Source organism: Leiobunum rupestre, chromosome 1, assembly GCF_980474605.1.
Source record: "Leiobunum rupestre chromosome 1, qqLeiRupe1.1.hap1, whole genome shotgun sequence".
Classification (NCBI taxonomy): domain Eukaryota; kingdom Metazoa; phylum Arthropoda; class Arachnida; order Opiliones; family Sclerosomatidae; genus Leiobunum; species Leiobunum rupestre.
The window spans coordinates 14,136,207-14,208,295 of NC_143384.1; the positions used below are offsets into that span (position 1 = coordinate 14,136,207).

Here is a 72,089-nt window from a genome sequence, read left to right on the forward strand (position 1 = left end):
TAATTGGCTTCCAATATCGTGATAATGACAACACGGTAATACTCTCTTTAACAATATACATATATTCGGCGTAAACGTTTATGGGCCCCAATACTGGGGTCGGCCCCAATGCACCGCATTGGCTGCATTTTCGTATTTACCCCACTGTCTCAGGGAGGTCATAGAAATCTCATAGGTAACTAGAATGCTGCCGCCTATGGCCGAGCTTGTCGCCAGTTCGTTTTGAACCTTCAGCCAATGAGAGTCCGTAGAGTGGTTCCGCCAAGGAGGATAATAATCCTCCTTGGTTCCGCTACTATCGCGGGAGCTAGGTGACGTCATTCTCTCTGGTGACATTAAATTCTTGGCCGAACCACTCTTTGAGCTCTGATTAGCTGAGATCTGGCTATCGTTTGCCACGGCGTTTGGTCCATTTGCCAGTTACACGGCAGCATTCTAGTTACCTATGAGATTTCTATGAGGGAGGCTTACTTATGAGATAATATTATATATGCAAATACCTAAATGAATACCAAAATAATACTACCTGTGTGAAAAATTAATGTTATGCTGTGAAAAAATAACAAATTATCTCATGAATAGCTTTAATAAGTTTGTCGACTGAAGGAGAACATTTAATTCAGTACGGTTTCGGTTTTTTTTTGACAATTTGGTTTTTTTTCATCTTTCACACAAAAAATGGGACATAGAAATTGTAGTAGCATTAAAAAAATATTTTTCAGCGTTCAGTGTACACACACAGGCACGACTCTTCCAATTTTTTTTTTTTGGTTTTCCTCTAACCGTTGGTTTTAGTTTTCTGTTTGCCGTAGTTCTTTCCGCGCACCAACATGTGAAAACTGCACTATTTAATTTTTGTTTTCATTGTACAGTTTTTTTTAGAACGAAATATACCGCAGGATGACGTCATGGTCTTTTTGTTTGAAAATTATTCTTTGCTGATTATTTTTTTTCACAAGTTTTTATTTTTAATTTTTTTCTATATGCACATAATTAACAGTAGGCAGAATATTTCTTCGATTTCTTTTTTTTTTTGCTCATCTCTCAAAATACAATTCGGTTTTTTTTGCAATGGCTTTGTCGGTATATTTTGGCGCATAATTTCAAAACTTCTTTGTAAGGCGGAAATTTAAAAAACAAATTCACGTTTTTTTTATTTCAAAACCAAAAAAACACCAAAGAATTACTTAGCTATAATTATGTCGGTTAAAAATACACCCTCAAAGCGTTAAATTCGGTAGGATTTAGTTAATTCGACTTAAATCGAAGCGTAGGCCTATAATTCTTTTTACCTATAATTTCTAAATAATCTCCCTTATAATTTTGCTCATACCAAACCTTTTTTCCTTCTTTAAATTACTAATTTACGAATTCGGATTGTTTTGACGTATGCCTATGAAATCTCTCATATTTTTTAACTAATATTTCTGGTGGAAACTTGTATTAAGCCTTGGCATAAAACTTATTACTGTATAAATTTGCGGCTTCTTTTTCCTTTGGGCTAGCTTCTACTAACAAATTGCACATTATCTTTTCAATAATACCTGAATAAGAGGTTTGTTTCTTTTACTAAATTTGATAGAAATCTTATTTTCACTTATATTACAACCATTTTGCAAGATTTTGATAGAAAAATTTCCACACTCTCATTACCATACTATTTAAATATTAACTTTTATATCTTCGCGAACTTTTCTAATAAATTTAATCTGTATTATAATATTTAATTAAAATGTACGTATAAATTAAAATCTTCAAAGGGTGGGGTTAAGAAAATAAATGATATTTTAGTGATTTAGGAATTTTGGAATGTGCATAGCGAAAATGGTTTAAAAATATTTTGAAATGGAAATTTACTTAAATTTAATTAAAAATAAAAATAGCTATATGAATTAAGGAATAGCCATAACTTCAAGGTAATGTTGCTGTATTTTGTGGAGGAAAACGTGGTACATTTTCCACGAACTTTTAAAGTTAACTAAACTAACAAAATCCCAACTGAACGTTTCCGAGATTAAATTTTCTATAATATAAGTGCCGAATTGGAAAACCCTAATTAATTTTTACTAAACGTTTTTTTTTGGTAAATCCAAACTGTACCCTGTAACAATTATGGCACGTAAGCCTTGGTCATAATACAAACCAAGGCTTACCATATTTGAATAATTTTTGTTAAATACATAGTTTTTTTTGGAAGGGAGGGAAAAAAACCTTCTTATAATATATATTTAAATCAATATTATTTTTGCGTTAGAGAAAAAAATGATACGAAACGGAACTATAAATATCCAGCACTACAACGGTCCTCGTCAGTTTTTCGTAAAATGCTATCACAGTCTAAGTTATATATTCTTATATATAATCTTTGTTTTTTCTCATTTTTGTAAATTGGTAGAAATGAAAATATTTAAATTATTCACAATATTTATATTATTATGTATATAAAAAAATGAATATTAATCCCTACATGTAGAAAGGAAAAACTTTATATGGCCCTGTAACTCGCTCGTTTTTAGTCAACGCCTACGTGAATCAAACTCACTCGAGTCACTTTTTCTATCGTTCACATCGTTCAGTGTTTTTTTGAGTATTTTTGTTTTACTGTAGTAATAATTCGGTTTAATCATTTATTTTTTTTTCTTCCAATTTTTCGTTTTTTTTTTAGTTTAGTTTAGTTTGGTTTGTTATTTGGTGAGATGTCACCCTCAGCAGGTCGAAGTTTCCACCCCGCTTAAAGTGCACGACACATTTTCAAGGGCCAATGCCAAATGCATTCTTTGACATTGGGGATTCGACTCCAAGTCGTCCAAAATCTGTAATGATGGTTGGGTAATTAGGAACAAACGAAATAATTGATCAGGATTTTAGAAAAAATTTCAGAAATTTAATAAACTTTTATGTTTCTTACTTGGTCTCGATACCTCGTAACGTAAAAGTACAATTCTTTTAAGGCATTTAAGTTGTCCACCTCACCGCTGTGGGCCTTGGCAAAGGAATAAAAGTAAATTTGTATTAAAAGGTAAATCGTAACCATTTTAATAATAATAATAATAATCAGTTAGGTGACCGGGTTATATTGCGTAGCAGAGTGGTGGCAAGCCCGTCATGCCAAGCGAACCCTACACCTACTATTACTGTTAACCCCAACACGATTTTATGGAAAGGTGCACTAGGCACGCACCTAGGGTCTCGGGGGATCTCAAAAATGACATAGCAATTGGTGGATCTTAAAATTCATTTGGCAGGTGAAAATACGCTGCAGGTTAATAAGCCTGCTATATCTCATGATGTAAATGTAGTGTCGCGTGCAAAAACGTCATTTTGAAATCGGTCAATAACAAGATGGCACCAAGGAGCAACAAACACAAGGAGAACGCAGATAGACTTTAAACACGCTAACGCAATGTTGTGTACAAATTTTATTGGACGAGCCCTTATGCTGAACGTTGTACGGAAAGGGGGAAGACAATTTCCGAATTTTTCCCTTCCGACGGCAGCAGGAGCTAAAGCGTCTAGCCAATGAAAAATGTACACAAGAAAATGCACGACTTCTGACGGGTTGCGTTCTTCTTGTGTGGGGTGTTGTGTTTGTTGCTCCTAGATGACACAGCCACAATAGTAGCCTCTTCCTCCTAGCACTCTAGATTTTACCCTTAGGTTAAAAACCGTGGCTCAGCACAGGCATAGGTAGATAGAGAGAACTAATACCAATCGAATGACGCCTGAAATTAATTTATATCGAGTGACGTTGAAGATAATTCGTCGATTCCGGGGACCTATACGGAGCTATAGACTATATGGACCTATAGCTTCCACTATATTATTCACCAGAACCGCATATATCTAAGAGGCTCCTGTGCCAGAGAAAGCTTCCAAACTCAACCCGAAAGACGTGGTTTCGAGTTTTCACCCAGTGAGGCGAAAAGGACTAACCACTCCGACACTTCCACTCTATCAACTGATTAAATTAAAAATTATCCATCAACTTACCACAGATAGGACTTGCATAGTAGTGTTTAATTCCGAATCGGTGACTGGAGGACTTATGGCGGTGTCTTGGTAGAACTTGGCCACCATCTTCCTGTACGATGGTATGTCTCTGGCAAAAAGGAGCTTATTCGACGGAGAATCCTGTCGACAAAGAATCAAAAACTCATCACTATTCCTCTTTATTACTAAATTCGAATGGTAAAATTGTTTAAAACGAAGATAGAGACCTTTCCAAGACGATGTTCGGTGGTGGAACAGGCGTCCATGAAGGTTTGCGCTATAACTGAAAGACAAGAGTCGACCACGGGACTTTTCTCGATATCGAACACGAAGTCGGGGTTCTTGACGACGTTAACCCAGAACCTCAAAGGAAGACTGTTGCTTTTCCAAGCGTAAACAACTTCCGGATCGGTGATGCCGTGGTGTTTGGCCGCTTCGTCCAACAGGTCAAACAACCACTTGACCGCCGACGGCAGCGCCTCGTTCACCGACAATATCGTGGACAGGAAATCATCGACGAACTTTTGTATCGTACCCTGAAGGAAAAAGGTTAATTAAATATTAACACGAAATTATACAGACTAAAGTTTTTTCCGTTTACTTTGGTAGATAATAGTCTAGTTAGGAATATTTCTGGAATGGCTTTGTGGCAATGGTCTTTGGAATCTTTGTCCTGGTGTTCGTCCATCGACTTGACCAAGTGCCAATATCGAATGGTTTCGTTCGCGTTTCCGTTGCGCGGGTGATGATGATGATGATGAGAATTGTTCAACAACAATTTACCATTGGTCAAATCTGACAGTTTCCAAATCAAATTAATATTACGGTTAAACGCCAACTTACGATTTAATTACTTACAATTCGAAATATGCTGTTCCCTCCTTCTGTTCTTCAAGGCCATAATCGCTGACTCTCTGATGCCGTAATGGCTTAGAGTATTCAGCTGCCTCCAAGGACCCACTGTCTTGGTGGTCAGGTCTTCGTCCGCCAATATTAAATGCCCGCCCCTACCATGACGCCATTCTACGGAAAATTGGTCAATTACTACGTGAATTTAAGGGCCAAATCGCTAAATTTGCAACTTACCCAAATCTACGTCCGACGTCAAAGGCCTAAGCGAGAATGGAGTATTTTTGTACACAGAGTCTAATATTTTCGTTTTGACCTGGTTAATCGTGTCGCAATCGTTGACTCTGCACTGGATTTTCTCATCCTGGTCTTCTTGAACTATTTGTATCGTCTGTTCAAAGATATTCATATTTAACAAGATAGATTTAAATGAAGTAGGTTAAACCATAATTACCACGGGGCTGTAGTCGACGTGTTCCCTGAGAAGACGCTCTTCGGACAAAGAATACCTGGCGTCATGCGTCACTGCGTCAACGGGACCTTTCTCAACTTGATGTTTGATGGCACTAAACAACAGGAAAAGCGAACCTCCGGCGTAATCTTTGATGTAATTATACATACACAGAGCCATCCAGTTGGTTAACATTTTTTCCACCACCGATTCCGTTCTGCAATATAGTGAGCGAGTGTCATTGGAAGATATGTCACTTACTCGAAAGAGTAACATACCTTCTGAGCATTAGTTGGGGATGTTTGGTCCCTATGTACTTTTCAATCAGTTTGAGCAGTAGTTCACGCAGTATTCTAACATAACAACACAAATCAATTCCTCATTCGGTTTATAAAAGTATTGTAGATAAATCAACGTACTCGGTTGCGTAGTCCATTTTCTCCATGAGTATGATCATAAGTAATGAGGCAACGTTGACTCTGTCGGAATTGTAACGAATTTAAGTACATTTAAAACTAATTTTACGGTACTATTCAACAAAGGAACGCACTTGTCTCGGATGCTGAAAGTTTTTTGATTCTCCAAAGTCTCAATGAATGACATCAAGAATTGTTTCTTGCAAATGAGCTCTTCGAACTGGGCCATGGCCAAATCGTAGTTATTTTGAGGGCCGTTTATCTGCTGTTTTTAACGTCATGGAAAAGTTAATTTCAATAGACATTAATATCAATTTTAACAAACAAAGTATATCTAACTAAGCCTACGCAAAAAGGTCAATATTTAAAGAATTCACCTTAAACTCTTGAATGAATGGATTTTCGGTCACTCCTGGAAAGAAAACTTTCATCATGTAGGTCTTGTGATCCAAAGTAGGAATGCCGGTTGCTTGTAAGTCGTTGTTCAAATCTGTCATGTCAGTCTGAAGCTCGGCAAAGGCTACAGTGGGACGAATTCAATTCGTTAAACCCGTAAGACGAGGAAGACCATTATTTTGGCTTACCTTGTTTACACTCAGACCGAACGCTGTTCTCCAACGTATCCATCTGCAGCTGGATGCGTTTGTACTCTCGTTCAGCCTGGGAGCTTTTATGACGCAACACGGCTAAGATGATTAAACTGAATAGGACCAGTACCGCCCCTCCAGCCGCCACGCAACCCACCGCTTCCGGGGGGAAATCGTACGTCTTGACCACCTCGTATCTCAAATAGCCGACTTCGTATCGAAGATTACTGCCCACGCGAACCACGACGGCGGGCAAGTTATTGTGGGTCCTCCGGCCCATTTCGTCCGTTCCCGGAGGTTGGACTTCGGGAGGAAGACACACCAGTTGCGCCATGCTCAACGACGTCAGGTTACAAGGCCGGGTGCCTATGGTGACGTTCACTTCGCTCTCCGTCGCGGCCAACGTCAAATTTTCACCCTGAGTGACCAAAGATACTCGGTTAATTCACGCAACATTCGACAACGACTTTTGGGAATCGAATCCAACTCACTTCTACAACCAAGGATTCTCCTTTGTACAACTTGACGGCGTCATTTCGGAAGGGAAAGAAACGGGGGTCGCTGACGTACGAAAGATTATCGGGCAAGGACGGGTAGTAGGTGCGCAATTCGCGGACAGACTGGACGTCGTCCATCACGAAACCTATCTTTAGCTTCAAGGGCTCCTCTCCGCCACTCAGGCGACTCCTGGTGGCCTTGGACGCTTCCGGTTTGACGGCCGGTGACGGACACAGCATGGCGGTCGAGTTCAGAACGCGACAAGACTAGAAAAAATTAAAAACACGTCATAGTACCAATTAACTCGTTCGATTCGAAACTTCCTTACCGTTTCGTTGACGATATCGTGTTCGTTATAGACAACCATTCGTGGTTGTTGGATGGACGTCAGGTTGGTACCCCAAATCAGTATGTTACGACCGCCACTTTAAAATTGAAGAAATACGTCGTTTGGACATATTTTAACGTTTTTACTACGGATTAAAAATACCTGAAGAAACTTTTGGGTGGATGGATGGCTTGAATGGTGGGGTCCCTAGTATAAAGGTACGGATTGGGATAGGTGATATTGGCACCGTCGATTCTGAGCAAGAGTTTGGACACGGCCATCGACGGCCGCGAGGATTTGGTCGTTCTGCAACTGATCTGACTGCTGCTAGCTAGCGAACTGCAAAAGACAGTTCAGTAAATTCGGGTAAGAATTTTACGCATTTAATTGCCCGAGGCTTACCGTTCAACTTTACAAGGAAGATCATCCAAAAAGACTTCGACTTTACTTCCTATGTTTAAATTGGAGCCTGATAGGTACAGACGCGTGCCGCCAGACTGGGGACCTTTTCGAGGGTAAATGCTTTTCAAAGTTACGGACTGAAATTAAATAACAAAACCAATATGAAGAAAATGAGTAACTTTATGGTGGAATTCAAAAACTGACCTTATAGTGGAATTTCTCTTGGGCCCTCGTGATACCAGCTCGGTTGCCGACCACAACCACCGCCGGCATCGAACCGCTGGAACTGGTACCTGTACGACAGACGATTCTACGACGAAATAAAATAACATTAATGTTAAACTAAATCGGAATAATGCGACCATAGTAGACGCTTCAATAAAAGAACCAGATAAAAATAATAATAATTATAATCCCAATCAAGTGGCCGGGTTACAATGCGTAGAGGGGTGGTGGCAAACCCTTTATGCCACGCGAGCCAACAGCTCGATACACTAACTATTATCGTTAACCTCAAAATGTTCTAAATTGTACTCAATAATAATAATTATGTAGACACGATTTTTATCCCATTTCACCCCAGGGTCTGCCAGTAAGTATCTCATTTGTTCCCTACAACTTTACGTCTTCACAGGCGGGTGACGTTTATCCTTCCGCTGAACGCTGAGTGAAATATTAGTTGGTAACCAGATTCGTCAGGCTATCCAAAGAAGTCAACTACAATACATACTCAAGTCAAACCAATAGGAGCGTTTTTTACCTTATTTCTGGTGAACAATTTTCAAAATGTAAAAACGGCGAGCGAAGACGCAAAAAATTTCGTTTAAGCCTAACGCAAGTTATTCATGTCGATGCTCTCACCATCGCGGCGATTTTTCCCTTTTGAAAACCAGGCCTTACAAGGACCATATACTTCCTAGATAATAGCTGAATGGGTTTTATCAAAGCGTCTATTACGTCTAGTCTTAAGGAATCCTGACCTCACTGAAACGCTGTATTCGACGGGCGTGCATTGAATGCCGCCAATTGTGATTTTATTCTGAATTTCTTCTTCGGTGGTGCCCAGGTTACTGCCTTCGATGGCGATCAAGGTCCCGCCCTCAATTGGACCGCTCAATGGCGTTATCTGCGGCAAATAGTGCAGAGGTTTTCATAAAAAGGTTAATTAAAAGAGTAAAACAATGTCTCGTACCAGGTCAATATGAGGCGGAGGACACAAGGCGACCGCCGTGTCCGTACAAGACTCGCGATAGAGACAAGTTCCGCCACACCAGGAGCACTGGAATTTCCGGTCTCTGGTTAAACACAGGGAACAGTCGCTTCTGCCACTGTGACTTCCCAGCAGATGGCATTTGTACAGCGTTACTAAAAGTTCAAGTCTTGGTTAAGTATCACTTCCGGTTTGAATAACGAAAAGCATGCGGTGATTTACCGTTCGTTTTGTCAATAAATGTGTCACCGTTCCACAGAACCGTTATGGTCGCTTGAAGGGTGCCATTTTCGGATTGGTATGTGTACTTGAGAATAAAAATATCATTTTCATTTCACTTTTTTAATTTTAAAACTAGTCTGTGGCGTATAAACCAAAAGAAAAAATATAAAAATTATAAAATGGACCCCAATTTTTGCGTTGAAAATAAAAAATTTCAATATTTTATAATTTTTTTGCTGATAATAAAAAATTACAATATTTTTATAATTTTTGTGTTGAAAATAAAAAAGTTAAAATATTTTATAACTTTTTGTTGATAATAAAAATTTAAAATATTTCATAATTTCTGTGTTGAAAATAAAAGATTACAATATTTTATAATTTTTGTGTTGAAAATAAAAGATAACAATATTTTATAAATTTTGTGTTGAAAATAAAAATTTAAAATATTTTATAATTTTGGTGTTGAAAATAAAAGATTACAATATTTTATAATTTTTGTGTTGAAAATAAAAATTTAAAATATTTTATAATTTTTGTGTTGAAAATAAAAATTTAAAATATTTTATAATTTTTGTGTTGAAAATAAAAGATTACAATATTTTATAATTTTTGAGTTGCAAATAAAAAGATTACAATATCTCAAAATATCAGACCATTTTTCACGCCCAATTTTTTTTCAACTCCAGAATACTTTTTCTTAATAACAAAAATACTTTTTTTTATTAATTGCAAAATATTTTTCTTCGACACAAAAATACTTTTTTTCCACACAAAATATTTAAATTAAAATTTTTAACTGCATGGCGTGTCATACTAGTCTAAACTACAAAAGACGAAATTAACTTCAATATGAAAGTAATAAATTTACTATTATAAACTGATAATTTAAATTAGTTTTATACATTAACTATTAACTTGGAGGTATAAACTAGGCCTATATCCAAAAAAAAACACGGTAACAAAAGTAAATAAGCTTTATTAATATAAAAGTACGTAACCTAAAAGTAAGCTATAAATAATTATAAATCCAAAATAACTTACGACATTTTCAGCGCACACCACTTTGTTGTCGCGGACTTTGGCGAAAACCATTTCTTTGGCTCCTTCAATTTCAACGACGCATTGAAAACCCTCCTACGTCACGGAAAAAGCAAATAAATAGAAACATAAGTAACATAATAACAATTAGTATGTCAATTAGAATACATTATCACCGGACTGATTTTCGGAGCTATCAAGGTTTAGTTATCATCACAGAGCCCCCTAACCTAATGTGAAATCTACTACTATCATAAGTAACAAAATAACCTTAGGCATGACACATCATATTGCTAAAATGCCAATTTTCTAACCAAATTTATTTTCGACACTGACCCTCTGCACAGCTCTGATTTGGACTCGCATCTGAACTGAGTAGTATATTATCTATGGCACTAGTATATTTCTATTTGGGGCATATTTTAGACACTAGGGGGCTCTGTTCTAAATGAAACCCGGATTGCGCAATAACTAAGACAATCTGATCAGTTCAGTGATTATAATTATTATTAGGCCCAAGTCATCTAGCGACTTTTAAATCAGGTGGCTGCGCTATTTGTCATACTTATGGTTATTATGTTACTTATGCTACTATCGAGGACGATAACAAGCGACTCAGTTCGAGTGCAGGTCCCAGTCGGAATTTGGCGAGAAATTTAGTGTTATAATAAAAATAAGAAGTGTCGTCATACTTATACTTGTTATGTTACTCATGATAGAAATAAATTAAAACGGACAAAATCTCATTATAACCAGAGAGTCAATTTTCTAAAATTAAATTAAAAACCTCTTAAAAAGGGTTACAACATTAACCTAACGTAATATTCGCATGTACATCTTTATACGATATTTCGCGTGCTTGCAAAAATAACAGAAAAACACATGTACATTTTAGCCACAGTAGACTAGCGTTTTTAGATCTAAAAGGAAAAATAAGGTTCGAGGGAAATTGCCAAGCTATTATCGGTTTATCGCATGTCTAAGGATAACCAACTCGCGGTAATGGCGATTTACGTTTCGCTAGAGACTGGACCCAAAATAAGGCCCAAAGGGTTTAATTTCACGCGCGTTATTGTCGTATACTTCTGTATACCAAGGATGCATTCGGCTAACGGGGAATGCGCAACGGCAACTATTTCCTCTGTTTTCCCCGTGATTGAAAAAAATACAATATTTTATAACTTTTTTGTTGATAATAAAAAAGTTAAAATATTATATAATTTTTTGTTGATAATAAAAAAGTTAAAATATTATCTATAATATTTTAACTTTTTTATTATCAACAAAAAATTATATAATATTTTAACTTTTTTATTATCAACAAAAATTATATAATATTTTAAATTTTTTATTATCAACAAAAATTGTATAATATTTTAACTATTTTATTATCAACAAAAAATTATATAATATTTTAACTTTTTTACTATCAACAAAAATTATATAATATTTTAACTTTTTTATTATCAACAAAAAGTATGTATACTTTTTGTTGATAATAAAAAGTTAAAATATTATATAATTTTTGTTGATAATAAAAAAGTTAAAATATTATATAATTTTTCGATGATAAAAATAAATTACAATATTTTATAATTGTTTTTGTTGAAAATAAAAAATTAAAATATTTTATAATGTGTTGAAAATAAAAAATTAAAATATTTTATAATGTGTTGAAAATTTAAAAATATTTTATAATGTGTTGAAAATTTAAAAATATTTTATGTGTTGAAAATTTAAAAATATTTTGTGTTGAAAATTTAAAAAAATTACAATAGTTTATAATGTGTTGAAAATTTAAAAAATTAAAATATTTTATAATTTTTGTGTTGAAAATAAAAATTACAATATTCAATTCTCAAAAATATCAGACGATTTTTCACGCCCAATTTTTTTAATCACAAAAATCCTTTTTTATTCCTTGCAAAATATCCTCGGTTTACACGAATCGTATTACAGGAGGGAACGCGGAGGGGCGTGGTTTTTCTGGCGGGAATCATAGGGCGAACCCATTCTCATGTTCAACCGAATGAATTCGTGCCTTCGTGTACTGAGCAGGACGAAGCAGCTAATGCTTTTCAATAAACGTTTTGTTTTTACATCGTTTTCTGTCGTATTTTCCGATAAACTCTTCGCGGTCAGCCGTTAAAAAAATTGTGTAAAGACCTAAATGACCCTGTGCATTATGTCCGTATTGTTTCGCAGACAGATAGGTGTAGTGAAAAGGGTGGACAGTTTAGCTTTACGAGTGGTTTCTTCGATTCACGTGGCGACATTTATATATGAAAATAATATACGGGAATAGTTCTCCCTAATAAATACAGATGGCGCTGAAGAAATGAAGCTAAAAAGTGGGCAGTTTAGATCTACTATATGTAACATAATCACAAATAAGTATGCGTCTGTATGAAAAAATTTCAATGAGACCTTGTTTCATTGGAACATAAATGATGTACAATTAGTGGACCGTAAATGGAAAATGATATTACTTGCACCATGGTTACCTTACACCAAGGTTACCATGGAAACCAAATATCGTGATCGCAAGGCGCGAGACAACCAAAGTCAGGAATTCTGACTGTTTTACGTCACGGACTTAGAAGTGACGTAATTTAAGTCCTATCCCGTGAACAAGGTTTCACTAACGAGTGGTTGCTTCGCTTTCAAGTGGCGAGATCTGTATACGGCGAATAAATAATTAAGAACTAATACAGATGGCGCTGGGAGAAAATGAACCCAACTTGGAGGGCTGGTCTACAACCTTGTGGCAGCCATTCCGCGTTCAAACTCTTCATATTTCAACTACTCAGCCCTTAGAGCAAATGTCGGCTCTATCATTGCCACCGGTATTTTGAAAAGGCCTTGAATCTTTCCCATACTTCGAAAAACCCTACTTTACTGGAGAACGTGGTGCTATCTATTAATGGCAAATGAAGCAAAAATTTAAAATAACCAAATGACAACCTAGTGAGAGAGCCATTGTAGAGTATTATACTTAGACAACTTATACTCTACTTAGTGGACTTTAAACTAAATTATATATATATATATATATATATATATATATATATATATACATATAATATATAATATAATATTGTTTATTTATGTTATTGACCAATTTACAAACGATCCAATCAACGCGAGGGTTACCTATAAGTAACGCCTTTTTTATTTAGACGCTAGCGACATCTATAGAAAAGAGTTTGGGTAGACCTATTTTTATCTAAATTTTCTATTTAGAAATTGGAATAATTAAATTGTAAATTTTGTTTTTGACTAAAAATTAACTGTAAAATGAAAATGTGGAAATCTTTTCGTGGGAGAATAGAATATTTTCTTACCAATGGATTTTGCAAATTTTTCACCCCGATGACGATTTCTTTGCCGATGCCATTGGGCAGCAAGATCTCTTCGTCGATACTGAAACTAGGGCAGTGTTGCCGACCTTTAATCAATGAATTCTGAGGATTCTACGGGAAAACGAAAAAATTTAATTAGAACCAACGCCTAAAGGATTATTTCAAAAGGTCACGCTGAAACGCACCCGTTCTCCGACGATGACCCGGTGCGAGCAATTGGAAGTATTGCTGACGCACATATTTTCCTGAACGCACCAGCTGCAAGCCCAATTGCTAGTCACGCAAGCTTTACACCTTAAAAAGACAATAACCACCAAAATCTCAAGACCGAGGGTTAAGAAAAAATGCAGTTAGTGCTTCCAACGGTCAAGTGTTCAGGGTAAGAAGTTCGTAGTTTGTAGATATCTGAAGATCATCAGTTAGTTAGATGAGGTTAATTTTTAGTTTTCCCCTATCCAGAAATCTGATCTGAAGTTGTACCCGATTCATTATCCCAAGTAACCGATATGAATTGATCTGAAATAATTTATCTGACCAGATTTAGTTAGCTAAACTGTTATTTTATATTAACGTTTAGTAGATATAAAATCTTGTGGAAGCAAATAAATAATCATTAAAAATTTCGAAAGAGATTTAATCAGAAGGAATGCGAAATCGATAACTGAGGGGCATCTGAAACCTTCTGTTTTTCAACTAATCTTATAATATCTGAGAGTTAATATGGATAATCTGATATATAATTTAAGATTTACCACAATTATTATCTCAGTTCAGATATCGTAATTTAATAATAATAATAATCAGCTAGGCTAATACCCAAGGCACCACCTTAGGCCTAAGTCGTCAAGCGACTTTTAAAGCCATTTATTTAGGTGGCCGGGTTACAATGCGTAGGAGGGTCAAAAAGTTTAGAAAAGGAAACCGAAGTACTCGGTTGGAAAACCTTTTAGACCAGTGTCGAGAGAGCTTGCAAACTGTTACCTGAGCATAGGTTGGAAGCGCTAAATGCTTGGTAATAAGGAAAAAACCAAACGTACGTTTTGTGGGCTGAACATTCGTAAAACGCGAAAGCCCTTTGTATGAAATCCGTGTCTGTTTCGGTGGATCTGACCGCCAAGTTGATCATGACATGATCTGCAAATGAAACTCGTTTTAAGCGCACGTTCGCCGTAGAAGCCAGTGAGCGGAAACGCGTGTTTGTCGTTTACCTTTGCCCGCTTTGATGGCCGGTCTGTTGGTGACCAGAGGCGACATGCAGGCTAGGCCGTTGCGAGTGACCCTGGCCTGGATGGGAGAGTTGTCGCCGAAAACGCAAAAGTAATGAGCGGCGTAAGGTAATTGCGGTAATTGGTTAATGACCAATTCCACCTGGAACAGACCGAAAATGAACCATTACGAAGAGTCGCGTGATCAACGCGGATAATTTCCAAAGAAGTTAGTTTAGTGCTCTACTAAGACTACCTCTCTTGACTTTGTTTAACGACAAAACGTGGCCGCCGCCGTGGCTAATTTTGGAATATTCTCCCCATGTCTGATACTCAGACACACTTAAATTTACTGAGTAATTTTGGAATCTTTTTGCCATGTCCGATACTCAGACACACTTAAATTTACTGAGTAATTTTGGAATATTTTTGCCATGTCTGATACTCAGACGCAGTAAAATTTAGGGAGTAATTTTGATAAATTCTTTCCATGTCTGATACTCAGAAACAGTAAAATTTAGGGAGTAATTTTGATAAATTCTTCCCATATCTGATACTCAGAAACAGTAAAATTTTGGGAGTAATTTTGATAAATTCTTCCCATGTCTGATACTCAGAAACAGTAAAATTTAGTGAGTAATTTTGTAATATTCTTCCCATGTCTGATACTCAGACACATTCTTTTGCGCGCGAAAACAAACACGAGCAGACGGAAATGCCTGCTATTCCCAGATCATAGCCAGCTTCGCTTTTACGTGCAAGCACGGCAGGGCGTAAATCACAATTGGCTGTGCCTCGACTACCGGAGTGTGATGGGAGCCTCTCAAGCGCAGCAGCGCCAACATGAGCAGATTAAGGTACTAACTGGCGGGCTTTTCAAAAATAAAATCAAAATTTTCCAAAAAAAACTTTAGAATTTGATTCGGTTCACTTTAAATACGGCTAAAAAGATAGTTTTCTAAGGATAAATACTAGGAAAAACTCCAAATATCCAAAAAAGGGCTACATAGTAACTAAATTTAAAAAACCTGACTCTTACAATCTTTAGTTAGAGTGCTTTGTTATTTTCAGATTTTAATTATGTAAATATAAGTGCGAAACTTTACTCATTTATTAGTTCAATTTTTAAAACAAACCTTTGTATATAGTGACATAACGATTACTTATTGCTTAAGTTAATATTCCATTTATAGTATTGTTATATTTTGAAATAATTTCCAATTTATTCAGGTTTCCTTAGCTATATACAAGAAATCGAAGGTAGATCTTCATGCTGATGACCATATTAATAAATTTTCAGACACTTTCATTATATGCATGAATAAATTTTAATGAAATTATTTATTCTATTATAAAATACTAACTGAAATAATGGTAGAAACAATGAAAAAATTACGGTCTAGTTATAACCCACCCTAATAGCCTTAAGTTTATTATATACTAAGTTAGAATCCGCCATAGATCTAATGTTAACAGCGATTTATCCCATCAAAAATCAGAACCTATAAACGTGACTCCCTGCGGCGATTTTTTGCCCCATCTTTTTAGCTTCTTCAACTTCCGTCGTACTCGGTAGCGGAAACTGCTATCTCCATGGCATAAGTTAGCACGTAGAGCCGAGCTAGCTCTAACGACGCTTCTTTTAAATTTGACACGGCCGACGATGGGTTTGTTGGCTGGCGAAATCCTTGATTTGTAGGAAAATTTAAACGAAACAACTAATGTGTCAACATTTTGAAAGAATATTTTATTCATTTCAATATGAACAGGTCAATATTGCCGTAAAGTCAGTGTTTCCACTTTGCGGCGAAAAAGGACGTTTTCGGCGAAAACTGTCTCGGTGGGCACCATAAATTTTAAAACCGGCGAAAAGGCGAAAAAGCGGCGAAAACCATTGAAAACGGCGCAAATTGCGGCGAAATTATTTTTCGATATTTTCAGTCAGAAAAACTAAAAAATCGTCGTCTCTGTAGTCCCTCTACTCTGCCCCCTATGTCCGCCAATTCAATTTTTATATATACCAATAAAAAATGTATAACATTTGAAGAAATAAAATGTATTTTTTTATATAAAAAAATATTGCCCAAATCTAAGATTGGAAATAAAGAGAAGTAAAATATGCAGTGACACTCACTAAAAAAATTAAGGTAAATCTATGGGGGGAAATTGCGGCGAATTCGACGTCTTGGAATAATCGCTGATAACACAAGGCCTATGTACGATTCTAACTTAGAGGGAGCTAGTATATTATCAGGGTTCATACAGCTATTGGCAAACCCGATTTCCCTGATAAATCCAGGTTTTTACACGAATATTTTCCTGATTTTTTCAGGTGCAAGATAAAATAAAAATAAGATTTACAGAGTAACTAATTTCATGATTGTCATTTAAGTTAAAATGATTCAATATAAATAAAGAAGAAATAAAGTAAAATCTTTAATAAGAAAAATGTATTGATGTAAATTTGTATTCATAAGGGCCAACTTTCTGAATCCTCATAAATTTCCCAGATTTTTACTAAATTATTGTAATTTACCTGATTTTTACTAAATTATTGTAATTTACCTGATTTTTACTAAATTATTGTAATTTCCCCGATTTTTACTAAATTTTGGTAATTTCCCTGATTTTTACTAAATTATGGTAATTTACCCGATTTTTTACTAAATTATTGTAATTTCCCTGATTTTACTAAATTATTGTAATTTCCCTGATTTTACTAAATTATTGTAATTTCCCTGACTTTTCTGTCGACAATCGAATTCCCTGATATTTCCAGGATTTCAAGGTTTTCCAGGTCTGTATGAACCCTGAATATAAACTTATGACATGGTGTATACAAAATGGTGGCTACCACATTTTGGCGCGAAACAAAGCCAGTAGAGAACGACTGTAGAGGTGTTTTACAACAAAATAAGGTGATAATTAGCAGCTTACCATGTGCATGCTGTTCAGAGGAAGGTGTTCGGGTATCACAGATAGAAAATCTATGCACTGCTGAGTTTCCAGAGATAACCACCGCGGGGAGCTGCGGTCGCCGAAGGACCAGGTGGCGTTCTGACACGCCGATTTGACCGTACACCTAAAAAAACGGAAATTAAAAATTATATTCTATTCATTACCATGTCGTCCCATTCTTAAAATTGCATCGCCCACCAGCGCTTCCTACCGAGATAATGGCGAAACATTTCCACTCAAATACAATCCACATGCACGTATCGTGTTTAAGAGATTAGGCCTAAGCTAGTTCGCTTACATTGCGCACGTATTTAATATTTTAAGTGGAAATCTTTCCAATATTGGACACCGTGGCGCTACGAGCGAAAGCACGCGAGTTAGATGCAGATCCACTAGTTTGTTTCTCCAAGATAACAAAGCATCATAAGTTTATAATTATGTATTAATTTCGATGTGTTCTTGTAGTTGCGAGTCAAAACGTCGCACGATCCCGCGATGAAAATAATCACGCGTCATAACGTTATGGCCGACCTAAACCCGTTACCATGGCCACGAAGAAATGCTTTATACCTCTATCTTTCAAGTGTTAAACAGGGTTGCTAAAAATATTTCAAGATTCAAATTCCCTGACCATTTTAACAGATTTTCCCTGACTTATTAAGGCCAAAATTTTTCTTTTATATTTTACTTTTATCAGACGTTAATAAATTTAGATGGACTTATATTTCAGTAAAAAGGTTATTGCAATGTTGAAAAAATTAGCCAAACATTCAAGGAAATAAATGATAATCGTGGAATTTGTCATTGATCTAGAGTTAAATTACCTTCAAAAAGTGCCCAGATAAAATTGAATTCCCTGACTTTTCCCTGAATTTTTACCAATTCTTAAAATTCCCTGACATTTCCCTGACTTTTTAGGCCTATTTTTAAATTCCCTGACTTTTCCCTGACGTGTGGCAACCCTGTTAAAATTTAACTGACAGTTATTTCTATAATGACCTCCTTTTTGGTGAACTTCAGACTTATGCCATAGTCAGCGCGTGCAGCCGTAAGATAATTTGTTTTTAAGTTGCGTATTTTTATCGCTAGAGGCGCTTATCAATTTCAGTATGACGTTAATTTAACGTATCACATATATATCAGTATTAATTTAAGTGATATGGCATTATTTTCTAACTAACTGATACATTTATTTTTAAACTTAATTTAGACAAATTTATGAACCGGATTTTTCAATTTACACAATCAGTAATAAATTCGACTCACTTATGAAACTAATAGTTATTTTTATAAATTAACTTGGCCTTCTTGTTTTAATGTTTGCAAGGCTTCGCGCGCGTGCGCTACGATGGTACTAATTATAAAGCTCTGTTTTGTGAGTAACATCATCATTTTTTATTTCTTGGTTTTTGTTATTTTATTTTAATAAAACGCCCTCACCGTAAGTGGGTAATCGCTTTTTTACAAAACCGTCAATCGGAGAGCTCGCTGAATTCGAATCTAGAGTACGGAGTTCTACAGGGTGTTTCAAAAGGTTTTGCGCTAGTAGGCCACACTTTGAAGCTCTCTGGCGCTCTTTTAACTCATCGTAGGAAAATGGGAAAAAACAGGCATACTTAAATAAAAATAATAAATAGTAATCAGCTATGCTAATACCCAAGGCACCACCTTAGGCCTAAGTCATCAAGCGACTTTTGCAGTCATTAATTCAGGTGGCCGGGTTACAATGCGTAGGAGGGTGGTGGCAAGCCCTGTATGCCACGCGAGCCAACAGCTCCCTACACTAACTATTACCGTTAATCACGACAAGTTTTAATGGAACTCACCCCCTACAACTCCTTCAAATTTTTACTGACGAAAAAACAAATTTAATCTACCAGTACAGACTACCTAATTATTCTTCATTTGACTTTTTAATTTTTATTTTTAAATCTCATAAAATAGTAAAAGATCAAATGAGGGAATTTTAATAATTTTGTTATTACCCTTCAACAGAGGTAACATACTTCTGATATTACCCTTCAAAACAGGTAGCATACTTCTAACATTACCCTTCAAAAGAGGTAGCATACTTCTAACATTACCCTTAAAAAGAGGTAACATACTTCTGATATTACCCTTCAAAAGAGGAAACATACTTCTGATATTACCCTTCAAAAGAGGTAGCATACTTCTAACATTACCCTTCAAAAGAGGTAACCTACGTCTGATATAATCTTTGACCATGCCCATTTCTCTAATTTGACCATAACAGACGCTACCTCTGAAGAGCGTGACGTCGCAGCGCCACTTAGTTTAGTTTAGCTGTAACATTAGAGACTTCTAGCGGTAGAATTTCAACGATTTCCAAAGAAACAATCGTCGCGCAGCTAAGAAATAGTGAATCTTCTTTGAAATAACTCTGTTCCTAAGTAATAGGAATCTAGGCCAACTGGGAATTTGGAATTGAAATTACTGGCACTCATCTAGTAGATATATTTAGTACAGGTATACATATATATTCCAGAGTGGCAAAGGTTTCGAAGAAGAGCTCGGAGCCTATAGAAAAAGGAGCTGATTTTGTGCCTGGCGCCGATTGGAAAAAGTACTCTTGTTGATTTAGAACAAATTCTCAGGTAGTATTATTAGAATAGCGGCGAAAGGGGGGGTAGTGAACGGGGGTCGGAGGGATTTCTGTAGATTCAATTTAGTAAATGGCCCGGAAGGAAGAAGAGCGCCCGCCATCTAGCGGAGAGAAGGGGCGGCCGAAAACAACCGGGGATTTTTCCAATTCAGCCACGAGCCTTTTTCCGTTATTATTCCTGCTTTTTTTGGGGGATCTCCCATCGGAGATTAAACCCGGCAAGAAAGGAAAAGCGGGCACCAGAAACATACGAAGCGACGCCCATCGACAGCCAAACCCTCAAAAGAATGCACGCGGAGACAATTTCTATCCGGGCTGGTTAGCTATAACATTAAGTCACCCGTTTCGGAAAGAGAGGAATCCATTTTATTTCGCGAATTTCTTCATAACGAGCAAAAATTGATTTCAACTTCCCGCTCTAGTTACAATAGGTTTAAATCAAGCTTTTATTATAATTATATAGATATTTATATTCATTATTACTTTTAAATTGGTGTCATTTACATTTAGATCAAGTTTTTTTTAACTCGGACTTAAGAATTATCCCATTTAAAGCTAATTTATTTGATTTATCACAATATTTCCGTTAGAAGTAGACTTCTGATATTACCCTTCAAAGGAGGTAACATACTTCTGACTTTAGCCTTCAAAAAAGATAACATACTTCTGATATTACCCTTCAAAAGAGGTAACCTACTTCTGATATTACCCTTCAAAAGAGGTACCATACTTCTGACATTACCCTTCAAAAGAGGTAACATAATTTTTATATTACCCTTCAAAAGAGGTACCATACTTCTGACATTACCCTTCAAAAGAGGTAATACACTTCTGATATTACCCTTCAAAAGAGGAAACATACTTCTGATATTAACCTTCAAAAGAGGTACCATACTTCGGAAATTAGCCTTCAAAAAAGGTAATATACTTCTGACATTAGCCTTGAAAAGAGTTAACATACTTCTGACATTACCCTTCAAAATAGGTAACACACTTCTGACATTACCATTCAAAAGAGGTAACATACTCCTGACATTACCCTTCAAAAGAAATATATTACATATATATATATATCTGCCATTACCCTTCAAAGGAAATGTTATATACGTATATCTGCCATTACCCTTCAAAGGAAATGTTATATACGTATATCTTCCATTACCTTCAAAAGAGTTATATTATATTATAGTTAGAAGAAATATATTTTTTCCCGTACGAAGCGTCAAAAATCAAGCCTCAAAAAGCAGCAACAAAGAATAGAAGAACGCAAGTACCTTTTTTCCAGCGAGCACCATCCGCAGTAAGGGTTCCTCGATTGGAGACATTCGCTGCAGTCCAGGTACTGATGACACCGTTCGATGCGGACCTTGGACAGCTTGACCATCGAAACGAAGGACGTCAGCAAGGGCAATAAAGAAAAAACGAAGAAAAAGTCTGAATGTCCGAGCGTGACACAGTTCTCGGAGGCCCGCAGAAGCTCCTATTGTTTTCCCAAGAAAATCCTATTCCAGTGGTGTTACGTAAAGGGTTCCGGACGGCAATTCGAAGCCTTCATCTACGATTTGTCCACCGGCAATAACATTGTTCGAGAAATTGGACTGGATTCTGGACCTCTCACTACGCCCCACTTTTGACAGGGTAAACGACGAAAATCAACTGATATATCGCGTTCTAATTAAATTGTTCATCTTAACGCGTTGACTGTTGATTTCGAAGTGACCTACATTGCCGCGACTAGCGCAAATTAAATGGAATATTGCTTCTATTTGTTCCTTTAATATCTAAAGTGCCTGTTTTTATTCAAGGTGCCTAAACTACACGATAAATCAGGGTTTAAAATATTTTTATCTTTCTGTTCACTTGGCATTTTAACCAAATAGTCAAAACCGGAGCGTATTCATAAAAAAATTATTCCTTTTTGGGATAATTGAAAACTACTTCAGTTTTTGGGATACGATTAAGGGGGAAGACTACAGTGGCCATTGTCTACTTTCGCGCTATTTCAAGCTGAACTCTTTTAATTTTGTATTTTAACTTATAAAATTAATATTTAAGTGTAGAACAGCCTCTTGTTTAGTGCTTAAAATAATTTTGTCATTTTTAAATTTAAAAGTAATTAAGTTATTACGTTTTAATTCGGACCCCTGGAGCTAAACAAGTTGGGCAAGCGCCCAAACTACCTTTTAGTTAGGACCTTATATCTCGTTAACTAATAATATTATAATTATCAAAATTATTTTAAGCACTAGAGGAAGGTTCAGTCTAATAAGAAAAATATAATTCAATTATGTAATTGTTAAAACAGAAACGTTCAGCTTGAACGAAAAAGAGGCTTTTACTGTATTCTTCCCCCTTAATTGAAAACTACTTCAGTTTTTGGGGTCCGATAATTGAAAACTACTTCAGTTTTTGGGGTCCGATAATTGAAAACTACTTCAGTTTTTGGGGTCCGATAACTAAAAACTACATAAATGTTTGAACTACTTAAGTTGGGATCCGATAAATAAAAACTAACGTCGTAAGTCCGTTTTTGGGATAATTTAGTTCAAATAAATATAAAATTTTTATTATATTTATTATATTAGCTTATTTTTACAATGAACAGTTACTTTCAGTGGGAAATTTTTCAGAGGCTTAGAAATTATTTTTAAACTACCAAAGTTTAAAATTAAAATATACTTAGAAATAATGGAAATATTTGGAAAAGGAACGATGAATACGTTAATTAAAGAGGCCCTAATTAATTAAAGGAAGAAAGAATATTTCCATTAAACATAGTCGAAGGCAATTACAACCTCTTTGGGTTTAAGTGGCCCCAATTTTAGTCGAATTAGATATTCAATCTAACAGAACTCTGGCTGTCCACCCACCTTGGAGCATTTATAGACCACCACCAACGAACATCACGCCGCCTTTCGAACTAATAACTAAGTAAACCTAGGCTTCGCACGTTCCTTCAATTCATAATAAGAGTCCACCCAAAAAAGGCGCTCATACTTAAAACTGAATTTCTCCGAACTAAAAATAACTACGGTAATTAAGACGTCGCGCAAATTACCTCACAATTTTGATTAAAGACCTCCAGCACGCCCCCTATTTTCATTCTCCCTAACTAAAAACAATAGACGTGAATTTTCAAGTTAGGCCTAATGCGATTATATCTTTATCGTAGTTTCTTCAATTAATTGGTACTATTCATACTACGCCAAAAATACAAACTGTTTTGAGATTTGTTCCGTGCGTGTTATCGACTTATATTATTTCTATTGGGGTAGGTACATTTGTTCGAATCTCAATCGTCCGAACGGTGGAACAAATGTTCGAATTTCATTCGTCCGAACCGCCGAAATAACAAATGTTTCAATTGTTCGAATTGGACAACTTGTTTGTTTCATTCGTCCGAATCGGTAGCATCACTTGTCCGAATTCTGGCGCTAAATTAGTATTTCTTATTGCCGTTTATTTTAGGTCCGGATTTTTTTTTAGTGCAAGAATTAAAAATAAAAAACTACCTACATTGGAAATATCGTTGTTTGTTCAAGTTGTTTTTTCTTAATTGCTGCTATATCTATATATTGTATATTTTACTTCATATTCGTATTAATATCGATAATGGCAACTAACTTTAAATTTGTTGGTCGTTGTTTATGTTTCGTAAATTGAATATTGTGGATATATTAGGTTAGGTTAGGTTAGGTTCACGTTAATGTTACTATTTTCTTATATTAACAATATTTAAAAAGAAAACAACCAATTCCTAATGTTAACATAAGTTGAACGACTAAACCACCAACAAAAGTTGTGATAAATTTTTCGGGCAAATGAAATACGTTTTCGGACATACGATCCTGTTTTCCGGCATTCGGACAAATGATCATTCGGACATTTATACCACCGTTCGGACGAATGAAATTCGAACAAATGTACCCAAATCTTTCTATTACAGGGCCCCCACTCAAATCTTAAATTTTTTTATAGGAAAAATAGGATTATATTTCTAAAAATGAAGGAGTTTAAAGGACTATTTTTTACAAAATTATAGGATTTTATAGGACTAGATATGCTATTTCATTTACTAACTTTATGCATTTAAAAAACCAATCTATATTTAGAGAAATAAATCTTTGATTTTCACTTAAAAATAGAAACTATTTAACCATTTTATCACAAAAATATACTAGTAGCTAACCATGTTAACAATAACAAAAGTATAGACTATAATGACTTGGTATAGGAATTTATAATATAGCAAAATCTAGCAATTTCACTGCGTGGTTGGATTTGAAATACGCAAAGTATCAAAATTATAGGATTTTATAGGACTTTGGGGGATTTTGCAAAAAATATAGGATGTTATTTTTGAAGTATAGGGGTCCTGCTATTATACCGTTTATATAGTATTATAACAACTAAATTTGGAATTATTAATACTACATGCGAGCTACGAGTAAGCCTATTCGAGAATGAAACTAACTAATTGAAGTAGTTTCCGGCAATAACTTTGCATTGTACTACTACCTACCTACTATATCTTTCCTGCATTAACCTAACATTGTATATAGTATGATACCTACTTTATTCTACTATAAAAGATTTAAATGACTAAATTTTGTATTATTCCTACTACACGAGAACCACAAGTAAGAGTATTCGAGTATGGAACCAACTTAGTAGTTTTCAATGTTTGGGATAGCGGTTCCCCTACCAAAAAACCATGTATATAGTATTATACCTACTATATCCAACTATAAAGGATTTAAATGACTAAATTTGGTATTATTCCTACTACACGACTCACGAGAACCACAAGTAAGAGTATTCGAGTATGGAACAGTCTTAGTAGATTTCACTGTTTGGGATAGCGGTTCCCCTACCAAAAACAATGTACATAGTATTATACCTACTATATCCTACTATAAAGAATTTAAATGACTAAATTTGTTATTATTCCTATTACATAAAGTTATAAATCCTACGCGTGATAGATCAGTTTTTATAGGAACAGGTTAAACGGAGGTAATTTATTTTGAATACCAAATAAGCTTCCGCAGTTGGCCGCCAGGATACGACTGGGAAAAATAAACATTCGAAAGTAGCAAAACTACATGCCCTCAACGGAACGGACTTAGCCTAGGCCTGTTCAATCATAGCGCCCAAAAACGGACATCAGTTTTCTCGCGTGTTTTCTCCGCTATTCACGCCATCTCGCGGGTTGCGACGGTAAAACTTGGACCACCATTTCTTCCCTTCAACCATTCGCTCTCCCCCTTCGCCGAAAGTCTATGACTATGATTTATCACCGCCAACTTTCTCATTGTAGTCGGTCGTACATTAATCATTGGACAAACGCTGCTAAAATACAGCAATGCCACCGGCATTCCCCGACCCGCCGTTAGGTGGCGCGCACGCTATACGTTAGCCTCGCCAAAGAGAGAGAGAGGAGAAAAAGAGAGCGAGGAAACATGATCGATCACAGCGCCACTCGCGGACAAAACGCGAATTAAAACGAACTCTAATAACTCCCCCGGTTTTGGCCATTATTATCGGAAAGTGCAATAAACCCCTTGGTGGAATTTGGAGAGTTCAGATTTCTTCCATTACTAATAAATTGGGACGGGGAAGGTAGGCTTAAATATTTCGTCGGGAAAACTAAAATTTGGGCGTATTCGAGTTTCAATACGAGGAATAATTATTTACCCTGTAAGGACTGGCGGCGAATATGAACTGTTGGGTCGGGTCCAGATGAATGTCCGGTAGTATCGGGTTCGGAGGGTCCACCGGAACGTCTTCAAACTCTTCGATGTAAGTGCTCGAAGAAAATAGCAGCTGAAATAATGGAGAATTGGAATGTTGGTAATTAAAACTGCTACTGGTAGGAGCTAGTCGATGGGTTTGATATTTGCAAATTTTGCGTACGCAATTTTCAATCTCAATGTGATTTCAGAAAACGGAAACTAATTTTGATATTTCAGAGCGCATTTTTAGTGTTTATTTGTGGTTATTTATGCTGATTTAGGGGTCATTTTTCTCTAGAGTGTACGGAATTTTTAAGAATGTCGAACCCCTCGGAACTAGTAGGGATACTATAATAACTGTTCTATTAATTTTATAATTATCGTCTGATTTAAATTAAATGTTTTTTAAATAATTAATTTTATCGCCCCTGATTTTTCAATGTATTTATGACAAAGTACCAAAGAGTTTCCATAGCAATTTCAAATTACAGCAGACTAAATTATAAGTAGTAATTAAATTTAATTAAGATTAATTTGAATTTTAGTTTACATTATAGTTGCACGCAAATTAATTATCAATTTGTCATGAAAAAGACGTATAAAATGTTTCAAAATAAAAAATCAGATTTTAATTAAATAAATAAGTTTTTAGATTTGTCATATCAAATTAATTTAATTTTCAATTCAAATTTGAAGTTAGAATGACTTCATTTTATCAAAGCGGTAATATAATCCAATAAAATACGCGTTGTGAAATAGGTCTATTTTTGATCTACGAACGCCTGTAGAAGTGTTCCAGCCGCAGAACACCAAAGTTCAGGGAGAAATCAACTTTCAGTTTGTTAACTTCACCCGATAATAGTAATATTAAGACTGCTCTCCAAAAAATTGGTTTAATAAATCAAAGTTAACGTTTCATAATAAAAATAGATATTGAAATAATCTTTAGTTTAATTTAAAATGCGAAGGCTAAATGCAAAAAAAAACTAAGCACTACAGTATCTTACATAAAATCTTCCAAGACCGATATAGAAATCAAAAAGAAACGATACAACAAATATAGAATATTTCGGAATAATTGAATAGCAAAAGAGTGGTAAGGAATAAAAATGTAATATTCCGGATGTCAAGGGAGAAGAGGAACAGGATAAATAAATAAATAACGAAGAATAACCTTTTTCAATTTGCCGTCGGTAGTGCCGACAAATCCGACCGTATGCTGTCCGGCCGTTGCCATGGTGACGGCGGTCAAGGTGGTATTGTAGAAGGTAATCCCGGCCACTTGGGAGATGGGCACTGACCCATTGATCTTCACCGTCTCGTTGCAGAAATTCAGCACGTTGCCCGTCTTCTGCTCGCAAAAAAAAAGCCAAATCAACATTTTTACCCTAGCTCGTTTCTTTTATTAGTTTATACGAGTTGATACCAAAAATATAAAATATCACATATCAATCTCGGAAACCCCACCTCCTTTATATTTTTATAGCGTTAGGATTTATTTATTGCTCCCCTATGACACCCTGAGGGATAATATTAAAAGATACCTTTTTTTTTGCTGCTCGCGTTACGTAAACTCTATTTCTGGTTGGGTTTATGTGGGATGCTTACCCTAACATTTTATCGTATATAAACTTCGTTTAAGTTTGGCCTCTAACAGCAAACCCACGTAGACAGGAAGAAGTAGCAAAAATAAAAATCAATTTTATGCCCTTTTTTTTAGGCTAGAGAAAAGTTAATTTATTATTGCAGTTTTGACGGTAGTTTTGGACATTTGTGGAATACTTAATTAAGGAGCGTATATGGGATGTAAAAGCCAAAATCTGGGTTGCAGAAAGGCCTTATTATTTTAGTTTTTTAACGTTTTCAGCCACACCTATTTATTTAGTTGACTTTAGGTTTAAATTTACAGAAAATTTCTTAATAGATTGAAAAAACTAATTTTTACATATTTACATAATGTTTGTGTGTAGAAATTTTAAAATAACAATATAATAATAATTTGTCACAGTTTTTTTTTCAATCTAAATTCGCAGACTTTTCCAGGTTTTCCATGGCTATTTCCGGAGATTTTCCCTGACTTATTTTAAGCCAAAAATTGACAATTTTTAAACTTTATTTTTGTAAAGGTTTTCTATTTGCAACCAAAATTAATTTCAATGACTTTTTCCTCACCTTTGTATTAATTTATAAAATTAGTTGACCTTTATTCTAATTTTTAATATTTCCTGACTTTTACCTGACCTTTGTACTAATTGTTAAAATTCCCGGATCTTTTTACTAATTTTTACACTTCCCTGACCTTTTTACTAATTTTTAAAATTCCCTGATTTTTAACCCGTTTTCAAATTCCTTCACTTTCCATTAGTTCTACGTTTACCTGTATGGAAGGTCTTATGGCTAAAATTTACCAGTTAGCTGGAACTAACCGCAAAATATTAGTAAGGCGCCTTTTTGGTCACAAGAAACGCGAAATGACGTTCGCCAGAGGGTCGTACATCATCATTGGACGCTCAGAGAAAGGGGTGTAGCTACACTGTTTTTGCCCATGACAATGACAGAAGGGCTAAATTTGTAACTTTTGGGGAAGAGCTCATCGATTACCCGCTCACTTCATCATTTCCCGCGCGGTCCCTTCCACTGTCAGAAACGTAAGGTGCGCGCTCGGCCCTCAAAGACGACATCTGCTTAAAATATACCACCTCCTTTAAATAATCGGTGTATTTCGGACAAAGCTACCGCCCGAATATCAAACTTAAGATTCTTAGAATTAGAATATCGGTCTTAAGAAGTCGTTGCCCTTTCTTTTGCACCAAGACTGATTTACTATATTGGAAATCTCCACATTTAAAGGGAATATAACCTGCAAAGCAATCTTTATGGAAGACCCCTTCAATTTTTCAAATTTCCCGTACAGTGGCGCCAAACATTTTTCAAGCCAAAGGCAAGAGCGGCCAGAGCTACAAACGTTGGTGTTCCACACCAAATACCTGAGGTTATATTCCCTTTAAAGTTACGGTCACACCAGGCCTTAAAATCCACTTTATAAGTCGGTTTAATTGCCAATTTTGGACCATTGATATTTAAACTATCCAATAACCCAGTTTAAGTCGATTTGAATTACAGTTTTGATCAATAAAATTCGGAGAAATTCGCTACAAAAATTGTTAAGTTAAAAGGAACCACCTATGGACTGCATTGTAAAGGATGATAAAATTGGCGAATAAGTAGATAAGTCCATAATGAAAAGGGATAATAAAGCTAAACCCTAATCAAATTTGAAGAAATTTAAAAACTTACTAATAGCTCGTACCGATAGGTCTTCGAGCAAACAAAAACGCGAAACTCGGACCAAATAGATCTTCGAGTGAAAAATTAAATTAAATAAAATAGCCAGAAATTCCAACGGTAGACCGGTTTCGTCCTATTTGGGACTCGTCAGTACCGTGCGGGAAATCTGGCTAAAAAAATCGGTTTCGAGCAATAGTGTGACTGTGGCTTTAGAATAACTCTCCACGAAAACTGGTTTCAGGCTATAGTGTGACTGTGGCTTTAGAGGAAATTGCAACGAAAACTGGTTTCAAGCTATAGTGTGACTGTGGCTTTAGAATAACTCTCCACGAAAACTGGTTTCAGGCTATAGTGTGACTGTGGCTTTAGAGGAAATCGCCACGAAAACTGGTTCAAGTGATATTATGACTGTGGCTTTAGAAAACTGGTTTCGAGCGATAGTGTGACCATAGAATTAATTTATTAAACTTAAATTTAAATAAATAAAAATAGTAATGAGAAAAGTCGACCTCAAATATTGTAAGCAACCATAGACGAAAAATGAGCATTTTCCCCCAAGTCGATCAAAAAAGTGGCAACCCGTCATTATCGACCCAGAAACGGCGAGAACTCCATCATAAAGTCAAGCCACCAAAACAATTGGGAGTATTTTAGGTATACGGGACAGTATATACCCGCAAACCCGAAAAGAGACCGAGATAAAACAAGAAGAACGTCGCTCACAGGAGGAAAACAGATCACTCACCCCGGGCTCGGGACATTGATTGATGCTACCGGCGATGTAATCCATGTTCCTGGTCAGGACACTGCCGTTGTAGCACAAATGGATGTTCTCGGTGAATCTCTGCTCCACGTCGGTCATCGAATAGACGCAAACGGCCGATTTCCAGCCGGGTCTAGAAGTGTGGTCGCGACTGGTCACGAACACTCCGACCAGAACTTCGGAACCCGGCTCGATCCTCAGGTCCGTGGCCAGGTCGCCGCTAACTTTAGCCAGGCTGGCGTCTTGGAGCAGGCTGTATTCGGTGCCGTCGGGCCCCAAGCACTGCAGGGTGACTTCGGTGTAGGTGTTGTACCTGACGTCGGACAGGCAAACTCGAGCCAGCCGGGAACTGTAACCCCATTCCTCCAAGGCTCTCAAGTGCGTCTTCCTCTGCACGGTGGCGAAATAGACGTAGTCCCCGCTGTAGAAGCCGCGAATGTACTTGACGATGTAGTAGTCCCGAAGGTGGAAACTAATGTCCACCCTGGCGATTGACGAGAACGACTTTTCGATGACCGAAAAGAGTCCGGGCGATTTTAAACTTCGACTGCAAATGGCCGGTATCATGTCCCGGTAGGGTCCCAATCGACTGTTTGTGGTCGCGACGTACAAGACGTGCGTGTGGAACCCGGAATATCGCGACGGCCCGATGAAAGCCACCGTGGAACTGTTCTCGTCGTTGGCCGCCACCGGAACCGCGACCAAGTCCTCGAAGGTGGAAATGTCGCCGAGACGATGTCGTCGGCACGCGCCCTGGTGGACGCTGCCGCAGACGACCAGCATGCGCGACACGGGGTCGATGACTAGAGCCTTGTTGATGTTGTTGGTCGTCAACAGGTCGTGTCCGGTGCAATCCGTGGCCGAACACTGGACGCTGTCCGCGACGGGACCCGTTTGAACCGACGCTTCCATTTCCAGCGAGCTGTTGAATTGGTAGAGCCAGTTGGAGGCGCCGATGTACACCCGCCCGGAGACGGGGTCCACGGCCATGTGCGTGAAGTTGATGCTGTCGTTGACGGTGACGTAGTACGACTGGATGGAGGACGTTTCTGGAACGGTAATCGCGGCGCGACACAGGACGCACGCCCACACTAACAGGGCCAAGGGAGTCAAATACCAGCGACGCGTTGGTCGATGACGCCAATTGACGTCCGCCGCGTTACTTTGTTGATGTCTTTGATTGTTGGTCGTCTTTCGCGATTGTTCTCGCTGGTTCGCGGACCAGCCTAACGTTGCGGAGGACATGCTTGCTTGTTTCGTTGACTCGCGGTCGATGCCTCGGGTTTTAGGTGTACTGACCAGTCATGATTTGCTTTTTACGTCTCGCTATTCAAATAAGTTTCTGCGAAAATAAACAGAATACGAAAGTTATTTAGTATAGTGTTGTAAGTCGGAAAATTTTCCGGAAAATGACGGAGGCCTTTTTCCGGAAAATTTTCCGAATTTTTCCGAAAAAAATTAAAAAGTTTTCATTCCATGATTAGTCTAATATTGTTTTCAAATTTAAATAAAGCGGAATTTCCGCCTCATTTTTTCGAATCTAAAAGTAAAACTAAACCTCTAGACTAGTTTAAACCGATTAACAATGTAACACTATTAATGTTTGGTAGTATATAGTCATATAAATTGAATTTTGTATCCATGGTTAAAAATTGATAATAAAATTAAAATGACACAACTGATACTTCATGGCTTTAAAACATTATTTTAATGTTATAAACGTTATGTTTACTGTTATTAGACATTTTATATCGATAAAAAGTAAAAAACATTAAAAATTATTAAAAAGTAATTTATGTTTCAATTTTTTATTTTTCCGATTTGCGGAAAATTTTCTGGAAATTTTCCCACATTTTATTTTTTTATTTAGTATAATAATAATAATAAGCCGTATTGCAACAGGCCTTAGGCCCTTTAAACAGTGATAACAGGGCTCCCACCAAAATCTGAAAAAAAAAAAAAAATAGGGAAATAGGGGATTTTTCAGGCTAGAAATAGGAAACAAATTTTGAAAAGTACGAACCAAATAGGGACCATTTTAATAAAAAAATTAAATCTTAATTTAAACTTTAATATTTACAAAAATGACTTTTAAAATAGGATATTTCTAAAATTTACTTTTAATTTGTAAAAATATTTTATCACAAAAAGGACCTATCTTTACTTAAAATTATATAGGCTCATTATGAATTTTATCGAATATTAGCCGAGCTCGTGACGCCACGTAATGTAGTAAATTATAGCTATAAACGTGAATCGATACAATTCTGGTCCAATATTATTAGTCGATGGTACTTTTCACCAAATTTACTAGAAATAGGGTAATTTAGGTCCCAAATTCCAATTTTAAGGTGGTTTAGGGACCTCGAAAAAAATATGGGCTTTTAGGCATTTTAGGGACCTGGTGGGAGCCCTGTGATACAGGAGAATTTAAACCGCCTGAGTGGGTTGTGGCTAGCCCCATCACAGATAACCACTAACGGCCCGAAACTAACTATTATTTTAAAACCTTAGCCAGAAAGAACGAAAAAACTTGCTAACTGAACGCAGGAGATTTTCACCCAGTACCACAAGGTGCTAACCACTACGCCACCGTGCCAATTCAATTCCCAAATATATTTTAAGTAAACGTAATCTAACACGTTCGAATGTCAATAGTGAAATATACAATTTCATTAATTTTCTATTTGTATTTGTTTATTTAAACGAAACATTGGAGCGTGTATACACGAACCTTTAATTGAATTGGTTTTATCAAAAAGGTATTGAGCTGAACGGATAATATGTATACAGCAGCCTAAAAAACGACGCCCCCTTGACCTTTCCTCGCGATATCTTTAACCCTTTTCTATAGCTATACCCACAATTCTTAAGTGCAATTTATCACGTCAAAAGACGAAGATGGAAATTAGATTTTATTTGACTCGATTCTCTCATCATTTTCATAAGGAAAACGCCCTCCGATTCTGAGCGCTATTTCGATAACTTCGATTCATTTACTTCTGGTACCACGTAATGCGGGTAAACAAGGTATCTATTCTAGGCGTAAAGTTATCGCTAAGTAAATTTAGATTGTAGCCGTCGGCTTCTTTGAACGATATAAATATTTGTCCTATTTAAATTAATTTTCAAAACAAATCCCTTATGAAAATTGTAGATCGAAACTTCATTCCAAATTTATATCACAAATTGAGAAAATAAAAATTCGACTTTGATCGAAAATTACATTCCAAAATGTGTCATATTTGATTCAATTACAATATACGAAATTCTATTTTATTCCGATTTTATTAAAATTACTTGACGTAAACAAAGGCTTGTTGCGGAGTCATACAGCAAAATTAAGTGATTTAAGTGACTAACTATTTTTGAAATAGTGACTGAAAAGTGAGGTTAACGGTAATCAGGAATCCATACCGCTACTTGGAATGATTATCGCGGCAGATTTTCTTCTCGATGTTGCTGACAGTGTTTTTGACGTCACAATGTTAACTTAACAAACAACAACGTGAGAGGGTAGCGCGCGCAGAGGGGATTTTTTATTTCGTAGGCGGGGCCAAAGCCGTCTGAGTGATCTTACCAAACGCGATACGCCAGGATAAGCATTCCAAGTAGAGGTATGGATTCCTGCGGTAATAGTGAGTGTAAGGAGCTGTTAGTTCGCGTGGCATGAAGGGCTTTCCACCACCCTCCTACACCATATAAACCGGCCACCTGATTAAAAGGCATTAAAAGTCGCTAGATGACTTGGGCCTAAGGATATTAGCCTAGCCTAGCTGACTAAAAAAGTAGCAAAGCCAAGGTTCTAAAAGTTTAAAAAATGCTTTGCCGTTCGAAAATATACAAGCAGACGAATTTAAATGGTTTTTCCTAGAGCAGCTGCAGAGCCAAAATAAACCAGCTACCGAATTAGTAACTGCCGGGATTGTTAAAAATATAATTTATTGTCCACTAAATCCCACGGAGTTCATTTCATTTTTTTTTAAATAGTTTAGAAGATATTTTTTAAAGACGAATAATATTAATAACACCTAAATCCTAAGAGAATTATAAAGAGTGACTAATTTTTGAAAAAGTTACTTTTAATGACATAATTTAAAAAAGTGATTTTAAGTGAGAAAAGTAACTCAGCCACAGAACTGGATCTAGTGCTCGGCATTCGATTAATTTTTATCCATGAACAAAATACGCTCGGTGATATTTAAATAATATTTATTTAAATAACCAATAGTTGAATAAAAATTGTAAAATGTTTAAATAATCGAAAGTGAATAGGCCTATTATTTAAATAAAACAAACAATTATTTAAATAAATGCCACTTTTATTCAAATAAATGCTTGGTTGCGTAAAAAAACATAATTAAATAAGTTAAAATGATATTATTTTTACCAAAGTTTTTTAAATAAATCGGAAAATTTGTGGATAGTGAATAAACAATTCCGAGCACTTGTTGGATCCGGACATTTTCGTCTAACATTGATAAATATGGCAAAGGAATCTTATTTACGAAACCGCAGACCTTTGACATCAAGAAACGGGTAAAAAACCACTTTCCTCCACCCCAAAACAGTCGCGTCCACCACGACACCATTCCAAACCCGAGACAACATTGTACATTCCATCCTAGACGCGCTTATTTAAAGCGAAGAAACGCTCGAAAAGCTAGGCGTGGACGAGCAAATCGGAGATAAAAAAAAACACAGAGTGGATCGGAATCGCGAAGGGGAAAAAATAACTCGGTGTCCGCGTTGGTCACCGGAGGTCAGGGCAAAGACCCGCCCGAGGGGTCGGTCGCCAAATGGCCCTTCGCAGTCCGGGTCTCCATCACGTCACGCAACATTCTGACCCGAGAGAGGGAGCGGAAAACGTTCTCTTTTATTTACAACCTTCCGGCTATGTCTAGCTTGGATATTCCGCGTAATATCTTAGAAGCCAAAGAGAAGGAAAAAAAAACGTATTTTTTCGCTATCCAGTGTCCAGCGATCCAAAGGGAAGCTGCCGCCCCCAGGCCACCCGAGACACGACTGTCTATACGCGGCCGACCTCGGGAACATCACTGAGAGGAAAAAAGAATGAAGGATACAAACATCAAGTCAGGCGCGATAATCATCGCGGAACTACTTTTCAATGATTCCTCCGGGTTGACCCCACCTTCAACCCTCTGTGACACCGAAAACGGGATACGTTCACATTTGAAAAGAAAAAGATTTTTCGTTCTGTCATTTCTGTGGGCTGATTAGATGGATTATCTGTAATCGAACATTTTTAGTTTGGGAAGTTGCAAAATTTAATTTGTAAATTTTATAAGTACTTTTTGAATATGTCTTCGTAGCATCTAGGAGCAACAAACACAAGGAGAACGCAGCTAGCCTTTAAACACGCTAACGAAGGGTTGTGTACGAATTTCATTGGACGAGCGTCACGAGCCTTTACGCTGAACGTTTTACGGGCGAGGGGGAAGACAATTTCAAAATTATCCCCTTCCGACGGCAGCAGGCGCTAAAGCGCTAACCAATGAAAAATGTACACAAGAATATCCACGACTTTTGACGGGTTGCGTTCTCCTTGTGTGGGGTGCTGTGTTTGTTGCTCCTAGGTAGCATTAAGAATTAAATCATATAGGGTGTTCCGAAAGGATATCCAAGTAGTAGTAGTAGTAGTAGTAGTTGTATGGGGTGAGTTGAGAAGTATGCCTGTTTTTCCCCCATTTTCCTACGATGAGTTAAAAGAGCGCCAGAGAGCTTCAAAGTATGACCTACTAGCCCCTGGAAGTAGGTTGTAACAAGCGCAAAACCAAGCAGCAGGGCCTTTAAATACTATTTAAGTTTACTTTTTTACGCCGGCTACCTCTATTTATTTACAAAGTCCTTTATTACCTATCACACGAACCCAAACCTTAATGTTCGCGTTTAAATAATGTAGTTTAGCCTAGCAGTAAGAATTAAATAATGTAGTTTAGCCTAGCAGTAAGAATTAAATAATGTAGTTTAGCCTAGCAGTAAGAATTAAATAATATAGTTTAGCCTAGCAGTAAGAATTAAATAATATAGTTTAGCCTAGCAGTAAGAATTATATAATATAGTTAAAATACGCGAAAAAGTAGATTAGTCCATAATTAAAAGGGATAATATAGCTAAATCCTAAACAAATTTGAAGAAATTAAAAAACTTACTACTAACTCGTACCCAATAGGTCTTCGAGCAAAAAACGCGAAACTCGGATCAAATAGATCTTCGAGTAATAAACTAAATTAAAATTAAATTAAATAGCCAGAAATTCCAACGGTAGACCGGTTTCGTTCTATTTGGAACTCATCAGTACCGTGCGGGAAATCTGGCTGGCGACTGTCAAATCTAAAGGAGAAACTAAGCCTAAACATTTAAAATTTCAAAACGCGTTGCATATAGCAACGGAAAGCCGAAAAGGGGGGAGAGTGGTGGAGAATAGAATATACGATAAGTTAAGTTAGAAGAAACCACCTATGGACTGTGAGAAGGATGATAAAATACGCGAAAAAGTAGAGTTAGTAGTAAGGTTTTTAATTTCTACAAATTTGTTTAGGATTTAGCTATATTATGCCTTTTAATTATGGACTAATCTACTTTTTCGCGTATTTTATCATCCTTCTCACAGTCCATAGGTGGTTTCTTCTAACTTAACTTATCGTATATTCTATTCTCCACCACTCTCCCCCCTTTTCGGCTTTCCGTTGCTATATGCAACGCGTTTTGAAATTTTAAATGTTTAGGCTTAGTTTCTCCTTTAGATTTGACAGTCGCCAGCCAGATTTCCCGCACGGTACTGATGAGTTCCAAATAGAACGAAACCGGTCTACCGTTGGAATTTCTGGCTATTTTATTTAATTTTAATTTAGTTTATTACTCGAAGATCTATTTGATCCGAGTTTCGCGTTTTTTGCTCGAAGACCTATTGGGTACGAGTTAGTAGTAAGTTTTTTAATTTCTTCAAATTTGTTTAGGATTTAGCTATATTATCCCTTTTAATTATGGACTAATCTACTTTTTCGCGTATTTTATCATCCTTCTCACAGTCCATAGGTGGTTTCTTATAATATAGTTAAGCCTAGCAGTAAGAATTAAATAATATAGTTTAGCCTAGCAGTAAGAATTAAATAAAGTAGTTTAGCCTAGCAGTAAGAATTAAATACTGTAGTTTAGCCTAGCAGTAAGAATTAAATACTGTAGTTTAGCCTAGCAGTAAGAATTAAATACTGTAGTTTAGCCTAGCAGTAAGAATTAAATAATATAGTTTAGCCTAGCAGTAAGAATTAATTCAGGCTTAAACTAATTAATACATTTTTGCCCGCGCGAAACACACTTTGTATTCCTCTACTTTTGGTAGAATCAATTTTTAAGATGAACTATAAGGGTTGTTGGAATACGTTTTCGCTTATGACGTAGCTTAAAGACTAAGGACGTTTTGTCGTCACTGAATTTTTTCAAGCAATCGCGAAACACACTTTCTCTTATCCCTCTATCGGGAAAAATTCGAGTGACCATGTTTAAACAGTAGTAGACGTAAATATAACTCCCGTTTTTCAAACATGGCCGTTTTTTGTGATATCTTCGCACATGCGCAGAGTGAGTTACGCATTTTATAGTCGGAAATGGAATTGGAGGAACTGTGCTGTACGTTTTAGGAAAGTTGAAACGTCCCTGTAGTAATTACTCCAATTAAGAATACAGGACACCAACACTCACGTGCCAAAGGTCGTCTGCTTTTTCGATTTTACGTTTTGTCATTATGCATTCTTGGGTTATAGTTAAAACTTTGAACGTGAAAAACCAGTTTCTAGCATTACAACTATATAACGAAACGATCTCGCCACAACAAAAGTTCAGAGCTACACGATATAAAATGAGCGAAATCTAAAACGAAAAAACGATTTGGTGTAACGCGTAGAACGCCACCTAGGAAACACCACGGCAGACAAAAAGCATCGGCAAAAGTTCCCGATGGACAACAAAATGACAGATTCCATCAGAATGAAACCAAAATATTCTTTGAGGTGGTTCGCGAGATTGGGTTGAGATAAATGCGAACGTGACTGGCAAGCATACTTTAAAGGCGACCAGCCTGAAGCAAAATACACTGAACTGAAGAAAAGATAAAGACAGGAAACAAAAATAAGCTAAAGTAAATCGTGCGACTAGAATTTTCGCGGATGAAAAAGAGAAATAAGCCCGTATCACACACCTAAGCTTGAAAGTATAACGGCGCTAAATGGACCAGCACGTCCCCATCGAAGATCGGGTTAGGTTCACGTACCCCCCCCCCCCCGCTAAGAATATTACGGTTGATATGACATTAGAGATGACACTCGGAGCCCCCTCCCCGTCCAAAGAAATCGCTACTTTTATTGTTCATACCGACCCTTTATCGAATTCCAAAATAAAATACAGTTAGTCTATTTTAAGCTCTTTCATCTATTGACTTTGTTTGGCGCCATAATGTGCACGCGAGCATTTTGTTAGAAAATAAACATGTCTTGTAACACTGGTACTGTGGATATTTGTTAGTAGAGACAGTTGTATACAGAGTGTTTGAAAAGGTTATGCAAAAATGTTAAGGAGTTGTAGGGGGTGAGTTGTGAAGTATGCCTGTTTCTTCCCCGTTTTCCTACGATGAGTTAGAAGAGCGCCAGAGAGCTTCAAAGTGTGGCCTACTAGCCCCTGAAAGTAGGCTGCAACCAGCGTAAAACCAAGCAGCAGGGAAATGCGAACATTAAGGTTTGGCTTCGTGTGATAGGTTAAGAAGGACTTAATAAACAAAACGAGGTAACCAGCGTAAAACAGTAAACTTAAACAGTATTTAAAGTCCCTGCTGCTTGCTTCCAACTCTCTTTTAACCCTTCGTAGGAATAAAGAAAAAAACAAGCATACTACTCAACTCACCCACTACAACCCCTTAAAGTATTCGCACAATCTTTTACAACAATCTGTATATCCATGGCGCCTAATTATAGAAAATACCATACATCCTATTGCGCTATTTTGCAATCGGAGGTCGGTAAGTCTAGATTTGGTACATAGCTGAGGTAACGAATGTGAGTACGGTAGTTTTCAAACTATAGCCAAATTGTAAATGGAGTTATTACAAACATAAGTAACAAATCTCTCGTTCACCGAATACAATGGTTTGTTTAAAAAAATTAACATTTAAATGAGTTTCGTCAAATAGTGTTAATTAATGAAGACAATAACACATCTCTTCACAGGGTATATATTTTTATTTCAACTTAATATCAGCCAAATTAAAATATTTTGGGCAGCGAAATATTTTCCAAGCTTTAATTTAGGCCAATTTGATTTTCGATCAGTCATTTATTTTTCCCAAACTAAACATTTATCGCCATCTATGTTTCTAAGTTGGACTTAATAAAATACTTTTAATCACTTAATGTGGAAAATATAAAATTAAACTAGAATTAAGTTTTTTTGAATTTTATTATCGTATTATTTTAGTCTCTATTTCTAAATAAGAGCATAATTTTTGCGAGCAAACGGCGGAAAGACAACTCAGGCGGGCAGTCTGTGAAAATATTTGTTTTCGTTCTATGTGGAAAATATAGCATTAAACTTAAATTTAACGAAGATTTTTAAATAATTTTATCGTATTATTTCAGTCTGTACTCCTAAATTATGGCATAATTTCGCGCGCAAAGAAACGTAGAGCCCACTCAGGCGGGCAGTCTGGCAAAACATTCGATTTCGAGATCCAAAAAAGGGGAACTAACAACACTAGAAACTAGTTAACTCTAGTTCCTCTAGGGTGTTTCAAAAGTTGATGCAAAAATGTTAAGGAGTTGTAGGGAGTGAGTTGAGAAATATGCCTGTTTTTTCCCCATTTTCCTACGATGAGTTAAAAAAGCGCCAGAGAGCTTCAAAGTGTGGCCTACTAGCCCCTGGAAGTAGGCTGCAACAAGTCCGTGAGAAGGGGTTGCGCCGGTTCGGGTACCTTTCCTGGTAGAGACGTTGAGCGGCCAAAGCAATGCCATCCGCTCGTCCATACACGAAATGAATATCCGCCGGTTCTTCCGAAGTGAACGCCATTGTTGCAGTTTGAAAGTGATGAGATGGAACTCGCGGTCCATCACGACTTTAAATACTGTTTCAGTTTACTTTACCTCGATTTGTTCACAAAGACCTTTTTTACGAACCCAAACCTTATTGTTCGCATTTCCCTGCTGCTTGGTTTTGCGCTTGTTGCAGCCTACTTCAAGCTTTAACCAGTTAGATAGCTCTATAGCCTGTTAAAAACTAAAATTTATGGTGAAAAAGCGCAGAAAAAGTATTAAGTGGTTAATTTTTAATAAAATAAAGAAATTTCGGGAAATTGAAAAGCGCGCGTCCGCCGCGACACCTGGTGAGAAGTCGGGGAGACAGAAAAACATCGTAAAAGCGCGCGCTGCTGAAGACGCGAAAGATTTGTTTCGCACGCGCGGCGCGTTCCAGTTATACGAGACCTAAGCCTAAATTGAGCGATTTTAAAAGTTAGGATAGTTCACAAATCGCTGGCGATACGCCTTAAGATGGCGGCGAAAATTCAAACCCAAATACTTGGCGTTATTTTGCGTTTCAACATTTTAGGCCAAAAACAATTTTTTCAAGACAAAATAAGGTAAGTGTAAGTATATTGAACGTCTTGTTGATCTTTTGATACGCAAATGAGGCGATATTTGGAAAAGCTTGGCCGTTCCCCTTTAAAGTTTTTGCATAAACTTTTTAAACACCCTGTATAATTATGTCTATCGGCAAATGACGCTCTTTGGAATAGAAATAATGTGATTCTTTTGCTAGTTGAAGGTGAGGTTCAGGTTGTGGATTAAGTCATTTCTTATCTAAACTTACTTCTTTCACTGGGGATTAGTTAGTATTCAGACAGGGCGAGGTATTCGATGAGGCAGGGGGATAACCCCGGATCAAAAGAAAACTCTATACAAGCTGCCGGTAAATCTCGTTATAGAAAGTTCCCCCATTTCATTGGTGGTCATCATCTTCACGTTGAATAAGGGCCGCAAAACAGGGTCTCTTTAATATCAGCCGCCCGACCAGAAGCCCCGTTCGAGCTGCTCTCATTTTTCAACGGTTCATAACGCGTCGCCGTTAAAACAAAACCACGTATCTTTTCGGTGGCCTTTTTGAGAAAAATGGATTTTTAATTTTGCAGGGACTTGTGAAATCGCGTGCAGGGGCCCCACTCAAATCTTCAATTTTTTTATAGGAAAAATAGGATTATATTTCTAAAAATATAGGATTTTATTGGACTATTTTTACAAAATTATAGGTTTTTATACGACTATATATGCTATTTAATTTACTAACTTTATGCATTTAAAAACCAAATCTATATTTAGATAAATAAATCTTTGATTTTCACTTAAAAATAGAATCTATTTAACCATTTTATCACAAAAATATACTAGTAGCTAACCATGTTAACAATAACAAAAGTATAGACTAGAATGACTTGGTATAGGAATTTATCCTATAGCTAAATCTAGCAATTTAACTGAGTGGTTGGATTTGAAATGGGCAAAATATCCAAATTATAGGATCTTATAGGACTTTTGGGGGATTTTGCTAAAATTTTATAGGACATTTTTGAAAATATAGGATTTTATAGGAATTATAGGACACGCAAGTTAATTTTATAGTTAAATAATTTCGTTTCAATATTGAATTTATGAGGATTTTAATTTAAAAATATTTTGCTAAAGGTTAAGTTTTAGAGATACGTGATTTTACGTCATGAAGTGAGATAGGAGCTGACAATAAGCGAGATACGTGCTTTTGCGCGAGATGCGTTGTGAATATCAAAGATACGTTTAAATGTTTTCTCGATTTAAAAAAGAAATTCAATTGCAACCTATTAATGTTTTTAATGTTATATACGTAAATTGGGGTGTAGAATATAAATATGTCAATTTTTACAAAACCACGTATCTCAAGTTACGTGGTTTTGTTTTAACATCGTTTCGTAACAGTCCGAAAGCGACCTGATACCGGGGTCACGGCTGATAATAAAACCGCCACCAGGGGTCAAACTTTAAGGGTCAACTTCCCACTGTTATTAATTCGAAATGGAAGATGCGAGGGCAGTTCACCGCGTGTGGGGGGGTGCTAATGAGAATTCGGGGGCAATATTCCCCCTCCAAAAGATGGATGTCTTTTCATAAGGAATCCCTACCCCGACCCGACCCCAGAAAACCCCATTTTGCGGCCGTAATGACCCCCGACATTAAAGATTTCTATCTGGCCCTAAACCTCGTTCGGAAATGAGAGCAGCCCACCTCAAGTTATTATGTTCTTAACAAAGGTATTCGTTGGCCCTTATTAAGAAATTTGTCATTGGTGGTCTGCTCGCTCCAACAGCTTATTGAGGAATTCTATCACGAGTAGTTCATCATTTTAGTTGAGGTTAATTTGACTATTAGGTCTAGGTTGTTTAGCGTTGTCAAACCTTTCTCGTTAGCCATGATCTTCAACCTAAGTAGCTAACACTAACAAATTATTGACTTTGAAACTTGTTCGTATAACTGTCAATTCTGTAAGTTTCTAGAATTAAATGGTGCATCGAAAATTATATCAAAAATTACAATCAAAGATTTGTTATATTTGCAGGGCTCGGCGTTCGGATAGAAAATTTTCCGTTCATTTCTTTTTTATCCATATCCGAAAATTATCCGAATAAAAACTAATTTGTTGCATCGTGAATTAGACGTGAATAATATCCATAAATGAACAGTTAATCGAATTTTTTATGATTAATTGAAGTTTTGGCGGTTAATTTATCCGTTTCCCCGAGCGCTACATAGTTGATGCAATTACAATATAAGAAATTCTATTTTATTCCGATTTGAATAAAAAATATTTGATGAAAAAAGTAAGTAAGTAATATTGGATTAAAACATTTTCGTAAGGATTTCATCATCGTTAATTTATTTTGAATTTGTATTTTGAAATGCACCATAGCAAAGTTGTATTTGAACTGAGGGGTCTGACATTCGTAAAAGTCCGGTGCACTCTAGAGAAAAAAGATTTTAGAAATCTTGAAATCCATTTGAAAATCCCGAAATCTGGGAGAAAATCGGTTCCAAAATCTTGAAATCCACAAAAAAAAAACCAAATCAACGCGAAAATCGTGCTTTGAAATCTTAAAATCAGTATCTGATTTCTGAAATAATGGATTTGAGGTTCAAAATCCCGTAAGCAAAATTTGCAAATGCCAGACCCCTCGCTTTGAACCGATATGATACATATTTCTATGTTAATTACCACAAGCGAAATCTGATAAATAATTAGGAATTTATTTGAACGGAATTATATCAAAATCGATAAAGTTTTTAATTGTCACCAAATCGGACTCAGCTTTAATCATTTTGGACAGATAAATATAAAAATATGATAAACTCAATGCAGCTCTTTCCAAATTTTATTGAAAATAAGGTACTTCAGTGACGAAATGCCTGATGGGTGCCATGACAGAAGTACACGTACAAGTTCCCTAGTACATGCTAAGCCTCTCTCTCCGGTTTTCGATTTCGCTTCGCTTGTAGCTAAAATATACAGGGTGTCCACTCAAAAACAAAAAATGATAAATAACTGAAAAACGTTTTTTTTTAAATTTCAAATTTCTATGGAACATTCCTCGTGCAGAGGGACATTTACTATTGTAAAATTGAATGACCTTTAACCATGTCTTCAAGGACATTCAAAAACCATCTCGAGAACCGTGGGGTTAACGGCTTTGGTTCTAATTAGACAGTTGTTGCTCGCCATATTATTAGTTCAAATAATTTTGATTTGACCAAATTTGAACAACCAGAAGCCGATAAATTGAAGGTTAATGAATTCAGTGTTTGATAATAAAATAGCCTGATTAGTTTTAATGTGACTAAATCTATTAAATACTGGATACAACGGTTCAATTATGCCACCGTCGGCTACGATACATGATTGAGCTCGTTTAACGACGGAGTTCATAGTGTTGTTCAACATTTCAATCGAAATGTCACTAATCAGATTATTTTATTATCAAACACTGAATTCATTAACCTTAATTTTCTCGGCTTCTGGTTGGTCAAATTTGGTCAAATCAAAGTTATTTGAACTAATAATATGGCGAGCAACAACTAAATCCGTAAACCCCACGGTTCTCGAGATGATTTGGGTACAATTTCATTCGTCCGAACGGTGGTACAAATGTCCGAATGATCATTTGTCCGAATGCCGGAAAACAGGATCGTATGTTCGAAAACGTATTTAATTTGCCCGAAACATTTATCACAACTTTTGTTGGTGATTTAGTCGTTCAACTTATGTTAACTTTACTGGCGAATTTCATTTGTTCGAATAATCGTTTGTCCGTTTTAGGAATTGGTTGTTTTTTTTAATATTGTTAATATAAGAAAATAGTAACATTAACGTGAACTTAACCTAACCTAACCTAAAATATCCACAACATTCAACGCAATTCCCACTTACTAACAAACAGCGATATTTACAATGTAGTTTTTTAATTTTTATTCTTGCACTAAATAAAATCCGGACAAAAAAAAAACAGTAATACGAAATACTAATTTAGCGACAGAATTCGGACAAGTGATGCTACCGATTCGGACGATTGAAACAAACAAGTTGTCCAATTCGAACAATTGAAAAATTTGTTATTTCGGCGGTTCGAACGATTGAGATTCGAACAAATGTAACTACCCCCTCGAGATAGTTTTTGAATGACCGTGAAGACATGGTTGAAGGTCATTACATTTTATACTAGTAAATGTCCCCCTGTACGGGGAATGTTCCGTAGAAATTTGAAATTTTTCAAAAAAAACCTTTATTTCAGTTATTTATCATTTTTCGTTTTTAGTGAACACCCTGTATAATATTCGATCAGTATTAATAAATACTTTGCAAGTACTGATAAACCTTTTCGGCGGAAATATCCAAACCTGGGCAGGGAAAACATGTAGAGGACTTCGAGCCCACTCCTCCATCCAAAGGTACACGCGGAACCACGCCTGAGAAATGGCGTACAAGAGAAAAGTGGGAGGGTTACGAAACATTTTTGGTTGATCTGAAATTCGCGTGAGATGAAAATCAAGGAATACTGGATAAGAAAGGAGAGGAAAATGAGTGGATACAATTTTTGGAAGTACAGCCCCCGCTGTAGCCGATAGAGGGAGTCCCATTCGGACCAATTTTCCGAGTTGAAGGAACTCGAGGGGTGACACCCCTCGGAAACGCACGCGCTCGCGGCGCCCTCTTCAATCCGAAAGACGAAATTGCGCCCCACCAAGACTAATTCCAACCTTCCTCCTTGGGTATCAGAAATCGCAAATAAGCGCTTAAGGATCAATTACAAGTACAAGCTAATCCAACATTACAATAGGTTTAGAAACTTTAGATTAAATTACAGGGTTGCCACAGATTTTTCAGATTCGAATTTTCTAGATTTTTCAGTTTTTCACTGACCATATCCGGAGATTTTTCTTGACTTATTTAATTCCAATTTTTTTTATTATTTAACCTATAGTTTAGTAAAGAAGCAAAATTAAATTCCCTGATTTTTAGACCAATTTTTTAAAATTCCCTGATTTTTAGACTAATTTTTAAAATTCCCTGATTTTTAGACTATTTTTTAATATTCCCTGACTTTTAGACTAATTTTTAAAATTCCCTGATTTTTAGACTATTTTTTAATATTCCCTGACTTTTAGACTAATTTTTAAAATTCCCTGATTTTTAGACTAATTCTTAATATTCCCTGACTTTTAGACTAATTTTTAAAATTCCCTGATTTTTAGACTAATTTTTAAAATTCCCTGATTTTTAGACTAATTTTTAAAATTCCCTGATTTTTAGACTAATTTTTAAAATTCCCTGATATTTAGACTAATTTTTTAAATTCCCTTATTTTTAAAATTCCCTGATTTTTAGACTAATTTTTAAAATTCCCCGATTTTTAGGCTAATTTTCATAATCCCGGTTTTTTCCAAGAATACAAGATACTGTGAATCAAAATGAAAGTTTCAACGCGATAATTCTGATCTCTAATACGATAGCTCGTGTATAGATGGCGCTAGAAGTCCGAAACCCCGTAAATTATCTTCTTCCAGAAAACGGATGCTGAGCTGGGCAGTCGACTCTTTCTTTGCACATTTTTGTAACGCGCTCTCAAATAATGCGCTAGCAAACCGGAAATAAAAAACCCCTCCAAAATGACTTCAAGAAACAATGAATAAAATTTATCATGCCTACGTTCGACGCGAGATAACACTCGGAAGCCAAATCTATAGTTTGATTTTGTAAAACGTATTCGAAATTATAACATGGTTTCCGGAATTAAAGTTTTCCCTGACCAAAACACCAAATTTTCCCTGACCATTTTTGTAGTATAAATGAATGTTTTGAGGTAAAATCTTGAAAAATATCAATTATGTATTTTCAATACATCTTTCAAAAATTTATTTGCCTGATTTTTTTGGGTAATTTTAAAATTCCCTGACCATTTGGAATCATTTTCAAATTCCCTGACCTTTTGGAATCATTTAAATTCCCTGACCTTTTGCAATCATTTTCAAATTCCCTGACCTTATGAAATCATTTTCAAATTCCCTGACCTTATGAAATCATTTTCAAATTCCCTGACCTTATGAAATCATTTTCAAATTCCCTGACCTTTTGGAATCATTTTCAAATTCCCTGACCTTTTGCAATCATTTTCAAATTCCCTGACCTTATGAAATCATTCTCAAATTCCCTGACCTTTTGGAATCATTTTCAAATTCATTAACTTTTCCCTGACCGTTTGGAATCATTTTCAAATCCCTGACTTTTCCCTGACCTTTTGGAATCATTTTCAAATTCCCTGACCTTTTGGAAATATTTTCAAATTTCCGGACTTTTCTAGGTTTTCCAGGTCGTGTACGAACCCTGTGTAAAGTTATTGACGAAAAACACTAAAATTAAATCTAATTTAAATTTTTAAGTAAAACAAAAGCAAGCGTAAAAGAAGGTAACAAATTATCGCTCGAAACCATGACATATTTTGCTTCACCCCAAATATTAGCGTCGAAAGGTCATAGAATTGTGCTCTTCTAGTTATTGGAAGGATAATGTTTTAGACTTCAGCATTTTAAATTTCTGATATTGATTATTACGTTTATAGAATCGTAGATATAAAATTGCCAAAGCAATGGCTAGACACAATAATGATAAACCTACCTATTCCAATTGAAATTACCTTGTGTAAGGGTAAATAAACAACCATTTATTCAGGCGTTGTGATTTATTATTCCCCACAAGCACGTCACCTGAAACTATAACCAAAGTCCCTAGGGAACCTAGCACTTCATATTATTAAATCTAACGTAACAAAATAAAACTAAAACAAACATGTCCAAATTAAAATAACTAAACCGAATTAAAACACTCAGCCAATATTTTCAACAATCTGCAGACTTATTTCATAAATATTGTCCACTAACATTCGGGAGTTCCTCAAAGTTGGTCACGCGTGGTAAAGTAGCGAACGCGACGGGAATAATAATTATGGCGGAAATTTATAGACGCGTTTTATGTATAACAAAAAAATCTGGAAAGCGAAAAACACTTTAGAAGCTTAAGGCTCTGGAGAGATTTTATGTTATAACGTTTTAATAATAGTTTCCTTCGAAAGCGAGTAGAGGTCGCCACGGGATTACGGCGAAGAAGTATTTCCTCTAAACACCAGAGGGCGCTCCGTGCGTCGAATATGATGTATGAAGGAAACAAAACCCGCTAGAGGGCGATACGCGACTTTGTACAAGCAACTTTCGTGGGTGTGTCGTCGCGAGAAAAAATACTAACGCTCTTTTATTTAATATCTGTACCCGTTTGAAGTTAGGCCTACGGTCGATAGGTTAAACATCAAAGGTCGTGTGGCAGGAAAATTGTTTGTTCTGTGTTCTTTAAGGAGATGGGAATATTACGTGTCTTATGAGGTACTCGGTGTACTTGGTTGTTATCATTATTTATACTTAGGGGTATAAAACGAATCTAGATGTAATATTACCAAACTGTGTGCTGTCGAAACCCGGACAATTGTTAAAACTTAAAGCAAGTGTCGGCTCGACTTGAAGTAGCTCTTTTTCTCAACAGATGTCGCTAACGTCGAAATCAAAACAAAATATTTAAGCTACAATTTGACCCAAAAGGCGGGACATAAAAGTACCCCTCGCGTTGATTGGCTCGTTATTAAATTTGGCAGTAACTTAAATTATAGTAATTTTTAACAATATATTTTAAATGGGATATAGAATTTAGGTTAAAGTCCACTAAGTAGAGTATAAGTTGTCTAATTATAATACTCTACAATGATTTTCTGACGACGTTATTGTTTCGCTGTTTTGAATTTTAGCTTCATTTGCCATTAATAGATGGCACCACGCTCTCCAGTTAAGTCATTTTTTCGGAGAATCGGATTGATTAATTGCCATCTCTAATAGCAACTGTTTATGTAGTGCTTGTTAAAATAATGGAAATTTTTAAACTTTACGGCAGCAACAAGCGTTCCCTTTTAACCAGTTAGTTTTTTTGACATATATTAACTTATTAATGCTTCGCAAAAACACGACGTTCTGTTTACAGGTGAAAAGTTTCAATTATTTCAACAAGCACTATATAAACAATATCTTGTTCGAGCTTGATGTGGATTAAAAAGGTTAAAAATCTTCCCAACAAATTAAAAATATAATTTAATAAATTCTCCTTGCGTTGCCTTTTTACTATAAAGGCCCATGCACTGGACATTTTTTCAATTAATTTCTGGCATTTTAGTTCGACAATTCCGGCCACTAGGTTCTCTGGAAGCTGGTTTCAACTTTCGAGAGTGAAGACCCACAAAAAAATATGACGTTGCAAAGTGTAAACTGTCGCGTTATAACTAATTCGGGATGTAATTTACTTTTGTTACCTTCTTTGAAGCAGTTTAATTCCAATATTTTAAGAAAAATAAAAGTTAGGGCACATTTCATGTATTTATTATTAATTGTTATTTGGTCTCAATGCCTTTTTTTCTGTTGAATACCTAAAGGTTGTGGCACATGTTAATCTATTTTAGAAATGTCAATTTGCGTAAATTTCAAAGTGTTCAATAAATATTTAATGCATATTATTATTTTTAAGCTTTATTATAGCGTAACATCAAATCGCCCGTTAATGTACGTCAACGTGGTAATCTCGGCATTACCCGTTCTATACTTACCCTGGATTCGCCAAACGGAATTTTTTTAAGTATACCTCACTTGTCGTACTAAAAATAAATTAGTACAACTGTTTGTAAATATTATCTATGTTAATTAATTAATTATCACAAAAATAAAGGAACAGACTTTTTTTTCCAAATTTATATAGTGTTGTAAGTCGGAAAATAACCAAGGCCTTTATTTTCCGGAAAATGTTCCGCATTTTTCCGAAAAAAATTCAAACGTGTTCATTCCATGATTAGTCTAATATTGTTTGCAAATATTATATAAAGCAGCATTTTCGCCTCATTTTTTCGAATCTAAAAGTAAAACTAAACCTTTAGACTAGTTTAAACTGATTAACAATGTAACACTATTATTGTTTTGTAGTCTGTTTACTGTTATTAGACAGTTTATATCGATAAAAACATTAAAAACCTTTAAAAAGTAATTTATGTTTCAATTTTTATTTTTTCTATTTTCGGAAAATTTTCTGCAATTCCCAAAATTTTCTGCAAGCTTTTCCGCATTTAATTTTTCTGGAAAATTAAAATCTCTTAATTTATATAACTGCGGAGGTATACTTAGAAATTCAACCGTAATCAGGCCAAATTCGAAATTCCCGCCTCAAATTGTACTAGATATTTTGATAATAATAATTATAATCAGCTAAGCTAATACTCAAGGCTCCACCTTAGGCCTAAGCCATCAAGCGACTTCTAAAGTCATTAATTCAGGTGGCCGGGTTACAATACGTAGGATGGTTATGGCAAGCCCTTCACGCCACGCGAGCCAACAGCTCCCCACACTCACTCTACAAGTTTTATTTTTGTCTTTCTTAACGTGCAACTGAGTAGATAAGAAATATTTCTGACAAAAAGGCGAATCCAACCGAAAAACACATATCAGAATTTTCGCGGAAGCGGCAAAAATCGAAAGTACACTTGGAATCGCGGTTGGCCAATCGCGGAGAAGGTGGGAAGGGTAATTATCAAGGACTTTAAGTACTTGTAAATTCGACCAAGCGAATGGTGTAAACACTGCGATAAATTCTCTACAGTGGCGGGAGGGTAAAAACCGTACATTTAATTCGGGCATGTTGGCCCTGGTCAACTCACGGTCGACTGACTTAAAAGCTTGTTAATTAAAAAAGTGTTAAAGGGAACGGACGTCAACGACAACTTTACCCGCCACCGAATTCCCGCGGAGCAGCGCTTTTCCACCACGTTTATCCGCGTTCAAGATAAGCCGTCGTCGCTTTAGGCTTAACTCGCCGCCTTATTTCGATGCTAAAAACGATAAATTGCCTTTTCCAGGACCTTTCTCTCGCGCTATTTTTATTTTCTTCCGCTCTTAAAAGGTGGCGTGCCGTACCGCCGGTCCAAGGCCTAAAGTCGTAGTTTACGACGCGCGCTTTTGCATAAAATACACGCCGCGTCGTGCGCGCGCCTCCGTAAGACCCCTTGATATACGGGAAGGCAAATAGGTACCCGCGCGTAGTCCCGTATCACTACGCGTTCGAAAAATAGTCCCCGACGAAATAGGGGACGCTAAAAGTCTCTCAATAAACGAAATTGTTCCCAACGCGGTCTATAGCCCTGGAAAGTAGAAAGCGCTAAATTTATTTACAGGGGTCACCGCTTCGTGAGGCGGTAAAACGCCACCTAGCGTCAGAAAGAGAGAAACGTATAGATGGCGCGATAGACGTTTAATGGCAGGGGTTTTTTCTGCCGCAGAATAAAAGAGTGAAAATTCTAACACATGGTCAAGAAGACCTAGGAATAGAAAAACTTTTGAATTTATTTAGAAAGGCGAGAGCAACTGTCTTTAGTTTATATTGCCGCTACAAGATGGCGCTGTTGAACTAGAAACGTGGTATGGAGAACTTTTAAGTTTATTATTTATATATATAGGTATAAAGCGTTCTAGTTTTAGTGCTTTTACCTTCTTCGTCGAACGGCTTTACGGCGGCCCGAAATATGATGATGAAAAGAGAAATTTTAAGTTGATGGCCGCACCGCCATTTCCCAAAATATCTCATCCTGGTAACGACGTATTCGAACGCTTTACCTTTAGCCCCAAAACGAGTTAGATGTATTCCCCAAATGTCGACCCTAAGGAATTCCACAAAAATGATAAAAGTGTATTTTGTTTCCCTCTAGATAGACTGTTCTCTCTAAAAGCTGGTTATTAGATAAAGTTAGGACTGGATATTGGAGTATTTTGTTCGATCACGGCCAACTTTGATCACGCGCTGTTCGCGCTACAGCGGCCAACACATTCGTCGAAATTCAGCGAGCAAGGATTTTCCCCCTATAAACTGTACTATAATGTGTAGGATGTCAGCGCCACGCTCGGTTGTTATATTGACTTCAATGTAAAAACTATACTAAAAATAATAATCCGCTATGGGCGCTGACGTCATACGCATCTTTTGCTCATAGGTTAACACAGAAACGTCAACGAATGAGATGGCCGCTGTAGCGCGAGAGATGCGCGAGACATCAAAGTTGGCCGTGGTTCGATCTAGTTATTCCACGAAAAGAAACCACGCCCCATTCGTCTTTTCTCTGGTAATATTTATCCCTTTTTGGCTGGTTAGGGGTGGCTCAATTAGGGGTCCAGTTGCTTAAAAACGATAAAACCCTGGTTAAAGGGGTTTCCCCTTTCTATAAAACTTGTTGAGGTTAACAGTAATGGTTAGTGTAGGGAGCTGTTGGCTCACGTGGCCACAAACCTCATACGCATTTTAACCCGGCCACCTGAATTAATAATAATAATAATAATAATAATTATAAATTTTATTTGAGAGTAAATGTATGTACATTTTTGCCGGGAGTAGTGGCTCACTCCTGTAATCCCAGGCGTCCGGGAGGCAGAGTTTGTGGATGGCCGTGTGAGGACGACCACTAATCCCCCAACGGGTGGTTGTCATACTTCCGCCACGGGTGTCCCAACCCTATCCCTAAGTATCCCCCCGTTGGCGTGGCCGTAACACATATCTCGCAAGTGATTAATCAAATGGACGAGCGGACTGTATTGTCCCACCCGTCACAATGGCTCATAACGAGCAAAAAAAAAAAAAAATGTACATTTTTTATAGACGGGCTAAGTCGGTTAGTCGACTTTTAGCCTCACGAGTTCACAAAAAGAAAATAAATATTTACACAGAATTTGAGTAATTTTTATATAAAATATAAATTAAAAGAACAAAAAATTTGTTTAAAGTTAACAAAACAAGTAAAAATAAATAAAAAACTACTTAGTATATTACTATGCATTGAATTAAATAATACGTGGTACATTGTTTATAAGCTGTTTCGTATTTTTTTTAAAAAGACAGAGATTTACATTTGAGGGCGGGTTAAGATCATTAAAGGCAATAAAAGTCGCTAGATGACTTAGGAATTTGAGCCTAGGGTAGTGCCTTGGTTATTAGCCTAGCTGATTATTATTATGATTATGATTATTAAAAGTCCGTAATGAAAAGGATAAGAAAAGCTACACTTTAAAGTAATTACAAAATTTAGGAATTAATCATACCCATAGTTTTTAAATTTTTAATTACTAGGCTTAGCTTAACTCTTTTCAGTTTAGTTAGGCGCATGCCATATTCCCTGCACGGCACTGATGAGAATTTGGTCTACCGTTATAAATTCTAGCTAGTTTTTAAATTTACTTTTTACTCGGTTTTGACTCGAACATCTATTTGGTTCGAGTTTCGCGTTTTTGCCTTATTATCGTAGACCAATTGGTACGAGTAATTCGTAAATGTATAATTAGTTTAATTACTTTAAATTTGTTTAAGTGTTTAGCTTTTTTGCCCACTTTTCATTGTAGTCCATAGGTGGTTCTTATTAACTTATCCCCTACGCTTAAACCTACTTAGCCTGTTGGTTAATAAGCCACTGTAGGAAGTCTCTCTTAAAGGAATCACCCAGTGCCACAAACTGGGATCGAACACGGCTCCTGTCGCTGTGAAACGAAAGTTTTAAGCATTAAAAGTCGTTAGACGACAAGGGACTATGGTGGTGCCTTGGGTATTAACCCGTATACATTCTTGTACGACCTTCAAGAGTGGAGCCAAATTTGCTGACCCGTTTCAAGTTACTTAAATGATTTCTTTTATTTAAAGCAAATGTTAGCTCTATTTTCCACAGATGTCGCTAGCGTCGAAATCAAAACAAGATACCTAAGCTACATTTTGACACAAAAGGCGGGACATAAAAGTACCATTCGCGTTGATTGGCTCGTTTTTAAATCATGCAGTAACTTGAATTATAGTAATTTTTAACAATATATTTTTTATATAATTTAGGTTAAAGCGGGGGCAGCTCACTCCAATGATTATTAGGACACCCTCGTAGAATTAAATCATGATTAGATTAGATTAAAATTAAATCTGTAGCTTTGGCTGTACAAAGATTAAAAATGATTAAATCATGATTAAATTTTTAATCAGGATAATTAGGACACTCTGGAACAAAGTGATCGGCCCCTCGGGTTAAAGTCCAGTAAGTAGAGGATAAGTATTCTAATTATATTAATTATAAATGGTTATCTGACGACGTTATCGTTTCGCTATTTTGAATCTTAGCTTCCTTTGCCATTAACAGATGGCACCACGCTCTCCAATAAAGTCGTTTTTTCAAAGAATCGTAAAGATTCATGGCCATCTGTAATAACAAGGGCCTTATCAAAATACAGGCGGCAATGATAGAGCCGACAGTTGCTTTTAAATAAAAACTACTTTTATACGCGAATAAACAGGTTAATCCACCCATCGAAAACGTGTATGGTGGAACTTGTAGGAGCGTAAATAGTATGGAACAAAGGTACGTTTACACTAACAAGGAGACATCCCGAAGTGTAACCCACCGATTTTGTTCAAACTCGGGGGATTGGTAGAGATTCATGTATCATGAAAAATACTAAAGGGAATTTATTCAATGGGCAACCGTTTTGCCATGGCAACAAAAAATGTTTTTGACAACAAAAAATTTAAATTTTCCCATTGAAAATAACATGGGATTTTGACCGATTCCTGTAAAAATTTTAACAAATTTCAAAAATTCGAAAATGCCAAAATTAGAAAAAGTAGATAAAAATTGACAAAAAAAAACATCAAAACTGATCAACTTTTGATCAATTTGAGGTCAAAATCCCATGTTATTTTCAATGGGAAAATTTAATATTTTGTGTTGTCAAAAACATTTTTCGTTGCCATGGCAATACGGTTGCCCATTGAATAAATTCCCTTTAGGATTTTTCATGATACATGAAGGTCTACCAATCCCCCGAGTTTGAACAAAATCAGTGGGTTACACTTCCGGATGTCTCCTTGTAAGCTTAGGGATTGGTGTTCGGATAGGAAATTTTCCGTTCATTTCTTTATATCCATAGCCGAAAATTAAGCGAATTAAAACTAATTTGTTGCATATGAAATCGAATAATAGTCGTGAATAATATCCATAAATAAACAGTTAATCGAATTTTTGTGATTAATTGAAATTTTGGCGGATAATTTATACCCGAGCGACAAGTCTAATAATAATAATAATAATCAGCTAGGCTAATACCCAAGGCACCACCTTAGACCTACGTCGTCAAAGGCGACTTTTAAAGCCATTAACTCAGGTGGCTGGGTTACAATGCGTAGGAGGGTGGTGGCAAGCCCTGCAAGCCACACGAGCCAACAGCTCCCTACACTAACTATTAACGTTAACCTTAAAAAGTTTTTATGGAAGGGGAAACCGAAGAGCTCGAGGGAAAACCCCTTAAACCAGTGGGGAGAGAACTTGCAAACTCAACGCAGAAGGAGTTATTCCGAGTTTTCACCCAGTGCCACAAGCTAGGATCGAACCCGGCTCCTCTTGCTGTGAGGCGATAGTGCTAACTACTCCACCTGTACGTTCTCGATCGCGGGCTAAACTGGTCGAACAATTAAATTAACCAAAAAAAAAACAAAAAACACACGTCCTGATTATCAACTTACGTCGTTAGTAAAACAAATCCTCCAGCAATTTTAAAAGATTTCAAAATCCCGTTTTAGCAACATTTTCACCATTTTCCGCGGGAAAAGGTTAACTTTCGGCCCCCGTGAGTGAAAAAGTAATGGATAGACATTTGTGAGAGCTTCGACTGGGAACGGGGCGAGACGCGCGTTGACAGCTTGCGGCGACACGCGGCGGCTGTTCGCCACTTTTAATTATTAGTGACGCGGCGAGACAACGAAAGGACGAAGGGGATGAAAAGGTGACGCCGAGGATCAAAGCGCAAACGACCAAAGATTTTATAATCGGGCAGGATTAGCAAACAGAGCTGACAAAAATGAAAGCGAGCAAACGCTAAATATTTAAAGGGGTTTCGTGCTTTTTAATTCTTTCCCGTTAGCGACACCGAGACAAAGACTAATGAAGGCCGTCTACAGAGATTTAGTTTGAGACGCGCTGAGAGTGAATATATTAACAAAGGTTAAAGTTTAATCCTATTCAAAGTTGGGATTTAACGTTGCAAGTCAGAAACGATGAAATCGTGAGCTGTGAAATCTCTAACGCGTAAAGCGTCTCAAGCGAAAGCTTTGGTTCAAAATAATATACAGGGTGTTTCAAAAGGTTATGCAAAATATTGAAGGAGTTGTAGGGGATGAGTTGAAAAGTGTGTCTGTTTCTTCCCCATTTTGCTACGATGAGTGAAAAGAGCGCCAGAGAGCTTCAAAGTGCGGCCTAATAGCCCCTGGAAGTAGGTTGCAACAAGCGCAAAACCAAGCAGCAGGGACTTTAAATACTGTTTAAGTTTGCTTTTTTTACCTATCACACGAACCCAAACCTTAATGTTCGCGTTTCACTGCTGCTTGGTTTGGCGCTTGTTGGAGCCTACTTCCAGGGGCTAGTAGGCCACACTTTGAAGCTCTCTGGCGCTCTTTTCACTCATCATCTACAACTCCTTCAATTTTTTGCATAACCTTTTGAAACACCCTGTATAATAAAAAGGCATAACGCGATTTAAAAAAAAACATTTTAAATATTTCCTTTTGAATAATTTTTCTGAATTTCAGATTTGAATTTGAAGACCGGGAAAGTATAAAGCTGCGTGATTATTGGTACCAGAAGTGTTTCCATTTTATGGAGTGGCTTCAGATATTTCTAAAATATTTCAGATATTTCTACTAAAATATTTCAGATATTTCTACTAAAATATTTCAGATATTTCTACTAAAATATTTCAGATATTTCTACTAAAATATTTCAGATATTTCTACTAAAATATTTCAGATATTTCTACTAAAATATTTCAGATATTTCTACTAAAATATTTCAGATATTTCTACTAAAATATTTCAGATATTTCTACTAAAATATTTCAGATATTTCTACTAAAATATTTCAGATATTTCTACTAAAATATTTCAGATATTTCTACTAAAATATTTCAGATATTTCTACTAAAATATTTCAGATATTTCTACTAAAATATTTCAGATTTTTCTACTAAAATATTTCAGATATTTCTACTAAAATATTTCAGATATTTCTACTAAAATATTTCAGATATTTCTACTAAAATATTTCAGATATTTCTACTAAAATATTTCAGATATTTCTACTAAAATATTTCAGATATTTCTACTAAAATATTTCAGATATTTCTACTAAAATATTTCAGATATTTCTACTAAAATATTTCAGATATTTCTACTAAAATATTTCAGATATTTCTACTAAAATATTTCAGATATTTCTACTAAAATATTTCAGATATTTCTACTAAAATATTTCAGATATTTCTACTAAAATATTTCAGATATTTCTACTAAAATATTTCAGATATTTCTACTAAAATATATAAAATATTTCATATAATAAAAAAAACTTTTCTACCCGTTCCTTAAATTAAATTACATTTTTATCCGTCCATTTAAGAAATTAAATTACCTTTCCAACCAATCCCAAAACTAAATAACCTATTCAATCCATTCCCGAAATTAAATTACTTTTTACCATCCATTCCCGAAATTAAATTACCTTTTCCGTCCATTCCCGAAATTAAATTACCCTTTCCATCAATTTCCGAAATTGTAATACCTTTCCATCCATTCCCGAAATGAAATTACTTTTTATTCATACATACCCAAAACAATTTACCTTGCCATCCATTCCCAAAATAATTTACCTTTCCATCAATTCCCAAAATAATTTACCTTTCCATCAATTCCAAAAATAATTTAGCTTTCCATCAATTCGCCAAACAATTTAAATTTCCATACATTCCCAAAATAATTTAGCTTTCCATCAATTCGCCAAATAATTTAAATTTCCATCCATTCCCAAAACAAATTAGCTTTCCATCAATTCCCAAAATAATTTACCTTTCCATCAATTCGCAAAATAATTTACCTTTCCATCCATTCCCAAAATAATTTACCTTTCCATCCATTCCAGAAAATAATTTACTTTTCCATCCATTCCCTAACCGAAAATTATATTCTATCAAATTTCTACAGTTACCGTGGTAAATGGTAAAAAAATTGCGTTTTAACTCAAATCTCTAGAGCGAAATAGGTGCTAGCATAAATTGTTTATGTCTTGTTCAACTTTTTAAAATGTTCCACGCGCTCTTTAATATTTTAGCGTAAAAGGCTCGCGCATTTTTATTATTTTATGGAGCTCGCGCGAAATCGCTCGAGCCCGTTTACGCTAAAATATCACGACGCGTGTGGAACTTTTTAACAAGTTGAACAAGACATAAATAGAGTTTATGCTAGCGTCTATTTTCCCGAAAGAATCACCATCCGATAACGCTAAGCCCGCGATTACAGAAAATATAATCGCCGTTAAACGCCAAACGAAATTTCAAGAGATGAAAATAAAAAGAACAACTAGCTTATCAGAGGAGGGTGAAAATAAACTTAATTCTCGCGGTCAAAGTGATTTCGTCGATACAATCCGGAGTCGTTAAAAAAGACGGCGCGTAAAAGAGAGCTAAAAAAAGGCCTTTTTTATTCCTTCTCAAAAATGTCGACAGAGGGCGTTGCTGGAGAAACTTCTCTCTCCTTCACACCCAATTGATAATCCTATGAGCCTAAACAAACGAACCAGCGCAGAATGAAGATCGTTACTTTTTCACCGGGGGAGGTTATTACCCCCGCCCACGTTTTAAGCGCGCCGCATCATAGATGGCGCCACAATTATACTCCGATAACAGGGACCAATTTCGTTTCGGTTGATGCCGTTGTCCTTCGATAAAATTAAAAATTAAATTAATATTCAATTTATATTAAGAATTAAATAAATTAAAAATTAAATTAATATGAAATTTATACTAAGAATTAAATAAATAAAAAATTAAAATTAAAAATTAAATTAATATGCAATTTATACTAAGAATTAAATAAATATAAAATTCAAATTAAAAATTAAATTAATATGAAATTTATACTAAGAATTAAATAAATATAAAATTCAAATTAAAAAGTAAATTAATATGAAATTTATACTAAGAATTAAATAAATATAAAATTAAAATTAAAAAGTAAATTAATATGAAATTTATACTAAGAATTAAATAAATATAAAATTAAAATTAAAAATTAAATTAATATGCAATTTATACTAAGAATTAAATAAATATAAAATTAAAATTAAAAATTAAATTAATATGCAATTTATACTAAGAATTAAATAAATATAAAATTCAAATTGAAAATTAAATTAATATGAAATTTATACTAAGAATTAAATAAATATAAAATTCAAATTAAAAATTAAATTAATATGAAATTTATACTAAGAATTAAATAAATATAAACTTAAAATTAAAAATTAAATTCATATGAAATTTATATTAAGAATTAAATTAATATGAAACTTATATTAAGAATTAAATTAATATGAAATTTATATTAATAATTAAATAAATATAAAATTAAAATTGAAAATGAAATTAATATGAAATTTCCATTAAGAATTAAATAAATAAAAATTAAAATTTAAGAGCTATTAATATTGAATTAAAATTTAAGAGCTATTAATATTGAATTAAAATTTAAGAGCTATTAATATTGAATTAAAATTTAAGAGCTATTAATATTGAATTAAAATTTAAGAGCTATTAATATTGAATTAAAATTTAAGAGCTATTAATATTAAAGTAAACTTTAAAAACTATTAAAATAAAATTAAAATTTAAAAACTATTAAAATAACATTAAAATTTAAGAGCTATTAATATTAAATTAAAATTTAAGAGCTATTAATACCAAATGAAAATGAAAAAATAAAATAATACCAAATTAAAATGAAAAATAAAGTAATACCAAATTAAAATTGAATATTAAAGTAATACCAAATTAAAATTGAAAATTAAGTAATATCAAATTAAAATGAAAAATGAAACGAATATAAAATTAAAATAAAAAATTAAACAAATATTAAATTAAAATGAATAGTAGAATTATTATTAAAATATTACTACTGTTGCACCAAATGTTGTTTCGCGAATGTAGATGGCGACTTGAGCGCCGGACCATATTCCGCCTTTCAGAAACTTGTTACTGAAAGGCAAAGGCGAAAATTTGACGCCCCCCTCTTGGTCCATCATTTCCCCTCCCGCCCCGATCCGAGGGACTGTGATGATGTAAAAGGAGAAAATAAAGTAAGAAAAAAATGTCGTCGAGTACCATTGTCTGAGACGTTCCACCCTCCCGACACCCCTGTTTATGAACTGCGTTGGATTTACTCCAGACAAGTTAGTCGCCACTTAAGGTTGGTTTTACACTCGGCGAAAACACGACGAAAATTCCCACTAAGCCTAATACGATTTCTCACAGTCGTTTAGTTTTTACATGGACCAAAAATCTAAGGGGACTCACAGTTCCCGATATTTTGACACGGTAGACGTGGCCTAAATCGGAAGGCTTACTGAGGTACGTCAGCCGCTTTGAAACGCTTCAAGAATTCTGTTCAACTATCACTGCGAGGGGCTAAGTCGGGGCTTAGGCGACAGTACGTGCAAGAAAGTTAGGTTTTAAATTTTAAAAGTTTAGAAATGAAATGGATTCTTTACGCGGCTTACTGGTTATTTTTACTTAACGCAATGGTTAATTACCATTACTGGAAATTTTAAAGATTAAATTTCAAAAATAGAAGGTCTAAATATTACTAAGCCTTATAATTTTACCGACAACTACGGTGCCATTTCGTCAAAATTGAAACTACGAAACTACGCCGGAAATCGACTTCAGCGACGCCAAGTTTTTCCACATTGAACTAAAATTAACCGTGATTTTACTAAGCCTCATAATTTTACCGACAACAACGGTGCCATTTCGTCAAAATTGAAACTACGAAACTACGCCGGAAATCGACTTCAGCGACGCCAAGTTTTTCCACATTGAACTAAAATTAACCGTGATTTTACTAAGCCTCATAATTTTACCGACAACAACGGTGCCATTTCGTCAAAATTGAAACTACGAAACTACGCCGGAAATCGACTTCAGCGACGCCAAGTTTTTCCACATTGAACTAAAATTAACCGTGATTTTACTAAGCCTCATAATTTTACCGACAACAACGGTGCCATTTCGTCAAAATTGAAACTACGAAACTACGCCGGAAATCGACTTCAGCGACGCCAAGTTTTTCCACATTGAACTAAAATTAACCGTGATTTTACTAAGCCTCATAATTTTACCGACAACAACGGTGCCATTTCGTCAAAATTGAAACTACGAAACTACGCCGGAAATCGACTTCAGCGACGCCAAGTTTTTCCACATTGAACTAAAATTAACCGTGATTTTACTAAGCCTCATAATTTTACCGACAACAACGGTGCCATTTCGTCAAAATTGAAACTACGAAACTACGCCGGAAATCGACTTCAGCGACGCCAAGTTTTTCCACATTGAACTAAAATTAACCGTGATTTTACTAAGCCTCATAATTTTACCGACAACAACGGTGCCATTTCGTCAAAATTGAAACTACGAAACTACGCCGGAAATCGACTTCAGCGACGCCAAGTTTTTCCACATTGAACTAAAATTAACCGTGATTTTACTAAGCCTCATAATTTTACCGACAACAACGGTGCCATTTCGTCAAAATTGAAACTACGAAACTACGCCGGAAATCGACTTCAGCGAAGCCAAGTTTTTCCACATTGAACTAAAATTAACCGTGATTTTACTAAGCCTCATAATTTTACCGACAACAACGGTGCCATTTCGTCAAAATTGAAACTACGAAACTACGCCGGAAATCGACTTCAGCGACGCCAAGTTTTTCCACATTGAACTAAAATTAACCGTGATTTTACTAAGCCTCATAATTTTACCGACAACAACGGTGCCATTTCGTCAAAATTGAAACTACGAAACTACGCCGGAAATCGACTTCAGCGACGCCAAGTTTTTCCACATTGAACTAAAATTAACCGTGATTTTACTAAGCCTCATAATTTTACCGACAACAACGGTGCCATTTCGTCAAAATTGAAACTACGAAACTACGCCGGAAATCGACTTCAGCGACGCCAAGTTTTTCCACATTGAACTAAAATTAACCGTGATTTTACTAAGCCTCATAATTTTACCGACAACAACGGTGCCATTTCGTCAAAATTGAAACTACGAAACTACGCCGGAAATCGACTTCAGCGACGCCAAGTTTTTCCACATTGAACTAAAATTAACCGTGATTTTACTAAGCCTCATAATTTTACCGACAACAACGGTGCCATTTCGTCAAAATTGAAACTAGGAAACTACGCCGGAAATCGACTTCAGCGACGCCAAGTTTTTCCACATTGAACTAAAATTAACCGTGATTTTACTAAGCCTCATAATTTTACCGACAACAACGGTGCCATTTCGTCAAAATTGAAACTACGAAACTACGCCGGAAATCGACTTCAGCGACGCCAAGTTTTTCCACATTGAACTAAAATTAACCGTGATTTTACTAAGCCTCATAATTTTACCGACAACAACGGTGCCATTTCGTCAAAATTGAAACTACGAAACTACGCCGGAAATCGACTTCAGCGACGCCAAGTTTTTCCACATTGAACTAAAATTAACCGTGATTTTACTAAGCCTCATAATTTTACCGACAACAACGGTGCCATTTCGTCAAAATTGAAACTACGAAACTACGCCGGAAATCGACTTCAGCGACGCCAAGTTTTTCCACATTGAACTAAAATTAACCGTGATTTTACTAAGCCTCATAATTTTACCGACAACAACGGTGCCATTTCGTCAAAATTGAAACTACGAAACTACGCCGGAAATCGACTTCAGCGACGCCAAGTTTTTCCACATTGAACTAAAATTAACCGTGATTTTACTAAGCCTCATAATTTTACCGACAACAACGGTGCCATTTCGTCAAAATTGAAACTACGAAACTACGCCGGAAATCGACTTCAGCGACGCCAAGTTTTTCCACATTGAACTAAAATTAACCGTGATTTCACTAAGCCTCATAATTTTACCAACAACAACGGTGCCATTTCGTCAAAATTGAAACTACGAAACTACGCCGGAAATCGACTTCAGCGACGCCAAGTTTTTTCCCATTGAACTAAAATTAACCGTGATTTCACTAAGCCTCATAATTTTACCGACAACAACGGTGCCATTTCGTCAAAATTGAAACTACGAAACTACGCCGGAAATCGACTTCAGCGACGCCAAGTTTTTTCCCATTGAACTAAAATTAACCGTGATTTCACTAAGCCTCATAATTTTACCGACAACAACGGTGCCATTTCGTCAAAATTGAAACTACGAAACTACGCCGGAAATCGACTTCAGCGACGCCAAGTTTTTTCCCATTGAACTAAAATTAACCGTGATTTCACTAAGCCTCATAATTTTACCGACAACAACGGTGCCATTTCGTCAAAATTGAAACTACGAAACTACGCCGGAAATCGACTTCAGCGACGCCAAGTTTTTTCCCATTGAACTAAAATTAACCGTGATTTCACTAAGCCTCATAATTTTACCGACAACAACGGTGCCATTTCGTCAAAATTGAAACTACGAAACTACGCCGGAAATCGACTTCAGCGACGCCAAGTTTTTTCCCATTGAACTAAAATTAACCGTGATTTCACTAAGCCTCATAATTTTACCGACAACAACGGTGCCATTTCGTCAAAATTGAAACTACGAAACTACGCCGGAAATCGACTTCAGCGACGCCAAGTTTTTTCCCATTGAACTAAAATTAACCGTGATTTCACTAAGCCTCATAATTTTACCGACAACAACGGTGCCATTTCGTCAAAATTGAAACTACGAAACTACGCCGGAAATCGACTTCAGCGACGCCAAGTTTTTTCCCATTGAACTAAAATTAACCGTGATTTCACTAAGCCTCATAATTTTACCGACAACAACGGTGCCATTTCGTCAAAATTGAAACTACGAAACTACGCCGGAAATCGACTTCAGCGACGCCAAGTTTTTTCCCATTGAACTAAAATTAACCGTGATTTCACTAAGCCTCATAATTTTACCGACAACAACGGTGCCATTTCGTCAAAATTGAAACTACGAAACTACGCCGGAAATCGACTTCAGCGACGCCAAGTTTTTCCACATTGAACTAAAATTAACCGTGATTTCACTAAGCCTCATAATTTTACCGACAACAACGGTGCCATTTCGTCAAAATTGAAACTACGAAACTACGCCGGAAATCGACTTCAGCGACGCCAAGTTTTTCCACATTGAACTAAAATTAACCGTGATTTCACTAAGCCTCATAATTTTACCGACAACAACGGTGCCATTTCGTCAAAATTGAAACTACGAAACTACGCCGGAAATCGACTTCAGCGACGCCAAGTTTTTCCACATTGAACTAAAATTAACCGTGATTTTACTAAGCCTCATAATTTTACCGACAACAACGGTGTCATTTCGTCAAAATTGAAACTAGGAAACTACGCCGGAAATCGACTTCAGCGACGCCAAGTTTTTCCACATTGAACTAAAATTAACCGTGATTTTACTAAGCCTCATAATTTTACCGACAACAACGGTGCCATTTCGTCAAAATTGAAACTACGAAACTACGCCGGAAATCGACTTCAGCGACGCCAAGTTTTTCCACATTGAACTAAAATTAACCGTGATTTTACTAAGCCTCATAATTTTACCGACAACAACGGTGCCATTTCGTCAAAATTGAAACTAGGAAACTACGCCGGAAATCGACTTCAGCGACGCCAAGTTTTTCCACATTGAACTAAAATTAACCGTGATTTTACTAAGCCTCATAATTTTACCGACAACAACGGTGTCATTTCGTCAAAATTGAAACTACGAAACTACGCCGGAAATCGACTTCAGCGACGCCAAGTTTGTCCACATTCAACTAAAATTAACCGTGATTTTACTAAGCCTCATAATTTTACCGACAACAACGGTGTCATTTCGTCAAAATTGAAACTACGAAACTACGCCGGAAATCGACTTCAGCGACGCCAAGTTTTTTCCCATTGAACTAAAATTAACCGTGATTTCACTAAGCCTCATAATTTTACCGACAACAACGGTGCCATTTCGTCAAAATTGAAACTACGAAACTACGCCGGAAATCGACTTCAGCGACGCCAAGTTTTTTCCCATTGAACTAAAATTAACCGTGATTTCACTAAGCCTCATAATTTTACCGACAACAACGGTGCCATTTCGTCAAAATTGAAACTAGGAAACTACGCCGGAAATCGACTTCAGCGACGCCAAGTTTTTCCACATTGAACTAAAATTAACCGTGATTTTACTAAGCCTCATAATTTTACCGACAACAACGGTGTCATTTCGTCAAAATTGAAACTACGAAACTACGCCGGAAATCGACTTCAGCGACGCCAAGTTTGTCCACATTCAACTAAAATTAACCGTGATTTTACTAAGCCTCATAATTTTACCGACAACAACGGTGTCATTTCGTCAAAATTGAAACTACGAAACTACGCCGGAAATCGACTTCAGCGACGCCAAGTTTTTCCACATTGAACTAAAATTAACCGTGATTTTACTAAGCCTCATAATTTTACCGACAACAACGGTGCCATTTCGTCAAAATTGAAACTACGAAACTACGCCGGAAATCGACTTCAGCGACGCCAAGTTTGTCCACATTGAACTAAAATTAACCGTGATTTTACTAAGCCTCATAATTTTACCGACAACAACGGTGTCATTTCGTCAAAATTGAAACTAGGAAACTACGCCGGAAATCGACTTCAGCGACGCCAAGTTTTTCCACATTGAACTAAAATTAACCGTGATTTTACTAAGCCTCATAATTTTACCGACAACAACGGTGCCATTTCGTCAAAATTGAAACTACGAAACTACGCCGGAAATCGACTTCAGCGACGCCAAGTTTTTCCACATTGAACTAAAATTAACCGTGATTTTACTAAGCCTCATAATTTTACCGACAACAACGGTGTCATTTCGTCAAAATTGAAACTAGGAAACTACGCCGGAAATCGACTTCAGCGACGCCAAGTTTTTCCACATTGAACTAAAATTAACCGTGATTTTACTAAGCCTCATAATTTTACCGACAACAACGGTGCCATTTCGTCAAAATTGAAACTACGAAACTACGCCGGAAATCGACTTCAGCGACGCCAAGTTTTTCCACATTGAACTAAAATTAACCGTGATTTTACTAAGCCTCATAATTTTACCGACAACAACGGTGCCATTTCGTCAAAATTGAAACTAGGAAACTACGCCGGAAATCGACTTCAGCGACGCCAAGTTTTTCCACATTGAACTAAAATTAACCGTGATTTTACTAAGCCTCATAATTTTACCGACAACAACGGTGTCATTTCGTCAAAATTGAAACTACGAAACTACGCCGGAAATCGACTTCAGCGACGCCAAGTTTGTCCACATTCAACTAAAATTAACCGTGATTTTACTAAGCCTCATAATTTTACCGACAACAACGGTGTCATTTCGTCAAAATTGAAACTACGAAACTACGCCGGAAATCGACTTCAGCGACGCCAAGTTTTTCCACATTGAACTAAAATTAACCGTGATTTTACTAAGCCTCATAATTTTACCGACAACAACGGTGCCATTTCGTCAAAATTGAAACTACGAAACTACGCCGGAAATCGACTTCAGCGACGCCAAGTTTGTCCACATTGAACTAAAATTAACCGTGATTTTACTAAGCCTCATAATTTTACCGACAACAACGGTGTCATTTCGTCAAAATTGAAACTAGGAAACTACGCCGGAAATCGACTTCAGCGACGCCAAGTTTTTCCACATTGAACTAAAATTAACCGTGATTTTACTAAGCCTCATAATTTTACCGACAACAACGGTGCCATTTCGTCAAAATTGAAACTACGAAACTACGCCGGAAATCGACTTCAGCGACGCCAAGTTTTTCCACATTGAACTAAAATTAACCGTGATTTTACTAAGCCTCATAATTTTACCGACAACAACGGTGTCATTTCGTCAAAATTGAAACTACGAAACTACGCCGGAAATTGACTTCAGCGACGCCAAGTTTTTCCACATTGAACTAAAATTAACCGTGATTTTACTAAGCCTCATAATTTTACCGACAACAACGGTGTCATTTCGTCAAAATTGAAACTACGAAACTACGCCGGAAATCGACTTCAGCGACGCCAAGTTTGTCCACATTCAACTAAAATTAACCGTGATTTTACTAAGCCTCATAATTTTACCGACAACAACGGTGTCATTTCGTCAAAATTGAAACTACGAAACTACGCCGGAAATCGACTTCAGCGACGCCAAGTTTGTCCACATTCAACTAAAATTAACCGTGATTTTACTAAGCCTCATAATTTTACCGACAACAACGGTGTCATTTCGTCAAAATTGAAACTACGAAACTACGCCGGAAATCGACTTCAGCGACGCCAAGTTTGTCCACATTGAACTAAAATTAACCGTGATTTTACTAAGCCTCATAATTTTACCGACAACAACGGTGCCATTTCGTCAAAATTGAAACTACGAAACTACGCCGGAAATCGACTTCAGCGACGCCAAGTTTGTCCACATTGAACTAAAATTAACCGTGATTTTCATATTCCCAGTATTCACGCGTGCTTTTTAAAGCCTGAACAGTGAGTCCCCTTAAATACTTGGTCCATGGTTTTTGCCGTTGTGAAAACCAGCCTTTAAAGGAAGTAGGAACTAAATAGGAAAATCGCCTGCTAACCAGCGTTACTACTTGGTTTTAACGTAACTAGCGCCAATCATACCTAGCGTCTGTTTTAACATTTGGTTAGATTCGTTGGTGCACCGATGTATATGGAACTTCATACTTCCTTTAAGCCTAAGATGCCGTAAAAGCGAGCGTCGACGCATAAAAGCCGTTAGGACTTATACAATTATTTTCCCCTCAACGCTAAACGTTTTTACTCATTACGGATCGTTTTAATTGTTTTAGTAAAACAATTAAAAGGCTTTTAATTTATTATTTTAATAGGAAATAATTGTCAAACTAATATTCAGATTTAACGTTCCGTAGTAACATGTTAGCCTTGTTTAACAATTGGACGAAAAACTTGCCATTTTTGTAAGCCAAATAACACGTTTTTTCTTCTTTCCAGTGTAAAGTCCGTAAATTGGGAGATAGTTTTTGGTTTGTGGTTCATCATTTTTAAATATAACGCCAGGATCAGGAGAAGAAAATGGGAGACGACTAACGCCATCTACTGAACAGTAAATGAAGTTCTACTGATTTGTTTCAATAATATGCTGACCACCTAATAACCCTAGGTAATAATAATTTCGTGCGTTTAAAAAGACAAAGTTCAACCTTGGACGAATAATTACTGGACCCGAAACCAAATGGTGAGCTTGGTGCTTTTATGGCATCGCCGCTTGTAGCGCCGTAGTGTCAAGTATTGGAAAGATTTCTATCCAAATACTAAACACAATATTAGCGGACGACGTTAGGCCTAGCGTTCTTAGCTCGTCACTGACTAGGCATTTTTGAATTTATAATCTATTTAAACAAACTATATATGTTTAAAAACATTAAAGCGAAGTTCATATTTAAATTAATGAAATCGTTACCCTTCCATTTTTATTCCAATACAATTAGTACTGAATAATCTAAAGCCTATTAAAATTCCAAAAGCCTCACTTCTATTAAAAACAGCGGAGCAGACGATGGAATGCGGGTCATCTGACATTTCTACGCACGTGTTTTGTATTTGGATATAAATATTTAGCGATTCCCTCGGTAGGAGCGCTGACGGGCGATGCAATTTGTGGAACCGGGGATTTTGTTTAGGTTTCAAGTCCAGTAATTATTCGTACAAGGTTCAACAACAACGTGTCCGATTGCATACCCTTCAACAACCGTCTCAAGAATGGGGTCAGGCTAAAAATTGAAGTCTCCATTCCCGGAAAAAAGTGTAAGTCTCCCAAAAAAGAAAGAAAAAAAGTAGTAGTGAACCGTCTCTAAGCAATATAAAGCACACACAAGTCCCGATCAAAAACGACGAGGGGCATAACCCGGTATTATGCCCCTTGGCACTTTAGTATTCTTCCCCTCCTCCCATCCCCCCATAGATGATAGTTATATACTTTATAAACTAGAAAGGTCGACACAAATTATGCTACACAGTGCCATCTAGTGACGAGAGGCTCGCGATTATATCCAATAATAATGTAAAATTTTTTTCAATTGTTTTATCACACGAACCAGATTTTTTGGAAAACCGAGTTGCTCCGTGAGAAAACAGTTTTACGAAATTTGTTTGGCAAGGTTTAAAGAATCAGTGGCGGCGCCAGGAGATTTTAAGTTGCAGGCTAATGATGTTTCTCAATTGGGGGCCCCGATGTTCCTCAATTGTGGGCCCCCTGTTCCTCAATTATGGGCCCCGTGTTCCTAAATTGTGGGCCCCCCTCTTCCTCAATTATGGGCCCCGTGTTCTTAAATTGTGGGCCCCCTGTTTCTCAATTGTGGGCCACCTGTTTCTCAATTGTGGGCCCCCTGTTCCTGTTAAATGGATTAAAACTTTTAGTATTTCGGTTTTTTTGTCGGGTTATTTATTTTATTATTTTTTATATAACTGCCGTTTTTAAACTTTTACATTATTAACTACTATCAAATATTTTATTTTAATTTGAGGCCCTTATTGGGGAGGCCTCTTCGACAAATCGACTTGTGGGCCCCAAAGTGAAAACAAACGTAGCCTGTCCCACCTAACCCCAGCCCTGTAAGGAATAGCTGGTTTTTTAACATAATAATTTACGTGAACACTTTAGATTACATAGTACTAAATGAAAATATTAGTATTATATACCTCTATGAATGTAAATTGACCTATTTCGTAGTAGTAAAGGTATTTGTTTAAGAATTACGGATAATTATGTTTGCCGATGAAATCGGGAAATCTCAGCTAAAAATATTGACTTGTGTGAATAAGCCATTTTTTTGCATTATGTGACCCATTTTACTTTGGAACCACAGTCGCCCCCTAGCGTGTTGAAGTCGAACCTCGCTCTTTTTTTAATTAGTCTGGAAGGTAATTAGTGAAACTCGTGCACGGACTAAGATTAATTGTATTACCAATCTTCCCATCTCTTACTCTCTAATTATAAGGTAGGTTACCTTTCAAATCATACCATTGCCATTTATATCACATCTCTTGTCATCTTTCCTTATTTTTAATGAATTAATTAATTGTAATTTACAACATATAATTTATTTATTTATTCTTAGGGAGAATGATTTATGTTGAGACGGGAATTAGGGCGTAAGGTCCTTGTATTTTATTTGAATAATCAAATATTTTAAATAAAAAATATCGGTATTATCAAGAATGTATTTATTTATACTCAGGGAGAATGAATTTGTCAAGATTATTTTTAGCGTTTCTCCAATTCCACCCGTTGGGCCCCCCGGTATGCTCTTCCTATTTAATAAAATCAAATAATACTGCAATCTCATTGGTTCTTAAAAATTACGTTTTTCGACGCGATTAACGCTGCTGCGAGGACGCAAAAAATAAGGCCTTTCTCCCCCCCCCCCCCCCCCTTAGCGTGACGGGTTAGGGCCTCAACGTGTCCGTCGATAGTCTCGACATATTCATTCTCCCTGAGTATAAATAAATACATTCTTGGTATTATATTAGAAGTATGCCAGCAAACTGATTTAGATTTAAACAAATTAACTATTAATCACTAAGTTATAAATATATTATAATTTTCTTAAAATGCCCTTGAACAGAAGTATAAAAATACAGTTCTAAGTATAAAAATATTTAAAAACTTGCTACTTTTCAACGGATTTATGGAAATTACAATTTATAATATACAATTATTTTATAAACCGCTCATTCCTCGTTGAGTTTGCAAGTTAAAAGGGTTTTCCCCTCGAAATCTTCGGTTTCCCCTTTACATAAAAAATCGTTAAGTTTAACGGCAATAGTGAGTGTAGGGATCTGTTGTCTGGAGTGGTATGAATAATAATAATAATAATAATACTAATAATCAGCTAGGCTAATACCCAAGGCACCACCTTAGGCCTAAGTCTTCAAGCGACTTTTTAAGACATTAATTCAGGTGGTCGGGTTACAATGCGTAGGAGGGTAGTAGCAAGCCCTTCATGCCACGCGAGCCAACAGCTCCCTACACTCACTATTACCGTTAACCTCGACAAGTTTTTATGGAAAGGGGAAACCGAAGAACTCGGGGAAAACCCCTTAAACCAGTGGGGAGATAACTTCAACGCGGAACGAGGTGCAACGAGTTTTAACCTAGTCCCACCGTTAAACTTCCATATAATATAGTGTTCCTATACGTTTTATATTTCTCTATTGAACGAGCTGTGGTATTTTTTCGTTAGTTAAACCATCTCCTCTACCGCCTGGGGGCATTTCAAACATCGACAAGGGTGCCTCGAGGGGAGGGGCGAAAGTTGTCTTTTTTTTTTAAATGTGTCGCTAGAATATAAAAAATTACTTTTTTTGTCCTAGTATTTGGTACAGTTTTTTGATCAAAACCGTAAAAGAAGTTGAGAATTTTTATTTATTTTATATATATCGAGAAAAAAATGTTTTTTTTTTAAATTTCACTTGCTACGTAATGCCTCCAATTGAACAAAAAAAAATTGGCTTCAAAAAAGCATCAGAAAAAAAACATCCAACTTACAGATTCGATCACATTCCTAATATGGTTCGCAATCCAATGTTTTTAAACTCTGGAAACAGAAAACAAAATAACGTTACTTTAAATTTCTAGTATATAAACAATACACTAACGAAAACTATTTCTATATACGTAAGCAATATTTTTCTGTGTGTCATAGTTAAAAAAATTGTGCCCATTTGCACCTGTAAACCCAGCTTTGCACCCATGTTCACGGTATGGTGGTAGATTTCAAGTTACATCGATAACGCAATAGCCATTTTTATCATTCATATCATTTACTTTTGCTATAATCATTGGCGCTTATTAAAGCTAAAACAATTATATGTTATAAAAATTATGGGTAATCTCATATGAACAAAGTAGATTTCACTTTACTAACGCTAGTAAAAAAAGCAAGTACACGTTATGCAAATTATGGATAATCTCACAACGATCAAAATATATTTCACGTGACAATAGAGAGCTTCAGCAAACCCATTTCTAGACGTTTACGCTTTAAATATTAGTTTGAAAATAATCACGTAAAAAAAACATTAATGTTCAAGTTATTTGAGGCCATAAAACAAAAATTAAATCAAATCACAAAATATATCGAAATAAAAATCAAGAATCTACTGATTTCATCGAAACCAAGACTGTGATAAAATTTCGAGTTGGGGCCAAACTAGGGGTGGAGGGAGGGTAGGAATAGAAAGTGGTAGA

General features: G+C 36.1%; 1 protein-coding gene across 1 annotated transcript; it reads right to left on the minus strand.

Moving 5' to 3' along the window:
* Positions 1 to 588: 588 nt before the first annotated feature.
* LOC149961155 (plexin-B-like) lies at positions 589 to 31,204 on the minus strand. Its single transcript, XM_090175124.1, has 31 exons — positions 29,911 to 31,204; positions 27,052 to 27,228; positions 25,840 to 25,968; positions 21,417 to 21,517; positions 17,499 to 17,643; positions 14,565 to 14,724; positions 14,394 to 14,490; positions 13,542 to 13,650; positions 13,339 to 13,467; positions 9,998 to 10,090; positions 8,954 to 9,038; positions 8,714 to 8,886; positions 8,502 to 8,647; positions 7,726 to 7,831; positions 7,522 to 7,658; positions 7,282 to 7,458; positions 7,120 to 7,216; positions 6,785 to 7,057; positions 6,291 to 6,711; positions 6,084 to 6,226; positions 5,841 to 5,971; positions 5,710 to 5,769; positions 5,569 to 5,643; positions 5,294 to 5,507; positions 5,077 to 5,230; positions 4,849 to 5,013; positions 4,592 to 4,785; positions 4,218 to 4,526; positions 3,991 to 4,131; positions 2,909 to 2,983; positions 589 to 2,813 (listed from the first exon to the last, which is right to left on the minus strand). Exons 1-31 carry the CDS (start codon positions 31,171 to 31,173, stop codon positions 2,706 to 2,708), a joined length of 5,787 nt encoding a protein of 1,928 aa, XP_090031250.1. The 5' UTR covers positions 31,174 to 31,204; the 3' UTR covers positions 589 to 2,705.
* Between the last annotated feature and the right edge of the window lie 40,885 nt (positions 31,205 to 72,089).

Coding starts and splice junctions, on each gene's coding strand:
- LOC149961155 (XM_090175124.1), bottom strand. CDS start 31,173: ATGTCCTCCGCAACGTTAGGCTGGTCCGCGAACCAGCGAGAACAATCG. Junction 25,969..27,051: donor CCGACGGCAAATTGAAAAAG/GTTATTCTTCGT, acceptor CCATTATTTCAG/CTGCTATTTTCTTCGAGCAC. Junction 14,725..17,498: donor CTCTGAACAGCATGCACATG/GTAAGCTGCTAA, acceptor GGTCTGTTCCAG/GTGGAATTGGTCATTAACCA.